This window comes from Hakea prostrata, chromosome 2 (assembly GCF_041222555.1).
Source record: "Hakea prostrata isolate BN-2017 chromosome 2, UWA_Hpros_2, whole genome shotgun sequence".
Lineage (NCBI taxonomy): Eukaryota > Viridiplantae > Streptophyta > Magnoliopsida > Proteales > Proteaceae > Hakea > Hakea prostrata.
The window spans coordinates 12,484,074-12,556,162 of record NC_142601.1 but is presented as its reverse complement, the minus strand read 5'-3'; the positions used below and the strand labels follow the sequence as shown (position 1 = coordinate 12,556,162).

Below are 72,089 nucleotides of genomic sequence, written 5' to 3'. Positions count from 1 at the left end.
ATGACAGAATCTCCTTTCTAGTCACAAATGGGAAATCCTCCATACTTTCAGTGTCCTCTTGACCAATAGAATCATCAACCACTATCACTTGAACCTGCCATTTCCATAAGCAACTTAAGAGAGAGCAAAATTAAATTCCCTTGGTATAATGCAGGGAAAAATGAGATCCTAGAAATATAGAAGTATAAATACGAAATCTGTTAAGAACCCAAAGAGTTAAATCATATTGATACCTGTTGGTAATACTCCATATATATATATATATCAATTCTATTTAATTGACGGAGGAAAGATTCCTTACTTGGATTCGCTTTCCCTTTTGTGAAGTATTCACAGCGGAAGTAAATCTGGATCCACGTTCTTGTTCCACCACCATAGCTCTACTGGGATGATTCCACAATCACAAGAAAAGGGAAGTATTTCCACAACCCAAATGCCATGTGGAAAAAGATAGAAGAAAGATCTAAGGTAAATGAAGGAAACCTCCACTAGGTTTCTCCTTCCTGTGTTTCTTGGAGAGAGGGAGAGAGAGATGGGAGCTGCCTCTTTTTCTTGGAAAACTTACGTAATCTAAAAAACTTTCACTTATGTAGTGGTTACCAAAATATATAACCCTAATTTGTAACTGCCCTAATAGTGAGTTTTCAAATTTGCCCTTGGGCATTTAATTTATTAATTATATTAATAAATTCCAACAGCTCCCACTTGCACAAGGGCAAGTGTTAATCTTTCAATGTGTCCCAGACACACATGTATATCCCAGATATACACATTCAATCTCTCTGCTATGTATCTCAGATACATAGACCTCTTGTGTCCCAGACACATATGTATATCTCAGATATACATATTCAATCTCTCTGCTATGTATCCTAGATACATAGACCTCTTGTGTCCCAGACACACATGTATATCCTAGATATACATATTCAATTTCTCTGCTATGTATCCCAGATACATAGACCTCTTGTGTCCCAGACACACATGTATATCCCAGATATACATATATATTGATCTCTTCACTATGTATCCTAGATACATAAACCACCTGTGTCCCAGACACTAATATCCACAAGTCATATTGGCAAAATGGGTCGTGCGGCTGGTAATATACTTGCACGCATGAGCCCCAAACTAGAAACCTTCCCAAAAGGCTAGAATGACACATCACTCAAAGAAACATATCAAATAAGTATTAGTATACCATAGTGTCCTAAGTTTATTCAAACTCACTAGACTAAAGGTATCTTGATCCCTTTGAGAGATCACCTTCTTGTCCTTAAAATATTCACTACTGTAACACATACAGTTGGCGCCAGCAAACACTTTTAGGGTGCAGTTGAATCAAACCTTTCCTTTAGCCCCAGACCATCACTACACTTAGAATTGACTCCTTTCCCGGTAATGCCCCTTTAGGTCGAATCTATCATGACCATAGGTAACACCCCAAAGTAGCCACATCAACCCTTCGTTTCATGATGTCGTCGAAAGTCACTAAGAACACTAATGGACCATAAGGTCTAGGACAGGGATCCATCCTCTCATTTCCAATGATCGCTAAGCACACATAGTATGATATACATGTTATGGTGGAGCATTCTATATACAATAGAATGTATGTCAATCTCAACACCATACAGGTCTTAGTCTAGTCGCAACCTCTTGCGCCTAACTCGAGTTGCTTTATTGTCGCCACCCTAGCGCCACATAAAGTACTCGCACTTGGCTACTATAGGCAACATGAATAGTGGAACATTCATGTCGATTCTCTTCACAATAGAGAAACTCATCTTGATTCCAAATCAAGGCGACATCATGATTATGAATTGACCTACACAAAGTCATTCACAATCCGTCTCATCTTTGCTCGCCTCCAAGGCGCTAGAGGCGAATGCTCGTGTGAGTGAGCCATTCTCTTGCCTATTGACATATCTTGTTTTATGCTAGAAGAAACACAATCACATAGAAAGTGAATAAAAATAAATGCTGGAATGAACTCAAATTACTCATTAATAAGAAAGTCTCAGTACCAAAGTACGTCACAATCTACACAAGCCCAAGGATTTTACATGAGAAATAAAAACATCCTTGGCTATAGGTTTGGTAAGAGGGTGAGCTACCATCTGACTAGTAGATATGTCCTTAAGTACAACTTTCTTCCTTGATTTAATGTCTCTAACAAAGTGATATCTCAACTGTATATATTTGGTCTTCCCATGATACTTGGGGTCCTTGACATAGCTAAGAGCTGCCGTACTATCACAGTAGACAAGGGCAACCTCTTTGGATGTCATCACAATCCCAGTATGTCAAAGGAATCTCCTCAACCAAACAGCCTCTTGAACCGCAGCTGAGCATGCCACATATTTTGCTTCCATGGTCGAGAGGGATATACAAGCCTGCTTCTTGCTACACCACGAAATGGCCCCGCCATTCAGCAAGAAAGCATATCCAGAGGTTGATTTGCGCTCATCGATGTCTCCAGCCTAGTTGGCATCGCTATAGCCAACTAAGCGCAAATCCGATCCTTGGTAACACAACATGTAGTTATTCGTTCCTCTGAGATATCTCAATATCCTCTTGACTGCTTTCCAATGCTATATGCCTGGGTTTGATTGGTATTGACTAACCAAACCCACTGCATAATAAATATCCGGCCTAGTACACATCATAGCGTACATAAGGCTACCTACTGCACTGGAATATGGAATTCTTTCCATCTTGGTTTTCTCCTCCGGAGTCTTAGGACCCATATCAAGGCTCAACTGCAAACCCTTCTCCACTAGAGTATCAATTGGTTTGCAGTTGTGCATTTGGTATCTCGTCAAGACATTGTCAATATAGGTCTCCTGAGATAAACCCAGTAATCTCTTTTGCCTATTTCTGACAATCTCGACACCAAGCACGTAGCTTACTTCACCCATGTCCTTCATATCAAATACGGAGGACAACCATTTCTTAATGGTTTCCAATAGCTCCTTGCTATTGCTAGCCATAAGTATGTCATCTAGTACAGTGTCAGAATGACATAATTACCATCAAATCTCTTAATGTAAACACAGTGGTCTTCCTTTGGAAAACCCATTTTCCATCATAGCTTGGTGGAAGCGCACATTCCACTATCTAGATGCTTGCTTTAAGCCATATATGGACTTCTTAAGCTTGCACAATTTGTGCTCAAGTCCATTAGCTTCAAAGCCTTGAGGTTGATCCATATAGATCTCTTCCTCAAGTTCTCCATTGAGAAAAGCAGTTTTTACATCCATCTGATAAAGCTCCAAGTCCAACTGAGCAACAATGGCTAGTATGAGGCGGGTTGAGGCAAACCTAACCACAAGGGAAAAAGTTTCCTCATAATCAACGCCCTCTCGTTGGGTGTAGCCCTTAGCCACTAAACGAGCCTTGAATCTCTCAATAGATCCATCCGCCTTTCTCTTCATTTTGAGAACCCACTTGTTCCCAATTGCCTTTCGGCCCTGCGGCAAGTCAATCAAGTCCCTGACATGATTAACTTTCATCGACTCCAACTCTTCCTCTATTGCTTTCAACCATTCCTTTGAGCTTGACCCCGCAAGAGCTTCCTGCATGCTCTTCGGTTCATGCTCATCGACTGAAGTCATCTCACAGTCGATTTCTTCAGGAGTTACCATGTAGGCTTCATCCTCTATGTCGAGACGTTGACAAGAACTTGGCCACGCCCACTACGGCGCAAGTGCATGTCAGATTGCTCACCCTCTGAGGTAGCTATCACATCTGCACTCCCACTCCCACTAGGATCTTCTGGATGAACCCAAGGTTCATTATCCAGAATCTGAATCCCTGGAGTGACAAGACCACTATCTTGTATTTCAAAGAATTCTGATGATTCTTTGTTAACTCCTGAAAGAGATGGAAAATCATTCTCCAAGAATGTTGCATCCCTAGACTCAAGTTCCGTTCTCCTCTCACTCTCATCTAGTCCAATGAAGACATGGCCCTTTGAGGGTTCAGAGTATCTCACAAAGATACACTTTCTTCCTCTGGGTCCAAGCTTTCCATATTGGTGAGAAGTAGAGTGAACATATGCTGCACATCCCCATGCGCGCAAGTAACTCAAATCTGGTTTCCTTCCAGTCCACAACTCATATGGTGTGGAAGGAACCGATATGGTTGGAACTTTGTTAAGGATATAGGCCGCAGTCAGCAAAGCATCTCCCCAATAAGAGATGGGTAGATTTGCCTGCGCCATCATGGATCTCATCATGTCTAGCAAGGTTCTATTCCTCCTCTCAGCAACCCCATTTTGCTATGGAGTCCCTGGAATAGTAAGTTGTCTAGATATCCCCTTTTCATCACACAACCCTTTGAACATATCGGAGAGATACTCTCTACCTCTATTCGTTCTAAGAGTTTTAATCATTTTATTTAACTGATTCTCAACTAAGCTCATGAATTTCTTAAAAAATTCTAGAGCTTCTGACTTATGAGAAATTAGATAAATGTGACCATACCATGTATAGTCATCTATGAATGTGATGAAATAAACCTGTTCTTTTCTAGTATGCACATTCATGGGTCCACATACATTTGAATGGATAAGTTCTAAAGGAAGAGATGCTCTCAAAGCCTTTTTAAATGGTTTTCTAGTTGCTTTTCCTACTAGACATGACTCACAGGTTGGCAAATCAGATAGTGAACCTTGGCCTAAGAGACCTTCTCTTGCCAACCTGTTCATCCTATCTAAGCCAATATGTCCTAGTCTAGCATGCCACAAATTAAAATCAATACACACAGTATTTTGGCAAACAAGAGCATTACTAGGATTAGATAAATTATCAATTGTATCCAATACAATAAAACCATTATTAAGAAAACCATAACCATAAACTGTATCACCTAGATATAAAACCAAAGAATTGTTTTCAAATACAACTCTAAAACCATGTCTCATAAACCACTCTTGTTTTTGTTCCCACCTCTGTTACTTTGCCTAGACCACTTGAGCTCTCTCCTTCTTGCGCTTGAAGCCTGCACCCTTACTAGTGCTTGCTTCAGCAGCAACTACTTTAGTGTGAGGGACATCGGCTAACATCTGATCCTCCTCTAGCTCAAGGTGCTTGGCAGCTTAATCAAATGTCTTGACCTCATCAACATGAGTCAAGAAGATCTTCATATGCTCCCAAGACTTAGGCAATGACCTGATGACTGCAAAGACTTGCTCCTCATCAGTCTTTTAGCGCCCACATGCGCTCAACTCACTAATCATGTTGGACATGATGGTTATATGCTGCCTCATGGTGTGACCCTGGCGCATCTTATAACCATCAAATGTGAATCTGAGTTGGCAGCCTCTTGTGGTGGAAGTCCCTCTATACTGGAACTTCACAGCCTCCCACAAAGACTTTGCAGTCTTATGCTTCTCTAACCGAGGCATCAGGTCATCCCTCATGGAGCTTAGGATACTAATCCTAGCTACCCAGTCTTTCCTCTTCCAGGCATTGTAAAACTCAAGGTTCTTGCTATACTGTGCAGTGGTACCTTCCTCAGGTGGGGACATGGTCTAGTTTACGGTTTCCAGCATGTTCTGTTCTTCTAGGAGATACTGCACCTTTCGGTGCTAGAGGTCATAATACCTCTCATTCAGTTTATCTCCTTTCACGAAGTCAGCAACAATGCTCTTGGTAGCAGCCATTTATTCTAGAGACATTATATACTAGGATGAGTTCAACTATTCTAGCATAAAACACAACTCATGCAACAACAAATCACACTAGCATAGTCAACCTATGGGATAAGCACTTAAACCAAAAGAGATGCTAACAAACATTCAATCAAATTCTCATGCAAACCCACATAGACTTAGTTTCATTCTGTGCAAGAAACATGATTGATAGACCCATAAATAAAACATAGTTTTATTAAAATAAAACATAAAATCATGTTAATGCTATGAGGTGGTTCACACAGAACACTTCTACCTCATTAGCTCCCACTAGGCCCCATTAGGCCCTCAATTCTCAAACATCACATAGATTGTGAGCCATTGATGTCCAGTAAATAGAAACACATTCAAAACTGGACAAATTCTCAGACGGATTCTGAGACGGCTCTCTGTCTGGGAATCCGTCTGGTTTTCTACAACCAGACGGATGACCGTCTCCTAGACGGAAAATCCGTCTGGGTGACTGTGTTCTGTCAGACCAATAGACGGACAACCGTCTGGTCCATAGTGACAAAAAAATAGCGTTTTTCGGATTTTTTTCATGAATGAATTTTTTTTCAAAAAACGGCAAAACACATTTTTCCACCCAAAAAATCATCCAAAAACACATGAAAAAAAATCCAGCAATAAATATTAAAAAATATATATATTTATCATGGACTATCAATTCATGCAAAAAATCATAAGGGAAATTTACAAGGATCCTCCCATTCGGATCCGAACCCAAAACATAAGGGTTTCCAAAAAACCCTATCAATTCTCTTATGGGTTTCGTATTAAACCCTTGATCCTCCCATTGGATCCATACAGTGAAATTAAACAATAGGGAGGAACAAAGAACCGTGGGAACCAATGGCTCTGATGCCAATGTTGGTAATACTCCATATATATTAATTCTATTTAATTGACGGGGGAAAGATTCCTTATCTGGATTCGCTTTCCCTTTTGTGAAGTATTCGCAGCAGAAGTAAATCTTGATCCACGTTCTTGTTCCACCACCATAGCTCTACCGGGATGATTCCACAATTACAAGAAAATGGAAGTATTTCCACAACTCAAATGCCATGTAGAAAAAGATGGAAGAAAGATCTAAGGTAAAGGAAGGAAACCTCCACTAGGTTTCTCCTTCCTGTGTTTCTTGGAGAGAGGGAGAGAGAGATGGGAGTTGCTTCCTTTTCTTGGAAAACTTACGTAATCTAAAAAACTTTCACTTATGTGGTGGTTACCAAAATATATAACCCTATTTTGTAACCGCCCTAATAGTGAGTTTCCAAATTTGCCCTTGGGCATTTAATTTATTAATTATATTAATAAATTCCAACAATACCCAACTAATATAAAGCATGCAGTCTTTAAAAAATGAACCCTGATGGGATCGAACCACCATAACCTAGATAATATCTAGGTGCTCTTCAAGTTGAGCTAAGGATTCACTTGAGAAACAAACATGTTAGATCCATCCAAAAAAACAAAATGTAATAAAAACCATGGATTGCATGTCATGTCCAACTCAAGTTTCTAAATCAACAGAAGCATTAAACACGACAAATATGTGGAATTAAAGATGCAAAAACAATGACAATGAAATAGAATATCAATACAAATGTAATGAAGCAAGAAGATGCTGTTTTAACTGTTATGGTCATTAATTATGGTACACGCCCATGAACAAGGGTGAATCGTTTGAGTCAAACTAAAGATTCAGATCTGGTCCACAGTGTCTCACCTGGTACTTCTCAGACTCGGCACTTCTCGAAAGGGGTACCAACTAAGAAGTTGCTAAGAAGACCATGTAGTGACACACAACTGTTCTCATGTGACTTCCCAACGAAAGTAGCGCAGATAAGGGATCCGGCGTATCCTTATCCAGACGTCTCACCGCATTTAATTCAGCATTGAATGCACTAAGAATCATTAAATGCTCATTGCTTGTGAGAAAGCTTCTCATTCGTCCAAAGTATGCCTTGAGTATTGCATCTGCCTCTTTTGTCCCCCCAACTGTGGGCTAGCGTCACATCAAAATCAACTTGATGCTGACTACTTGATTCACCCACAAGATCTCCAGCTGTTGTGAGGATCATACGGGTGAGCTTGCTGAGCAAGCCTCTCCAAGAAATCACCTCCACCCTTCATCTCGTGATATGGGCATCTAAGGGCTAGGGAGCGTCCACTGTCAGTTTAGGTATGGACCAGCTATATAAACCATCACTATGCCTGATCATCGGAAAGCCAAGAAAAAAAGAACTTGAATACTCCAGCCATTACTCTCCTGCATTTACTCCTAAACATTCTCTTCTTCATCTCCTTGAGCATTTATTCCTCAAGGGGAGTTTCCGATCCTCTTGCCTAAATTGACTTTATCATTGGAGGTGGCTTCCCGTCCTCAGAGGCGACCCACTCTCACCATTGTTTTGATCTCAGGAACTAGACCCGGATCAGGAGCGAACCAGGGAGTCCCAAGTATATTTTCACTACAACACTAACAAATTAATATTAATAAGAATCATAAACCCAATCCCCCCCCCCCCCCCCAAAAAAAAAAAAATATATATATATATATATATATATAGAAAAGAAAGAATCCCTAACATTACATATATCTATCTATGTGATAAGACCCAAGATCAGCAGAAAAGTTGCAAATTCCTACAAAAAAAAAATCAAAAGGGCTTTTAGATATAATTTTAAAATTTTAAGAAATTTTTATAAACAACATAAACAAATAAATTATCACAACATACCATGAAATCATTAAGATGGATGAAGCACATAAGTTGTTGATCCTTGTGAAGAAGCAAATGTCTACATCTGTGAAAATGAAAACATGATACTAATATTAAAAAGTTATGTTATATAAAAATAAAAAATAAAAAAATCCTCAAAATCTAAAGAAGTATACTGAATAGTGCCTGGAGCAATGACATGAACGGTTTCTGAGAGTCTTCCATATCTTGAAGAGTGCCATGCATATTCGAAGTAGCCACTGAAGATGGTTGTTTTAGTGTATCTATTTCAATTGAATGTTGACTTTCTACCCGCTCATCATACTTCACTTTTTTCTTACTTTTGTTCTTTTGACCTATATTTTCAGTCCACTCCTTGTGTCATTTCTTACTACCTTTCTGACTTTCTTTCTTCTTCAATACCAAATTTATATTTTCACCAAAATTACAAGAATACAATGATTTATTCTTGCTCATGATTATACTATTGTGCTATATGGGAGGATGATTGTTGAAACTTGATTTTCGAGGCTGTGGATCACACCTCCGAGTATTCCAGATAGGTACAGGCTGGGGGGATGTGATACCTTCCGTTGCCAATCTGTTCATCCTATCTAAGCCAATATGCCCTAGTCTAACATGCCACACAACAATACACATAGTATTTTGGTACACAAACACATTACTAGAATTAGATAAATTATCAATTGTATCCAATACAATAAAACCATTCTGGAGAAACCACAACCATAAATTGTGTCACCTAGATACAAAATTAAAGAATTGTTTTCAAATACAACTCTAAAACCATGCCTCATAAGAAAGACAACAGAAACAAGATTTCGCGAATAACTGGAGCGTACAACACATCATGGAGTAACAGCACCCGGCCACCCTGCAAAACTAATTTGCACGTGCCTGCGCCATGGACCTCCACACTTGAGCTATTCCCCATTGTTATTCTTCTTCCTCTTGGAATACGACAGTATTCCACGAAGCTCAAACTTTCCTTTGTTATGTGTTTTGTCGCACCTGAACCAGCAATCCACCAGGGATTTGATTCAACAAGCATTGAAGTGCTTGTTACATAACAAGATGAGATATAACAAAAATTACATACCTCCTGCTTAGTGCAATCATGAGCAAAGTGACTAGGCTTCCGGCAATTGAAGTAAATCGTAGACGATTTCTTTTTGATACCTTTGGTCCCCCTAGAAAGCTTGGGGCCATTCTTGTTTCCGTTCCCACCCTTATTGCCTTGCCTGGAACGTTGAGGTTGAGCCTTATCCTTCTTGCGCTTAAAGCCTGGACCCTTACTGGTGCTTGCTTCAGAAGCAAATACCTTAGTGGGAGTGGCATTACCCATTATCTGGTCCTCCTCCAGCTCAAGGTGCTTGGCAACTTGATCAAATGTCTTGACATCATCAGTATGTGTCAAGAAGATCTTCATGTGCTCCCAAGTCTTGGGCAATGACCTGATGACTGCGGAGACTTTCTCCTCATTAGTCTTTTGGCACCCACATGTGCTCAACTCACTTATTATAATGGACATGATGGTTATGTATTGCCTCATGGTATGACCCTGACGCATCTTATAGCCATCGAAAGTGAGTCTGAGTTGACAGCCTCTGGTGGTGGAAGTCCCTCCATACTGGAACTTCACTGCCTCCCACAAAGACTATTAAGTCTAGTGCTTCTCAAATCGAAGAATCAGATCATCCCTCATGGAGCTCAAGATGTTCATCCTAGCTACCATGTCCTTCCTCTTCCAAGCATTGTAGGTCTCAAGGTCCTTGCTATGCAGTGGTACCTTCTTCAGGTGGGGTCACAGTCTGGTTTATAGTTTCTAGCATGTCCTACTTATCAAGGAGATATTGTACCTTTCGGTGCCAAAGGTCATAGTTCCTCTCATTCAACTTATCTCCCTTGGTGAGGTTAGCAATGATGCTCTTAGTTGCAGCTACATGCCTACATCAATTAGAGACAATACATGCAAGGATGAGTTCAAAATTTCTAGCATAAAACACAAGCAACAACAAATTCACACTAGAATGATCAACCTGTGGGATAAGCATTTGAACTAAAAGAAATGCTAACTAACATCCTATAAATCCTTATGCAAATCCTCATAAAATTTATATGCTCGTTTCATTCTGCACAAGAAGCATGATTTCAATAATTAAAATTGCTTTACAACTCACAAAAGTAAAACACAAAGTCATGCACATGCTATGAGGTGGTTCATACATAATGCTTCTACCCCAATAGCTCCCACTTAGCCCCATTAGGCTCTTAATGCCCAAACATCACTCAGAGTGTCGAGCTAGAGGTGTCCAGAAAGTCAAAACACCTTCTAAACCAGATGGATTGTTATACGAATTCTGAGACAGATCACCATTTGTCAATCTGTCTGAGATGGATCGTCATCTTGGAGTCCGTCTGCCCTCTATGACTAGACAAATCGCACTGTCTGGGAGTCCGTCTCTCTCTTGTGACTAGACAGATTTTGAGACGGATCGCACCGTCTAGGAGTCCATCTGCTCTCTGTGACCAGATGGTGCACCGTTTGGATGGAAATTTTTTTACTCCCTCCAAAAACAAACCATAATGCCCACATAGGACTAGATTCTTGGATCTCATCATCCCATATGTAAAAATAAAATAAAAAGTTGCACGAAAATCCAAGAAAAAATACAAAAAATAGTATTTTCATGGATTAACGTCTACTATGATGATAGTCCCATTTGGATCCAAAAAAACTGGAGGAAAATTACACAGGATCCTTCCATTTGAAACCCCCCAAAAAAAAAAAAAGTTTAATATAATTTAGGGTTCCGATAAAACCTAAGATCCTCCCATTTGGATCCAATCCAAAAAATCAAACAATAGAATTCAGGAGGAACAAAGAAACGTGGGAACGTGGCTCTGATGCCAATGTTGGTTCTCTATATCTAACATGGGAGATAGCATGATGTACCAGGATAATTATTTTAGAGAGGAGAATGATAGAATTTTACCTGGATTCATTGTTTCCAAAAATAGAAAATATGCAGCGGAAGAATAAAGATGATCTACATACTCGTTCCTCCACACAATCCGTCACTGGCAAATCCTCCTCGATCTTGTAGAAAGGGAATAAAATCCACAACCTAAGTACCATTGTGGATGGACGGTTGAAATGCGAGAATCTAAGCAAGGAAGAAGAAGATCTCGGGAAAAAAAAAATCTTCCCTTTCATTCTTGCTTTTCTTGGAGAGAGAGAGCGCGAGAGTCCAATAAATCTTGTATTTTACTTGTGTGTTGAGTGGATTGGTGGTTACCAATATATCCTCATATATTGTAATCGCCTAATATTTGAATTTTCACAATTGCCCTTGGGCATATTCAAAAAATTCCCAACAAACTGACTCAAGGAAACACAAAGAAATGCAATTCCTTCCAATAAGCCATGCCTAATCTCATTTACCGTTTTTTCGGTAAAGCTATTCTCAATACTTCACCAACAGCAATATCATTAAAGTTGTAGATTTGGCTATTCTAATATTACCTTCCCACATTATAACTCCTCCATCACATGTCTTCTCATTTGAGTTTCGAGCTACAACTCCAGTTTCCAGGGTTTCAACGTTGAACCAAAGAGATTACCCCCAAAAAAGAAAAATAAGTTGACAAAAGAACCAATAAAAAAGTCAGAATTAGGAGTTTAGTTGGCACCCACCTCACTGGACCTTCCTTTCAAATTGAAATTTCACCATTGATCAACAATTCTCCTTCATCTGGAAGTGTCTCTTGTTTCTTATTCAAGATTGATAATTCTATTTGACCACTTTTGAATTTTAGGGCTTCTTCCAAGAATTTAATACAAAACGCACTTCTACAGGGATGAACTCTTTTAGGGCCTGTTTGGTTACATGAGTCTGGAGATTTCAAATATCTAGAGATTTCAAATCTATAGATTTCAAATCTATGGAGTTATAATTTATAAAATTAGATGTTTGGTTGTGGAATGAAATCTGTGGATTCATCCTAAAAAATTATTTGATCGACGTGATTTTTGTGAATGTGCAAATGTATAGCTTTTTTGAAATCTCTGGATTTCACCCCTTACCCATAAATCTACAGATTCACATTTTTAGTGCAAATAGGTGAATCTCTAAATTTCATGAATCTAGAGATTTTTACAAGCAAACGGGTATAATTCTCAGATTCATGAATCCAGAGATTTGAAATCTCTGGATTCATGTAACCAAACAGGCAAGGAAGAGCTCACCGGGCTGTATTTATTTATTTATTTTTCTGGGTAATCAGGTTTCATTTCTTTAGGATCTAATTTTTCAAAAATCAAAATAACAAGAATACAAGTATAAATTTGGTATTTCAAATGATTTTTTTAAATGATGTTGATATTTTTTTTGGCTTCTTAATTCTAAAAGGGCAAAATAGATATTGAACATCTGATTGTAATGCTCTCTTAACACTATTAATAGTTAGGGGACTAATAATTTCATAAAGAGTCGGTCATTTTAGTAATTAGGCTATAGTACAGAGGACAATAGTAATTATTCCTATTATTATTATTATTTATTTATTTCCTTATTTTTACTCCCTTCTCTTACCCCTATAAATACTTTCCCAACCTTAGGTTACAATTTTCCTTCTTCTTAGTATTATATAGGTTTTCTCCTCTGCATACTTTGTGGGTTTTAATTTTAAGTTTCAATGTTTAGCTTCTTCTTTTCTTGGCTATAAGGGTCATTTGTGTGAAAGCAAAAAAAGTTACATGTATATACTCATTGGAGTCAGAAAACCCCTCACTTTAAATAAGTAAAATCCACTAAACACTTCAATAATAATTGCCCCAAATACACCCAAGCACACTATTCCTTAAGAATTTCATATTCACCAAATCTTCATAGAGAAAAGGTTTATAGCGATAAACTATCATTCTCAAACGATGACCTAAAACTCTTGTGTATCCTTTGCGTAGCGTCAGCCAATCCACCTGGTGCACCTCTTCTAGTAGAGTCATTGATACTTGTTTCCCTTTTTGCAAAGAGGTCTGTGCAACAGTCCCTTACTTTGCTTTTTAAATGTTTTTTTGGACAGCCAGGCTTTTGATGACTTAAGCATCGTTCTATTAATTGGTTCTGCCGCGAAGTCTCAGGCAGCCGCACAGCCCTGTTTGGATCTGGTTTCCCCCTCTACCACCTCTTTTCTATGCCGTGGGTTTGGTACATCCTAATTCCTAATCCAATGGATCCTGAGACATCTCATCCCTCACCACATTTTGGGTTGGCCGCACCTCCTCACTACCAATTTTGGTTGCAGCGTTGGGTACCACTGGGTCCTCGACGAACCTGGGTCCTTGGAATTCCTCCTTAATAGTGTATCTATACGCTCCACAGTTTCCTTGGATGACACCACATTTGAATTCAAACTTTGAGTTTGAGAATCCTCCATTTGCTCTGCACTTGGAGTCTTTTTCTCAACCAACACCTCATCTGAATTTAAATTCACTTCTTTGATCTAATGGAGAATTTCTCTCAACTAAGTCCTATGAGTCCTTTCCCACGAGCGTGCCACTCCTACCATCAACATGACTACTGACAAGCTCTGTCACCTGCCTTGATTTCTCCCCACCAATTGGTGCTTTCCCTTTGCATTGCTGGGCAGTGTGTCCCTTTCTATTGCATAGTGAACATTTTTTGAGGCTACCTTTGAACACAACTTTCTGTAAGAAGCTGTACCACACACTCTTCTCCATCTTCTAACTTCACTAATATACGTGCATAATGCCCCCCTTCCCCCCAAAACAACTATGGGTTCTTATATCCAAAGACACCGGCCTTCCAACAGTCTTAGCAATTCATAAAAGAATCTTTTCATGCCAATACTCTAGTGGTAAATCAAGAAAACATACCCAAACCAGCTTAGGAGTTGAGTGAGGATCACTAATGTTAAAATCTGGGCACCACCTTTGAAATCTGATAAATTGAGAGCCTATCTTCCACCATCCTCGATGCCAAACCTCTGCCATATCTCCTTAACATTTAAATTGAAAAGATGATAAAGTCTCTCCTAGCGAATGTAGCACCACACCCTGGATTAACTTTCAGGATTTCCTTGCAATTTCTCTTAACTCATCCATTGAAGTCAAGCGAAAGTTTGCTCTTCTAATTAGCGAGAATCTGAATTGATTTTTCTGCCGTTCATATTCCTCTTGAGGTATCACAATCAACCTATAACACCCTGCCTCGGGCCTGGGAGGGAAACTATCTCCGTCATCTTCATACCACCAACAGCATTTGCATATAACTTTTCCCCCTCCAAGCTTCTATTACAAACTGCAGCTCCCCTATCCTCCACTCTCACTGTCTCCTCCAAAGGTTTTAGTCTAAGAAATATAGACTATCTGGGAAGATCCCAATTCCCCAGAGCTTCTCTCACCTCACTCATGTTTCCCAATTTTCCACATAGTGTTTACGCTTTCAATTTACATATAATGCAATTTGTTTCTTTTAGTTGTTTGCTTCATTTTGTTTATGCATGTGTAATTTTAAATTTAATCAATGCAATTTGAGTTGTGTTCCCATTCAAGGTTCTTCATGATTTGCTTTTCAGTGGCTCTAGCAATTTCCAAATCTGGTTGTTAGGGTTGGATGAATTTCAAATTGCTCATTTGTTCTCATTATTACAAGATTCCAAAGCAAGTAATTGGCCTTCATCAATAGTCTTCTCTCCCCCCTCCATTCTCGCTATTGTCTACCATCCCTGTCATTATTTTAGGTATTGACTTTTCGGCAACTTACTAATGTTTTTCTTTCCCCTAGGTCCTTGATAAGAGATGCCTATAGTCGTGCCTCGCTTTGGTTAAGATTCATTTTTTATTTATTTTTCTGTTTATTTGTTGTTATGTTATTTCTTTTCCACATTTTTATTTATTCCACTTCCCCTGATCAGTGGACTGTAAGCTGTGAGAAACGATCCACAATCAAATGCATCTTAGTTGCACTCCCCTTTCCTTAACCCAAAGTTGACAATTAGATCACTTCCTTCTTTATTTATTATGTTATTTCTTGTTTATTGTGGCCAATTTTTATTCTTGTCTTTACTTACTTATGCTTAGGTTTTTATTTATCTTCCCAATTTCTAAATTTGTTAGATGCATATGTTAGGACCATTAGTTTAATTAATTAGTTAGTTAAAAAAAGATTCTCTCACTCTTACATTACTTTAAGAGGATTAAAATCTAAGCAATATGTCTCTGTGAGATCGACCTATCAATCACACAATATAGTGCGCTTCTGTTACTTTTAATTTCACAAATAAGTTTTTGGTGTCGTTTCTGGAGAGGTATTATCCAATTTATTTTTCTTATTCTAAGGTAAATCAAGTTGTTCTTTTTAGAAAGAAAAAAAGAAAAAATCAAAGATATTACTTACTCTTATCTAGAATAGAAACAAAAACATACAGTAGTTCCAACTCTATCAACATACATTGTCACACCTCACCCAAAAGGTACCGGATCCGCCGTGACAACCCATGGATGTGATTTTTAGTCACAGGATCAGATTACACTATCATTAATAAATAAAGCACGCAATCCCACAATCAAGAGCAAGGAATAAACAATTTATCAATTATTAGTAATAATAATGTTTAGAATTCTAAAATGAATACTAAGAGTATTTGCAATAGAGTATGTGAGCAGAAGCAAAGAAATAACTTTAATTAAGAAGTATTATTTTAGTGGAAGCAATTCTCAAAACTGGGGTTTACATCTGACTCTGAAAATCAATATCTAGTTAACACAATAAGTTCATGACCTTTTATTTCTTTATCCCGTCGTCGAGCTAGGAGAGTCTTCTTCATATCAATAGGTGTTATAGTTGCACTCCATGTAAATGCATGAGTCCTCATGCGCATCAACATTAGTTTCCAAATACACCTCAGCCATATCTGCTAAGTGATACACTTTTTAGGTTGAATATCAGCAATCTTTGCAAAGACATCTAAAGAAAAACAAGGAAATTTACAAGGAATGAGTTCTACAGAACTCAGTAATGCAACAATCCACATATATACCATAATCGCATGAATACAATAATGTAAAAGATGCAATGATTTGCTAAGTATGCAGCTAATGATCTAACCATGCTAGTCTCTTTCTAGGAAAACATTCATTAAGATATACACCAACCCTCTTCTAGGTGGGTCTCGTCAGTCTAATCCCTCACGGATTGGCTACCTTTGTTGGGATCTTGGGAAAAGGGGTATGGTCCACATCATCACCTTGGCTGAGGTTATAGGTCCACACTCTCTCACCATCACCATTGATTTAAGTACTAGAACATGTCGGGGATTCTAAACCCAATGCAAAGTCATATAATAACACACAATCTGGGGTCCAGATACGTTTCCTCATACCTAGTGCCATTTAGGTCTAGTATCCTTCTCGACCAAAGACTATTATTCTTCATGGAGTGGTTACCTCTGTTGGATTAACATTCCGTAACCTTATGGTCATCCCATATGCTAAGGCAGATGCCTCTCATGTCTCCTCTTGACACCCAAGCCGTCTTTTGGATGCCCATGAACCCAATTCTCAACATATGCAACCCTACCATTGCATGATAAACAGTGGATTTGTGTCTTCTCATGGACTAGTTACCTCTTTTGGATGCCCACAGGATCCAACAACTGCCATCATGGGTCACTCTGCTTCAATTTCTCTGTCGAAACGGTAGTAGCATGTAATGGGTAATTAACCATGCATTTAAACTTTCCAAACATGTAAACAACAATTTATGAATGTACAAGAAGCATCAAAGACAATGGTTCAGACCACAGTCTCTGATGTTCAAAGCTAGGGATACCAATCTAGGCATTCCAATCACCTTGAATAAAGAAAGAGGTCCAGGGTTTAATAGCTGCATAAATTACCTTACACATTTTCGTATTGTGTTGACCCCACCCAGATCTAATTTTAAATCAAATATTAAGAGAATTAAGTATGGGAATACAAGAAAACGTGGGAATTTAGGAGGAGAGAATATTAAGGGAATATCGAGGGGAGAGAAGGTGGATGGTGGGAAGGGAATATTGAGGAATATTGAGAGGAGAGAGAAATGGATGGTGAAAAAAAAATGTGGAGTTTAGGAGGATTTAGAAGGAGATAATATTGAGAGGAGAGCGAAATGGATGGTGAAAAACGTGGAGTTTAGGAGGATTTAGGAGGAGAGAATATTGAGAGAAGAGAAGAAACATGATGAGAACATGGAATTAATGGTGAGTATATTAAACAAGAGAATTGAGAACTTATATTGGTTAAGTAAGAATAGAGAAGAAAGACAAGGGTGCAAGGAAAAGAAAAGATAATATAGAGCGTTGAAGGCCCTCTATCTAAGGGTGATTATTCTTTTTGTGATTTCTCCACGGTAAATACAATCTTCATACTTTCAACATGTCATTGTTTTATTTTTCTATGATCATATATATAGTTTTACATGACTTCTTAGTGATTGATTCTTTTTTTGAATTTATAATTTGATCTTGATTATGAATATGTTTTAGATAATGATTTATATAATTTATTAGTAATTGATTTTATCTTTTTATTTAATAACTTATCTTGATTATGAATACGTTTTAGATGATGTTCGATTTACATAATTTACTAGTAAATGATTTATTCTTTTTATTTATAATTTGATTTTGAATATGAATACATTTTTTATTTTGCCTATCTTGATTTATTAATATCTTGTCTTTGAGTATATAAAAATGTATTTCTTTTAGATTATGTTTTATGAAATTATTATGATCTACCAATAATTAATCTCTTCCTTGAATTTACTAATCTGTTCCATAAGCATGAATGCGTCTTTAGATTTATGTTTTATTGGGTTATTTATTGTTGTATTATGCATTGATTTGATAATGGACTATATCCAAAATTCATCTTTTCCATATGATCTTGCATTGTTTTCGTATGATTCATCAAGACATGTCATGATCATATTAGCATTATGTGTGATGTTGAGTTAGTAGACGTTTTGGATAAAAATGTATGTTAAAGATGTGTAATGCGCGTAGGCCATGTAACGGCATGGAACATACATTGATTCCAAAACATTCGGTTAAGATAGATGGATGTTGGGCTGTGTTACGCGCGCAGGCAATGTAACGGCATGAGACATCCTATTGACCTTAGACCATGTAGGCATATGGGATGGTAGTTGTGTGTTTTGAATGAGAATGTATGTTAGGGCTGTGTAATGCGTGTAGACCATATAACGGCATGGAACATACATTGAGTTTGGAAACATTTGGGTTAGGGTAGTTGGATGTTGGGTTGTGTAACGTGCACAGACCATGTAACGGCATGGGACATCCTATCGACCTTAGACCATATATGCATATGGGATGGTAGTTGTGTTTTTGAATGAGAATGTTTGAATGAGTTGTGTTAGTTAATTTTATTTGTATTAGATTATTATTATTTAAATAACAAGTATAAAAAGAAAGGAAACTGTTGATATGTGTTAAGTTGTACTTGCTAAGTTTCTTCCCAAAACTTGCCCCTTACTTCTACAGATGATGGACTTGATCAAAGGGATAATGGATATTCGGAGGATGAAGATCAAGATCATGTCTACTACATTTCTTAGGATAGATAAATTTTGAAATTTTCTATTAGTTGTAATTCTTGGCATTTAAATGTTTACTTGGATTTCATTAAAACTATGAGACAATTTATGGAAGCATTTTAGATTTATATTTGAATATTTTTCGCTGTGATCTATTGTATTCTTGGTGGATTTTATTTGTTCACATTGTCTATGGATATCCTCCTTAGTGTATTTTGGTTCACTACCTAAGTAACGTCGATCCTTGATCAAGGATGATTTTCTCCTTACATGGAGATTGGGGCGTTACAAATATATAATTGTTTCCATACATGTCTTAATGGATAAAACTAGATAAACGACCTAGTTCCTCACAATCACACACTCTAGCAGATCCCAATATGTCCTATGATCATGATCATAATCATATAATTACAATCAAGCTTAGGAAGCATCAGAAACAATACAAACTCTGGGAATCAGCCGGTCGCTTGGGCCAGTTGCACCAAGCAATCGCCTATAGCGACCTCCTGGGTGCACAGACAGGTCCAAAAATCTAACTTTTGATCTCCCATTTTAAACAGACTTCGGGAAGATCTTAGGCTTAGAATATGACCTTAAATAACTAGAATAATGTTCTAAACCTCAAAAACATGAAAAACTAAACAAAACTTGGATCTAGAATTTAATAACTCTATTTGAAAGTCTCTGCCATTAAAATAGATATGCGATCTATTTTTTCAATGTGATTTGATCTAGGATCAAAGGTAAATAAATACTTTGCATCTCAAATCTTCTTCCTAGTTTTTGTAAGAACAACCACTCTCCAAATAAAAGAAAAATACAGGAATGAGAGAGTAGTTAGTTTACTTAGTTTTAGGATCCGAAAGTCACCGAAGTTCTGCAAGATTATTTGTGAGAGTGGGTCTTCTCCTTTCCAACACGTGCTCTCTGACCTTGCAACAGTCCACAACCGCCTATTGCATTAAAGTAATGCAAAAATAGGGTTTAAGAGGCTTTAAATAGGGTCTCGAGGTCAAAAGAGGCAATCTACCCATACTATTCCAATTGATCGCCAAGGGTGACCGGGTGGTTGCTAAGCCAATGAATTGCTTCAAGCAACTACCCCCTAGTAATTTTCAGTACGTGGGCGCTTTGCTCTTTCAATTGGTCCCAAACATTGGTACAAGCCTAAACATCAATTAAAAGGCTCTTGCCTTAATCATTGGCATCTCCCAACTCTGTCTTTCTTGAGCTGGATATCCACTTACCCAAACTATCAAGAGTATGGCTATATCTTTTTCTCGTTCCAAATAAGGCAAGTTCCTCACCACGTTTAGCTAGGTCCATGGGTTCTGGGGCCAAATCATGGGCTTCAACTTGGATGACCCACAAGTTCTTCCTACCAGATGCTTGGGTTCTCAGACCTGCGATTCGGGTTTTGGGTTAGGATCATTGGGGTTATCACATATACAACACCAAACAATATGACAAAATTACGGCTCTGGAATCATTGTTTCAATCCTTGAAGGGAAAATTCATTATTTACTACCACCCCATTTCTTTTATTTATTTGTTTCCCCTTTAGTTACTTTATTTATTTAAAATAAAAAGAACTCTCATTCTTTTCTTTCGCCATGGAAAATTATTGTAATAGCCTTAAATTGCATTAGGTGGTTACTGTATGTGTGTCTAGACTCATGATTTTACCAATCGACTTGTGCAAGTATCTACCTTGAAAATTGGTGATGCATCTCCACCTAAGTCATTAAAGGATGGGTTCTACCTTGCTAGGACAATACAACCCTTATACACAAGCTTACCTGTGGCCTAGGGAAATAACTAGGAACTTAAGTCTCAATTCATTACAATTTTACACCACTTTTATGGTTTGTTGTCAGAAGACGCATATTTGTTCCTAAGAATTTGAAGAGCTATGTGTACTTCTCAAGGTAGAGCAACTCAATGATGATGCTGTTAAACTTAGATGCATTCCCTTCTCACTCAAAGATGGAGCAAAGAAGTGGCTTTATGGACTACCAACCAATTTTATCACCATTTGGAGTTAGTTCACAACAGCATTCCGTAGGAAATTTTTTTTCTAATGCATAAAACAAATAAACTTAGGAGTGATATTATGCAAATTAGGTAGAAGACACAAGAATCATTTTCTAAACTTAAGGAAAGGTTCCAAAGCCTTCTCCAAGAGTGTCCCCATCATAGAATTGAAAAAAAGGCATAATTGTCAAATCATTTATGAGGGGATTGATTATCATACCAAGCAAATGGTAGAGTCTATGGTCATTTTACTCTTTGAATGAAGGTTCTAATATGATAGGGATATTTGATCCATGGAAAATTATTTGGACAATCCTTCTGGTGCATTCACAAAATGGACTCTTCAACTCTGAGTAGACTCGTCAAAATAAATAAATAAATAAATAAAAGTTCACCATATATGAAGCCAAGTTGGGAATAGATCCTAACAAGACTCTGATTGTGAATCTTGGACAATGACCCTTCAGAGGCTTATTTGATAAAACTCTTTTCATTGTTTCTTAACCAAGTTAAAGTACTACATAAATGAAAAGGGTAATTTTCTTCTTGGTATTGATATAAGGAGAGTCTTTTCTTTTTCTTTTTCTCTAATAATATAAAGATATACAATGAACAATTCCACAATCACAATTTTTTTCTTCTGAAACTAATCAGTTTCTCCACCCCAGTCACTATGAAATTGTTTGATTCATTGATCAAACAAATGTTCTAACCAACTTGCTCATTCTGGGTTACATAAAAAATATTGGCCTCATGCATTTGAGACTTCAATTTTTTGAACAATCGGCTAACAACAATAGTCATTGGAAACTTATCTCCGTTATTTAAATTGTTTGGAAAATAGCTTGAGTATGATTTATTACGTGTTTTTGGATGTGCATGCTATCCATGTTTGAGACCTTACAATAAGCATATGTTGGATTTCAATCTAGCATTCATGTGTTCTGCATGACTTTTTCCCATTCTAACCCAAGCATAACAGCCTCTACCTCACCCTCAAAATTTGTTTGAACTCCCAAGAACAAACGGTATGATTTTATCACCTTTGCATCCTAAGATTGAAAGAGTCCAATAGCCGTTGCTTTCCCAGGTTTTCTAGGGAGCTACCATCTATGTTCAGTTTGACCCAATCATGGAAAGAGGGAGACCAAAATATTTATGCAGGTAGAGGGTAATGCAGAATTTTTAACATAAGACCCAAGGTCTTAGCTAGAGCAAAAATTATGCTGGTAACTTCCCTACTCAACTTTATAAGTATCTGTGCCAAGGTTATACATTACCTGTCTAGCTATTCATTTGGAGGGGTGGATCACTTCATCATATCTGAATTTGTTGTGGGCCAGCCAGAAATAGTATGATAACAAAAGGCACCCATTCATCCATATTACACCTAAAGTGTGCAATTTAGCTTGTGACTTCCAGACTTTCAATGTCTACAAGAAGTTAGAGCCCACCTTCTGTGAAATCCCCCACAATCCTAACTCGAAAATCCATATTGTATGTCTGAAAACCCGTACTGTGGGTAGAAGGCAACTGTGGGCCATCTAGATAGAGACCATGGAATTAGAGTCTGAACCAGTGGAAGTGGATGGAGATGATGCTGAGTTAGGAGTTCTATCAGAGTTTGGAAGGGGATCTAACTCGGACGTTGATGGATGTGGTAGATGGATCAAGTATTCCTTAATGACACTTGTGGAAGGTCTTGAAAATCAGGTAAGACCCATCTGGAGTGTAGAATAGGAACTAGCTAGAGCCATGGGCTTTTTGGGCTTTGATTTTGCTCCTGGAACAAAAGTTCCAAGGGCTTTTCGATTGGCCTCGTGACCACAACTTGGTTCCGCAATAAAAGTGCAATTTTGAAAATTTGATTTTTGAAGCCTTATTTGATGTGTTTTCGTTCTAAAACATGTCACTTTGATCTGAAGCCGTCAGAGAACATCAAAGCTCATTAGAGAACACTTCGCGTATGTGAAAGATAGTGTGGAGAGCATCCGACAAAGTTTTTGAATGGCAATTTACTTTCTTATAGGTTAGTACTCTTATCTTCTTTCAAATTGTCTTCTATGATTGATTTCTCCTACTGTCTACACCTAGTTGAAGGCTTCTAGTTACTGTACCAACTTAATTCTTCTACTCCATTTACTTTAGAGTGAGTTGCCATTCACTTTGGCTTACTTGTATAAGATTCATTAGGTTTTCATTCTTTTTGCTTTGTTTGATGTCTAAACCATGATAAATCAAGTTCTAGTGTTATTTTAGAATTTTCTAATTATTTTTGGTGTAGTTTACAACCTAATTGGGAAGCCTTCTCACGATCCTAGTCAATTCTGTCGGTACTCGTAGGCTGGTTGTTTCCCTTGGTCGCCTCAAGCGAACAGCCCTACTCTAGTCGCCTGCTATGGTTACCTTAGGCAACCACTCCGACCAACCACTCCCTACAGTGTTGGTCTCAGACCTCTAGGGTTATTTCTAACTTTGAACCAACGTGTTAATAGGACTTTTGGGAAGTGTGAACATACTCTTTGACTTACTTTTCAAAGTTGCAAATCATAAGCAAGGTGAGAACTTTCACTTGCACATAACCATTGTAACTTTCTTAGTTGATATGAAACTTGTATATTATTATTCATACTGCTATTAGGATTTAAGAATGATGTTAATGATTCTGAAATTATAGAAAATATGTCGTTTGTTCTTGATATTGATGTATGGATCAACATGTGACATTATGGACTTAAATTGATTATAAATTGGGAATGTGGTTGAACCTTTTACTACTTTGTGGAAAGTGAATGTATGTTGTGATTGTGGATTAGAGAATACCTATTTGAGCGTTTCTGGCTTAGGACATCTGTCACATACCCCAAGCCAGTACCCTAACCGTTCTACCCGGAGGTGTGATCCACAAGTCCTATGGTCATGTCTAGGAAAACCATATACGCACATTACACAATAACACAATCATGAGCAAGAAATAATCAATGTTCAACTCTATTAAGAATTCAATCAAAGAAATAATCTTGAAATATAATCAAAGTATAATCAGAACATAATCAAAGTGCATAACTAAACGATACCAATTAGAGAAAATAACTATAGAGTATAGCGAAAATAACTCTATAGGTCCAAATGCGGAAGAGTAGATCAAAAGTCTAAAGAAATTCTAGAGTTATTACAAATGAAATAAAAGTCTAAAAGAATAAAGCTAAGGAGTCAAATCCAGTCCACGTCAAATCATACAACTCTTTCAGCTCAAATAAAGTATGATCATATTCGTAGACCCTCGTAACCAAAAACAGACTCTCCCACTCCTAGATAGGGCTAATCCTAGTACACTTAATACTCACAATAGGAATCTTCACCGTTATCTTCGTAACAACCAACACCTTGCATAGATTACTAGTCACTCGCCGTGGCTTTGTCGTCTTGGTTCTAGTAGTCATTGGTACCTGCAACAGAATTTAAAAACATATCCCCCAACGGTTGAGCTTAATAGAACTCAGCAAGTAGTTCAATCACAATAAATAACTACAAGTAGTTCAGAACAAACATGATGCAATGATATGAGACAATGAATGTAAGTATGCTTCTAACTCTATATATGTTGGTCTCTAGTGGTAGACACGCATTAAGATACAACACCATACTCCTCTAGGTAGGTCTCGAATCACTCTCCCTCACGACTCTGATGCACGTCTTTTGGGTTCTCCAGTGGTAGTTCTGTCTTGCATCCTTCTCGGACATTCCATGGCTGGGGTTTAGGTCAACACTATCGCTCACTACCATTGGTCTGAGTATTGGCGCATGTCAAGGTTTTCATGCACTAGACGATGCATTGCCTGTATGATAGCCTCCCTTCCGTGCCTATGCAGTCCGTTCCAAAGATCTCCCTCCCTAGAGTTACTGTCTCCCTCTCGGATAGGTAGACTCTCAACCATATTGGTCATCCACATATAATAAATGGGAAGCTCTCAGGCCCTCTCACGGGTTAGTTACCGATCTTGAGCACCCATGAGCCCAAATTTATTATGTGCAACCCTACCAATGAATGACCCCCACAATATGATTTACGTCCTCTCACGGCTCTGATGCATGTCTTTTGAGAAATCACCATTGCTGCTACGGGTCACTTGGTCTCAATTCCCCCTCCAATAGGCAAATATGACGAGGTTTTCCCTATCCAAACTCATTTAGACCAATCCTAGGGATGTCATCTAGTAGTTATGGAAAGTGCCAAGAGGCACCATAGAAAAGCGTCCCATACCACCTCCACTAGTGTCTAATGACAGAGATGCTAAAAGGGCATTCCCCATTCCACAACCACACTTAGGCAGTCATAACACATCAAAATTCCATAAATATCACAATAGAATCCAACTCACAATCACATCATTCATATTCAATAACAGTATGTAAATCACATCATGAATAACCTACTGTAATTATAGAAGTATGGCAATATAGAAAAAAGTATAACTATAGTAGCTAACACATGCATATACGTCATAACGTATCAAAGCATGTATTTGTGCATATTGTGAGTGAACATACTCACCTTATATCTAACTTTACCAACTCCAAGTAAGAGATCAAGAAGCAAGTCAAAAATCACCAAAATAACCCTAAACAAACATGTAGAGAGTATAAGGAACAAACCCTAATGATTAGAGACAAAACGGAGTTCAATCGGAGAAAAGTTGTTGTCACAGACACCTTTAGTCAATTGGCTTAGTCGATTGGATCGACCAAAGGGATCGACCAAAGTTACTGTGTATGGACAATAACTTCCATCTTTGGTTGGAAAATCTTCGAATCACATCATAACACTCCGAAATTAATAGGAAAATTCTAAATAACATATAGAGAGTATCTATGATGATCTAAACACCAAACAAGGTCATTGGAATAGAAATATAATAAATCACCTAATAGGCTTAATCTGCGGATTCTCACGGAAAGATTAGAATGGATGGAGATTCATTCTAAAGATAAGAAAACAGTAGATCATGCATAGAAAACAACCTAGGAATAGATCTAACATAGAGTAAGAATAAATCATGGTCTCATGCTAGATCAAAACATTGAAATCACATTGTATTGTCTATGGAAAGAATAGAGTGAATGGGAATTCACTCTAAGACTATGAGGATCATAGACTAGGCCATTACAGTAGTGTAAGAACTTCCTCACAATCAAAACACAGAGTAGAAACAGTAAAAATAATAGATCGATGTAGTATAGAATTGAATACTAAACTTGTAGAGGAATAAATCAATGGACGAACTTCTCTTGGATGCTTGAAATCAACCTTGGCTTGAAGAGGAGGCTCTAGGGTTCTTCTCACGTTCTTTAGAAGCTAAGAGGCAAAGTGGCGAGGTTTAGTTCGGGTTACATATACATAGGGCTTTAAAACCGAAAACTCCCCAAAATAGACAATTTTGTCCCTGGCATGCTTTGGTTGGCTGCCTTGGTCGATTGGATCGACCAAAGAAATTGATCAAGGCAGGGCCTTAAGTCAAAAGAACAGCCAAATTCACCACTTGGATCCTCAACCAACTTAGAGAAGGGTCTTACCTGACTTCATAGGATATTCTAAAAGTGTCACATCCACCCAGCCAGTACCCTATCTGGCATACCCGAGTGTGTGATCCATAGTCCCAAAGATCAGTATCTAGGAAATCAACCTCCCACATTTATAATAATATAATCAAGAACAATACTAAATCAATGTTAAATTATATTAATTGAGCGATCAAGATAAGATTTGAGAGAAAATACAATATAATCAGATTGCAGAAAATGATACCAATAGAATAAATCAAATGTAGAGTGTAGCGGAAAATTACTCTACAGTAGCAGCGGAAAAGTAGATCAAAAGTAAAAAAAAAAGATTACAATCGGTTCCCAAAAATGAAAGGGAAAAGAAAAGAAGTGAACAAAATCTAAACTAATGTTTCTTCGAATCTATAAATAACGTATCCATAAGTAAAAGAGATGATGTCCCATTGCTGGCATACAAGCGCTAGAGTCGGACTAATCCTGATAAGCTCCAGTCTCGTACTAGTAGTCTTCACCGTGGTAGTCACCGTAGCCAGTACCTTGGGTACCGTATGAGTCATCCGCTCGGTCTTCATAATATTGGCCATCATACTCATCTGTACCAGCAAGTAAGTCTAACAAAGTTGTTGCAAAAAAGAATGAGTTCAAAAGAACTCAACAAGGCAGTTTATTCCACAATAACATAATAACACATGATAGCAAATCATACAGAATGCAATATGATATGAAATAGACAATGCATATATGATTCTAATTCTAAGTATGATGGTCTCTATTGGTAGACATGCTTTAAGTCATAGCACCATACTCCTTTGGGTAGGTCTCAAGTCACTCTCCCTCAACCATCTCGGTATCTTGGGTTCTCCAGTTGGTAATGGGTCCTACATCCCTCTCGGACATTCCATGGCTGGGGTTTAGGTCACCGCTTTCTCACGCCACCATTTGGTTTGAGTATTGGCGCATGTCAAGGTTCAGCCTAGCCCAATGCAAGTCTTCTACTTAGTTATATCAACTTAGATTCAGATACTTCCATTCCTTGCCTCTCGCGATCCTTTTCGGTATCCTTCTCACTAGAGTCAGTGTATCCTATGGTTACAACCAACTCAGACTACAGACTCATCAATCCTATTGGTCATCCACAAATAGTAAACGGGAAGCTCTCATGTCCTCTCACGGGTTGGATACCGGTCATGAGCGCCCATGAGCTCAAGCCTACTACTGCAACCCTACCAATGAATGGCCCCTCACAATGTGATAAATGTCCTCTTAAGGGTTGGTTATTGGTCTTGAGTGCCCACAAACCCCTATTGTTGCCACGGGTTGCTCGGTCTCAATACCCTTCAGATTGGGTTTGATATAATAGGGACATCCTAGCCCAACACTGCTAGACAAGCCCTAGGTATGTCAACCAATAACCAGGGAAAGAGTCAAAGGGCACCATAGGAAAGCGTCCCATACCACCTCCATTGGTGTCTAAAGACAGAAACGTCAAAAGGACATTCCCCATTCCCCAATTATACTTAAGCAATCACATTCCCAAATCAATCATCACAAGCACAACTGATAACACAATACATAAGTAAATAACTATTCATACATGATTGAAATAATAATTGAATCACATGAACAAGTACTACTGTAGTTTGAAGAAACTACAGCAGCAATATAATTATAAGAAAACTAATACAACAGTAGTATGATCATGTAATCCAAATCAGTTAGAAGTAGACATGTATATTAGGTTATTAGGGAGCAACCATCCTTACCTTAAACAATCTTCGAAGAATTCCGGAGAATAAAGAGGAGAGGTCTAAGGCTAGCAAACAAACCCTAAACAAGCATAGATCAATCATTAGGAACAAGCCCTAGAAGATAAGAAGTCAAACGGATCAAATCAAACGAAGAAAATAGTTACTGTTAGCTTGGGTAGGTTGCTGGGTCTATTGGACAATCAACCCAATGAACAGTACGGAGCAGAAAACCCTAAATTGGTCCTAAGTTCTTCGTTTGAAGTCCGCTTACTCCGAAATTTGAAGGGGGAGTTCCCCAAAAAACATACTAAGACTATCTAGGAAGGTTTAAGCATCAAACAAGATTAAAAGAATAGAGTTCTAATTGAACCATAAAATTAGGGTTTTATTGCAGATAGTCCTTGTATCCCACAGAGAGGCTAGAGAGAATGAGGATTCACTCTAGGGAAAATAAAGAATAGTATTTCAAAATCAAGAAAAGAAATTGGTAAGGGTCTAACAATAAGAGAAAACAAGGTTTTCAATTGGATACCCTTTTTTGAAGGTTACCCTAAAATTTCCTTCAAAATAAACCCAGGGTAGATTCACAAAGAGCAAAGGGAAAAGAGATTCACCCACAAACTATGGGGATAGAAGGAAAGGTTATAACAATGGTGTGAGACCTTTCCACAAACATAAAGATAGGTAGAAGATTAAGGAGAGGGTAACTCATGATCTCATTCCAGATCAAATACATGGAACATCACCACATGGCTTCAAAAAACATAGACTCACTCTAAGACTAACAGGATCAGAGACTAGGCCATTACAGTAGTGTAATACCTTTCTCATAATCAAAAAAACAGAAGAAATAAAAGAGAGAGTAGATTAGAGAAGAGATAGATCGATTACTAACCTTTGTAGAAGAAGATTTGATGTAGAAACTCAAACAGATGCTTGGGGATCTTCCTTGGCTTCGAAGAAGAGGTTCTAAAGTTCTTCCCACATTCTCTAGAGGCTTTAGAATTAAAAGTGAGTGAAAAACAAAGAGTTCCCCTTTAAACAGAACAATAAAAATCCTAAAAATCAAAATTTACACAATTGTCCTTGACCTTGTCACTGTGGGTCGATTGGCCCAGTAGACCCATCAATAGACCCAAACTGATAGCAAGCCCAAGTCAGGGAATTCAAGGTCCAAACCTCATCATTTTTGAATGGGCTTCTCACAACTCATCAAACAACTCACCTAGCATGGAGGGATGCCTTCAACCCATGTCCAACTAGGCTTTAGGTCCATCAACCAAGCTCTTCTTCATCAATGTGCAGTTTCTTTTCCAACTCTGACAAGGTTTCCAAGTATGGAACACCATCATCAATTTCCATGGGTTCAGGGTCAAACACCATGTCTTCCATTGAGATGGCCCATAGTTGCCTTCTTCCTTCACTTCGGGTCTTTAGACCTACAAACAATCGGGCTTCCGAGTTAGGTTAGGGCTGGGTTTCACAGAGAGTGTCAACACTGTACTCAAAGTCCATCTTCCAAGTCCATCCTCATTTAGGCTACATCTTCTCTCAAAATCAAACAAGGTTTCCATAAAGGGATTTCACTATCGATCTCCATTGGTTTTAGGTCAGAGCCAATGGGTTCAATAGAGAGGGTCCACAGCTGTTTTCTACCTTGACTTCGGGTCTTCGGACCTACAACATAGATTTTTGGATTAGGGTTGGTGCGCAATTTCACAACATCAGCGCAGGTGGTATGGGACACTATCTTCTAATGCCTCCAACACTTGTCATGATTACTAGTTGCCATGACTAGGAAAATTAGAGGAGTTTGGTTAGGTACCCCGTCATATCATCACCCTATCGGTGGGGTATCGAAGCCGAGTGGCCCGTGGCAACTGTATTTGGTTGGTGGGAGCCCAATACTACGAGAAGCTTGAGGGGACACAACATTTTCTTAGGGGCCATTCATTGGTATGGTTGCATATAATAGGCTTGGGCTTGTGGGTGCCTAAGAAGGCGAGAAGCATGAAGGGACACAAGAGCTTCCTACCAATTATATGTGGATTACCAATAGGGTTAAGTGAAGGCGTAGTTTGAAAGGAAACGTTGACTGTAGATAGGGAAGGATACTAAACCAAGAAGGCAAGAAGCACGAGGGGAGGTATCTAGACCTAGAATGATGTAACTAGGTAGATGACTTGCATTAGGCAAGGCTTATCCCTAACACGTGCTAGTTTTCATGCCAATGATGTGGTGAGAGAGTGGTGACATAAACCCCAACCATGGTGATAGTCCGAGAATGATGCCTTTACCCCTTACCTTGGATCTCAAGACTGATAACCAACCCGTGAGAGATCAGAGTGACGAGACCTATCCAAAGGAGGCAGGTGTTCTATCTTAATGTGTGTCTACCATATAGAGACTAGCATTCGTTAGGGTATAGTTGCATTGTTGCATTCCACTTTATGTCATGCTGCATTATGTGATGTATTGATTTAGACTATGATATTGGTTATTTGTTTGTGAACTATTCATTGAGTTCTTACCCTTCAGGAAATTTTTTGTTTAGATGATTATGCAGGTGAAGAAGAGATACCCGAGCTTCGGTTCGAAGATATTTCCCGTTTATTATACAACTGAGGAAGTAGTGGGAACTGACAGTGGCTCATGGTACAATCCTAGTACCAGTATTAAGCACTATTATGGCTCCGATCAACAATGATATGAGACGCCTCATTCGCCAATGGGACTTCGAGTTGGATATTGATCCTAAGTTGTGGGTGTACAAACAATTGAAGAAGAAGGCGAAACATTAGAAGACTTAGGAGTTTTGATTATACTTTTCCCTTTCCAGTTAATTACTTTAGTTTTGTCATCACTTCCGCACTCTGATATGGTTTTGAGATCCTTTTAAGATCCTTGTTACTTGATATATTTCTTGTTTAATACTTATGACATTGATTTATTCTTGCTCATGATTGGACTATTGTGTGGAATGATTGGTGATTGTCTGAGACCTGATCTGTTGGGTTGTGGATCACTCCCTCGAGTATTCGGGTGGATGGATAACAGCGAGATGGATGTGACACCTTCCAAATAAAAACAAACCTCATGGCCAAGTCCTCCCCATAGTAACGAGAGAAAGGGTACAACAAGAAGCAATGGAAAAGACTCTCGAAGTTGTGGAAACACAAGTCATAATAGGATGCCAAAGATACCCCCTTATGCTAAACTGCCTGATCCACGACCAACATTTCATGCATGACATGCCACCAAAAGAACTATTGGCGACGTTAAAGAGGAGTTTGATTTCTAGATGAGAAAGGCCCATCTGGATATAGGAATATGCTGCCTATAAAGGTCCCACTCAGATTTAATGGAGAAATCACCAGATACATTACTGACCCAACTGCAAACATCTATCTGAGCTGATTCTGAAAGGGGGACCAAATTAACCAACTCAATAATACTTTTAAAACCTCCAGAGGACCTGTTTGGCAGCAACCATTTTTGTTGAAAAATTCAGTCCGCCACTTTTGGTTTAAGATTGCTGCAAAAATCTGGATCAAGACCAAGGAAGCCTGCAATAGAAAAATGCCCTAACCATTGGTCATTCCAAAAGCTGATTTTCTTCCCATTCTCAATAGTCCAATGCTCCTTTTCTCTAACAAATTTCCAAACTTTCTTGAAGCCCTACATTATAGAGGAGTTTTGCATCGAGGTCTTCAACATACCCACCAGATCAACCAATCTACCTCTTAAGAATCTAGTAATTTGATTCTTTATGCTTTATTGTCCATGCCAAATGACACAAAAAAGCGAAGTTGACATCATGTAACCTTTTAATCCCAAGCCCTCATCTTTTTGGTATGCATGCTATCCCCTACTTCACTATGACTGTCTTAACTGCTTCAATGTTACCAATCCATATGAGATTTCTCATTCACTCTTCAACCTATTTGATAATCAAACTTGGCCACTAGTAGATCACAAAGGAATGAAAGGGTAGGCTATAAATCATTGATCTAACCAGCCCAACCCTTCCTGCATGGGAAAGTTGTCACATCCACCTTGCCGGTATCTATCAACCCGAATACCGGAGGGAGTGATCTATATCCAATGATCAGGTTTGACACACCATTCCACACAATAGTACAATCATGAGCGAGAATGAATCAAAGTCAACCATTCATTAAAGAAAGATATTATAAAATAACGGATCTCAGAAGGATGCCATCGCACTTCTCAAAAAATATAAGGGTGAAAGTGTAACTCAATGCTATGAGGGACACTATCGACTATAAAGGTATTGTCAACTCTCCACTAGAACCCAGCTCCATAGGAGCAGTCCTGGCACGGGCACAAAGGTCCATGCGAGTCCACCTTCTTGCAAGTCGCTCCCTCAAATATTATGCAGACGACGGACTTCCATTTGGATGGAGTCCTAATAACCTACAATAAGTTCTAACAGAACATACATACAAAAGGAATAAGTTCAACAGAACTCAGTGAGGTCAACTCAACAACATATCAATCATTTATTCACCAATTTCTCACATCACACATATAAACATGCATGATTTGAAGTTTATGTTGTACCATTTTTCGCTTTTAATACAAATGACCTTTTAGTGGAAAAAAAATATAAACAAATATTCTTTGTATTTGCTGACTCATGAATTTGTTTATTTCCAAGCTTTGTATTACAAATGTTAATTTCCTATATGAGAAAAATATTGATGAATGTTGGATTTCATACTTGAAGATGATGTGTGTCTTTTCAATTCAATAGATTACATGACAAATGATTTGCAACCATATAGGTTATATTAATTGATAAACAAGCAGCTATTAAAGGTTAAAAAGGATGGATAAAAGCACATATCATGGTGTTTGGTAGGAAATCCGAGCATAAAGAAGCCTATTATGGTCTTCCAAAAATGTCGTCGTCAGAATGATACATTTGAGCTCCTATAATGATGTTTACAAAAGACCGAGAAATGAGAACAGCGGGGTTTCGCCACAAATTGTACATTTTTTGACATTTATGCGGCATTTAGGAAAATGCCGGGATAGGCATATAGTGGTATTTAAAGGACCGCCATTAACCCTATTCTTGTAGTGTGACAATGATGACACCAATAATCATAACCTTATTCGAACTAAATGGGGTTAGAGAATTGAAAGTGGAGCATAAATTAAATAAATAAATGAGTAGGAGAGCGACAATGACAACAAGGGATACAATAGAAGTAATAGAAGCATCTTAGGAATATCCACCCTACAAATAATTGGCAATACGGTTGTCAAATTAAGAAGCATCTTGTTTGAACAGCTCCCCTACAAAGGGATGGCAACTATTGTTTGTCATCAAAACAACTTCTTCTTTTTTTTCTTTTTCTTTTTTTCTTTTTCTTTTTATTATTTTTTTTATTTTTTATAATACTGAATAAAAACTTATATTAGTTAGAGAAGCAATTACATATTTTGTTAAAGTCTACAACAGCATTAGTATGCTGGTAGTCTATGGAGGACATTAATGCTAAATGATTAAACCAAAGTTGGAGTGTTGGATGGTCAAGATCCTTTAGATTCAAGTCTTTAATATTACATGTTATTTCTACCAAAATGGGGACAAAGTTTATTGGTCATTTGTGGTGGTTTCCTGTTGAAATTAGAGATAGCACGTTCTTGTCATTGCACCAAACTTCATCTAGTGTGATGTTCCTTTGTTGTGCTTGATCTAAACCATCTTTCATCCCAACAAGTAAAGCCTCCATTTGCTTTCCATTCTGTATTCCTCCAGTCTTCACATAGTTTAGCCTTCCTTTCCAAAAAAGGCCAACACTTCAGCCGACGCTATGTAGTACTGAATTGTGTACCCCTGCACATATCAAAAAAGATAATTTAGTGGGTTGAGTAATCAATTTACAAAAACAAGTATCTGGTTTGTTACTTGTAGTAGGAGGTTCATTTTCTGTTGATTCAAAGGATTGTGAATCTGAAAGCTTTAAATCATTTATCCAGTTTAAGGTATTATGTAATACTTTACTGGAATCATCCAAACAACTTCTGCTGTCCTGTTATTTATACTTGCATGTTTGTGTCCTAAAATAAGTATATCTTTTCTTACTATTCCTCCCATAATGCCTACATCTATCTCTTCTAAAAATACTGTCAAAATCAATTTAATCACCTCTTTCTTATTGGTGCATACATAACAAGCTAGAAATTGAAAACTTGTGCTGAAAGTCTGTGCTTTAAGGTTTTGAGCCTCGGCACTACCACCCCTCACGCTACCATATATGGAAACACAGATGTAGCGCACTGGAATGCAAAAGATATACAAAGGCGAAAACAACAAAGAAAGGGAATCACCGAATATTAAACGATTACAAGAACATAAAGGGTGAAAGGGAATCAAAGACGCATTCAATGAGAACTGGTGTCGAAAGATCCTCTATCCTGACAGTTAAGAGAAGCACAATCTTCTACCTGTCACAGTGGAAGATCCAGACTCGTCTTCCATGTGATGCTTATCAAAAAGCTTTATATCTTCTTACCTAACTGGACCACCTTTTGTCCACTGTTCATCCTCGGCGACAAGAAACCCTTTGGTGTTTCTTATGGGTAGTGGATCATTCTCTAACATCGGACAGTTGCTCACCTTCACATTCTCTATACGGGGGCAATGCAAGATGTGACTGCTGCACAGATCAGCTAATGCTGGTAGGTCTGTTAGATGTAAGGTTGTCAATCTTGGGAAGGGTGAGATCACGAGTCTACCACTGAAATTTCCATCACTGCTCCTTTCCAACTCCAACTCCTGACCAAGTACTTGCTCTTCCCCTCGTTCAATTAATGTTTTTAACCTTTCACAATTGCTAACTTCAATATCAGTCAAGTTATTGAACAAGCGTGGCATTTCCTTAGTGAAGATCACGTTCAAGCTATTGCATTGGTCTATCACTATAGCGCCTAATTGACCGAAGCAACTGTGTGGCGCAAGACAATCACTTATCATCCCATTCAGTTTCGGCAAATTCATTAGGTAAAGCTCGTGACGGTAATAGGAGTCATGGTTTACCTCCACACGATCCATCACAACCTCCAAGTCTTCACAGTTCGTTAAAATAGTGAACTGTGTACTGATCCGCGCACATGTCACACCTGGGCAATCGTTGATTACTAACTGAAATATAGACTGGGATTCATCGACATTGAGAGCTTGTAGAGCTTCTTGTTTGATGACTCTGCAGTGATCCAGCTGCAAAGCAACAATCTTCTCGGCCAAAGGCTCGAACCAATCAGAAATAATGATATCTCTGAAACAAATGGAAAGAGATGTTAAATTTGTCAACTGAAGCACCTCCCGAGCATCAATGATACTGATGGAGCCGTCACTAACATACTCATTTCCTCTCTCCTCCTCTTCCTCATCTTCAGAACTCAAGCTCCATTTTATGTTACATGCATAAACTCTCAACTCCTCCAACTTGTGCATACGAGAAATCACACCCGCTGGAATAGAAACTGAAGAGAACTTCACGTCCAAGTATGTTAAATTAGTTGCAACTTCCTCGCATTCAGGTTCTCCGAGGATCTGCTGATTCAATTGGGGACACCAACCCAAATCTAAAACTTGGAGCTGATGGAGCTTTCCCAATGCAGGTATCCTTTTCAACTGCTTACACTCGTATGACCTAAGCACACGAAGATTCACCAAACATGACAAGGAATCTGGGAGATACTTCAATTTATGTGTGCAGGAAATATCGAGTACTCTAAGATGATTCATGTGTTGGAAGAAATTCGTGGAGGGAATCTCTGTGAGTATTCTACTGTGCCTCAGTAACAAAGTGGTTAGTTTTTGGCATGTCTCTTCCAACGTTGGCAACTTCTTTATTTTGGTAGCTATCAGAGAAATCTTTGTTGCATCTACCCATTCATCGGCCTGAGGTGCCTCTTTAACTGATTCACCAGACCTCATCAAGAACCTGGGACTACTACCGCAGTTCTCTGAACAAATCCACATTGCTAGGTCTCGTAGCGTATCATGCATCCTCACACTATCTTTAAACATCTCTCCATTTTCCAACATGCTAGCAATTCTCAAGCTATCAATCAAATCCTCAACTTTATCTCTTGCAGCTTTCAAACTTCCTAATCCATCTAGAAATCCCTCTCCAACACAATAATTTAACATCTCGTCATAAGTCCCAATGTCATAGTCTTCGGGGAAACACGCACAATAGAGAAATACACTCCTAAGCATATCGTTCTCCAAACTGTCAAAACTAAATTTCAGAGGAGCAAATACTTCATCTACCATACCTCCAAGATCTTTTGCTGATTGTTTCATTTCCCTTAGGGCATTCTCCCATGCCCCCACTCCTCGCTTATTTGCCATTGCCCGAGCAACCGTGACAATTGCAAGCGGAAGACCCTTACACCTTCGAACAATTCTAGCTGCAAGATGCTTTATATCATTTGCAGCAACATGTTCGCCAGCTACTTTAACAAAGAGATCCCATGATTCGTCTTTAGGTAATGGCTCCACTTTTATAGTTTTATTGGCACCCATATCAGTGCAGGTGTCTTGATTTCGACTGATTACAAGAATCTTGCATCCTGTGTTGCTTCGTTGGTAAGGGATTCCAACATTCTCAAGCTTTAATTTTTGCCACAAATCATCCAAAATCAGAAGAAATTTTTTCTTCCGTAATGCTTCAGCCAATTCGTCAGCCCCGCTACTACTGGGTAATCTGAGGCGTCGACCAATAAATTCTTGAATACTTCGTAAGTTGGGAGTTGCAGAAACTGTGACCATTATCACAAGATCGAAAGGTATTCTTATACCTCTAGATAACTCTTTTACAAAGTGATTGTTTACTTCTTTGGCCAGAGTGGTTTTACCCACTCCTCCCATACCACATACTCCAATAATGCCATGACGTGGATCAGGATCACTTATGGCATCAAGCATCAGCCGCAGCATGTGTTGGGTTGATGTGAAGATCTCAATAATTGGTTCAGTCGGGATCTCCATCACAGCCGAAGTCGGGATCTCATAGAGCAGGTTGGAGACATCTTTGACTATCTTTCTGATCATCTTCTCTTCATCGCTGCAATAAGAACCCAATCGAAAATATTAGATAAAATTAGCCAAAGTTACATACCTGATAATATGGTAATACAAACTAAATCAAAGATTTCAAGGATTGGGATTTGTGAACCATATAGCATGAAGCCTGGAGTCAAAGGAAGGAAGGAAAGAAGCAAAAGAAGAAAGTGAGAGAGAGGAAGAAAGAAAGAAAAAACACCAAAAGCATTTCTGCTGCTAAAGATAATCAAGGATTTACTCCCACAAGTCAAAGAGTTCTAACCCTATTGGACTCTCCTCACTGGACGCTAAGAATCCAAATCCTAACACACTCAAGCCTTAACATGTAATAAAAAGCTGTGTTCAAGGAGACCCCACATTCAAGCCATGACATGTGATAACAAGCTGTGTTCAAGGATTCTCTCCCATGCGATAACCACTCAAGACTGGAATGGCTTGGACTTAAATACTTGTAAACCTTATCAGACCATGTAACTTAGTAACTCAGGTCTACAAGAATATTGAAATACATATGCGTCCTTCTATAAGAAAGGGTGTAACAAACAACTTTGATTCATAGTGATATTCCCTGACGACAGCGAACGTAGGTTGCAGTTTAACTAAACCAATCTAAACCTCTCTCTCTCTCTCTCTCTCTCTCTCTCTCTCTCTCTCTCTCTCTCTCTCTCTCTCTCTCTCTCTCTCTCTCTCATGTTTTCAATATGGCATCAGAAGCCCAGGGGAAGTTTCCTTCCTCCCCTCTCTCACCAGTCATCCCACAATCAAACTCACTGATGTTAACTATCTGCTATAGTGATTCATAGTGGTATGGCCTATGGCTAATGTGGCCGCTGCTGCTCCTAATTCTAACCCTAACTTGCGTCCCCATGGTCTCATTATGAAAGCTAGCGCAGACACAATAATCATGGACAACCCTTTTGTACGTGGTTGATCCAATTTTCTCAACAAAACTATACTGGTGAAACAATTGAAAGATCTAAAAAAAGGAAGAAGAAGAAACATGATTTTATTGTGCTTGGGAGCAGCACTGCTCCCAGGAGCGCATGGTCCAGACTCAATTTGAGGTCCAAAGAAAATCTGGATAGTTAGAATGAATACTTTACTCAACGGTCTAGATTTGTTCTAAACTCGAAAATACATCTGAACCTTTGACTGCTAGGAGTAGCACTGCTCCCAAGCAAAATCAGATTTTAATGTGGTTCGGATGTATGAGTTCAACCTATGTCCACAGAACTGGATGATTTTCAGTATATAGAATGATGAAGTACAGTCATTCTGGTAGATTTTGAGTCCAGTTGTTACTAGGACTTGAGGAAAACGAGATTGCCAAGAGTCATCTTTTCATGAGTTACTAGGACTCATTCATTTTGAGTTATAGCTCATGCATGCAGGGTTGCATTATTGAAGAGTCTGATTTTGAGTTGGCTTTGTTTAGTGTGATAGCAAAGAGTTCTTGTTGTTCTAGACAGCCGTAGGCACTCTTAGTGACATCAAGGGATCCATGGTCCATACTAGGTTGGACTTGTATGAGACTGCATGAGATGTATTTAGGACTTTGGAGGTTGCGGCTACAAATTCACTTGTATATTCTCTAATGTGCCCCCAGGTTATGAAGGAGACTCCATTGCCCTAGAAGTTATGAAAAGAGACTGATGAAACGCTAAGTAGAGAATGATTTAGTTAACATATCTATCGACTAATCCTTCCTAGAAATGTATCAAACGTCAAGATTGCGTTTGGCAACTTTGTCCCTGACAAAGTGAAAATTTAATTCAAAATGCTTGCTGCATGCATGGAGCAAGGGATTTGCTGTTTAGTAGGTGATATATTATCACACCACTGTTGTATTTCACAAGTTATGATCCCTTTATTGGGATAACATTATACTTTACAAACTGAACCATAACTAAATGTAAGTGACTATTAGTTATGGGTTAATGTGAAATATTGTTACTTCTCACAAATGATCATAAATCCAATTTCACTTAAAGTGCTCAATTGAATTGGCAGTTGATGTATTTGATGGGAAAACGTATGTGAGCCATTGTTATATAAAGGGTCCCTGAACCTAACAAATACATTAAGTCAGATACCATTATTCTGAGTTTGCTAGGGTTCAGAAGAATCCTTTAAATCGTTTTATTATATTTACAAAGTCTTTAGTAGGATCAATGGCAGGAGGTATATAAAAGACATTCGTTTCCGCATTTGTTTTATCGTATGAATTTAGATTTTCATGCTTATTGTTTGTTTAACATCTAACATTTTGTATCAGAGCATTTTTCTAATATCTACCTTGATCCAAGGATGTCACGGTTTTTGACATATTTCATGATGGTTTTTCAAATCACAAAAGGAGGGGTTATTGAGTAAATTCCAATGAATTTATATGTAATTTTATATCATGTTTTTCTCCTTTAATTATTCTTACCCAATAGGGATTGATTGATATTAAGTTATTGGAGTTGTCTCTCTGTTTAATAATGAATTTCTTTAAAATCCCTTCTTATGATGTAATTTTTGTATCATTAAAAGTTTCCAAATTTGGAAATTATTGAAGGGAAATTAAAAAAAAAAAAAAAAAAAAAAAAGGTAAGAAAAGGTATTACGTTTGAATACATTCATTATTTAATTTGTTATTTATTGAAATATTGGTTAAGTGCAATTATATATATTTGACAAAAAATAATTAATAATAATAAATTATATTCACTCTCTTTTATTCCTAAATTAAGGAGAGAAATGAAAAATGAATGAAGATACTTATGTTCATTTATTTGTTTTATTTGTTAATAAAACTCTCTAGAATATGTTTAATATTATTAATGAGTTGTCACTTAATGAATATTTCTTGAGCATGATTACATGATTTATTTGTTGTACTTGTTTTAGGACAAATCAGAGTATTTATCACATACCGTGATAATAATTTCTTGAGAGAAATAATGAAAATATTGTTGTCATTGCGGTAATATTTAATTTAATTTATTTTTAATTTGAATCTAATATTTCTAATATTTGCATATTGAAATTAATATTTATCAATTCATACATGATAGAATTATGATATTTATTATTTATGCGTAATTATCTAACCGTATGCAATTTCAGTAAATGATTCTATTGATGCATGCAATTTTTATATATGTAGTCATGCATAAAATCAAATGTCATGTGATCAATATAATTTGACTAATTAAAGATTAGCCACAACATCTTTAATTATTTAAATTATATATTAAGAGTTTCTAAATCGCATAAGGTATATGACATTCATTGTAATTAATATATTAATATAATAGAATTTATCCCACAGGAAGTTCTGTTATATTATTTGATTAATTAGGATGATACAACAAATTATATTTCTTAATCTACCCACAGGAATTGAAAAAAATGAACATGATTTATTGGTTTCATCATTAAATTAATATGGATCTATTTTAGAAAATCTGGCCTACAGGTGGTTTTCTGTATATTGTTTGATTCATATTCTTCCTTAATTTACATTGGTAAATTATGATTAATATTTATTTACCTCGAGTCATTGACGTAAGTGTGTATATTTTATTTATGCAATTCCATTACCTATGAATATGTCTGATATTAAGTGTGATGTTCCTGAACTAAAGGGTGACAACTATAGGGTTTGGAAGGAGTTGATTCTCCTTCAATTGGGGTGGATGGACATTGACTATCCCATCTGGAAAGAAGAACCACCTACAGTTACTAATACTAGCACTAAGGAAGAAAATGATCTTTATGATCGCTGGGAGCGGTCCAACCGCCTTAGCGTTATGTACATAAAAACCAAACTTTCTCCTAGTATTCGTGGTTCTGTTGAGAGGCATACTAAGGCTAAAGAATTGTTGAAAGCTATTGATGAACAATTTGAGTCTTCTGAAAAAACACATGCCATGACCCTAATTATGCAACTGACATCCCTACGGCTCACTAGTGTAAGAGGTGTGCGTGAACACATCATGAGGATGAGGGACATTGTCGCTCAGCTAAAAAATTTAGAGGTTGATATATCTGAGTCCTTCCTTGTATACTTTATTCTAAACACTCTTCCACCACAGTATGGACCTTTTAAAACCTCTTATAACACACATAAGGAGAAATGGTCAATTAATGAACTCATGACCATGTGTGTTCAAGAGGAAGGCCGACTGACTATGGAGTTAGGGGAAAGTGTTCATTTGGCCATAAAAGAAAAGTTCAAAGGGCAAGGCAAGCAAAAGGGAAAGGGTAAAATGCCACCCCAATCTGACATTAAGAAGGAATCCAAATGCTTCTTCTGTAAAAAGAAGGGACATATGAAGAAGGATTGCGCTAAGTTTAAGGCTTGGCTTGAAAAGAAAGGTATTTATATCTCTTGTGTTTGTTATGAATCTAATATGATAGATGTAAGTCATAACATATGGTGGATTGACTCTAGGTCTACAATCCATATTTCGAATTCCTTGCAGGGTTTTCTCAACCACAAGAAGCCAGTAGGAAGTGAACGATGCATCTATTCAGGAAATAAGATGCAATAGCATGTGGAAGCTATTGGAACTTGCAAATTAGTTCTTAGTAGTGGTTTTGTCTTAGTTTTAGAAAAGACCTTTTATGTTCCAAGTTTTTCGAGAAACTTGATTTCTATTTCAGCACTTTTACCTTTGGAATATTCCTTTAACTTTTCAGATTCATTTTTTAGTTTATCATATAAATCTGAAATTGTTGGGAATGGTACCTTGTCTGATGGTCTTTTTCGCATTAATTTGCAAGATAATACCAAATGCGATGCGATGCATGTTCATGTTAATGCTGGTATAAAGCGATGTGTTATAAACGAGGAATCTTCTATGTTGTGGCACCGTAGATTAGGACATATTTCCCTAGAGAGAATTAAAAGGCTAGTAAAAGATGGAGTATTAAGTACTTTAGATTTTACTGATTATGATACTTGTGTGGATTGCATAAAGGGAAAGCAAACCAAAAAGTCAAAGAAGGGTGCTAAGAGGAGTACAAAACTATTAGAAATCATACATACAGACATTTGCTGTCCAGATATGGATAGTCAGAATTACTTCATCTCCTTTATAGATGATTACTCATGATACATGTATCTCTACATGCTTCATAATAAGTATGAGGCGTTAGATGCCTTTAAAGTATTTAAATCTGAAGTGGAGAAACAATGTGAAAAGCACATCAAAATCGTGAGATCAGATAGAGGTGGAGAATATTATGGTAGATACACTAAAAATGGACAAGCACTTGGTCCATTTGCAAAGTTTCTTGAAGAGCATGGCATAGTTGCCCAATATACCATGCCTGGTTCTCCAGACCAGAATGGTGTAGCAGAGAGAAGAAACCGAACATTAATGGACATGGTGCGAAGTATGCTTAGTAGCTCCAAGCTTCCTAAGTCTTTGTGGATTGAGGCACTTAAGACGGCCGTGTATATATTGAACCGAGTTCCAACTAAGGCTATCCCGCAGACACCGTTTGAGTTGTTCAAGGGTTGGAAACCGAGTTTGCGACATATACGTGTTTGGGGATGCCCGTCTGAGGTAAGAATCTACAACCCACATGAGAAGAAGCTGGACCCAAGGACCATTAGTGGGTATTTCGTAGGATATGCAGAAAGGTCTAAGGGATATAGATTTTATTGTCCATCTCAAACAACTAGGATTGTGGAATCAAGAAATGCAAAATTTCTTGAGAATGACTTGATTAGTGGGAGCGATCAATCCAGAGACTTAGTTTCTGAGATAGATCATTCAGATATTCACCCTTCAACCTCAAGTTTAAGATTGGTTGTTGTTCACACCACCCCTTCGGAACAATCGAATGTTGAGCAACCGGTCATTGAAGATCCGAAACTTGCTGATGTTGATCTAGTAGATCCAATTGTTCAACAATTACCAGAACTTGTTGAACAATCAGTTGAACAACATCCTCCTCAGGAGGGTGTTAATGCAACATTAAGAAGATCTACGAGAATAAAGAAATTAGCAATTCCTAGTGATTACGTAGTGTATTTACAAGAATCTGACTATAATATCGGAGCTGAGAATGATCCTGAAACGTTTTTACAAGCCATGAATTGCAAAGAATCTAATCTATGGTACAACGCCATGAAGGAAGAGATGAATTCTTTGGCATCTAATGGAGTCTGGGATTTTGTAGAGTTGCCCAACGGGATGAAGGGCTATTAGTTGTAAATGGGTCTTCAAGACTAAAAGTGACTCATTGGGCAACATTGAGAGATATAAAACCAGACTCGTAGCCAAAGGATTTACTCAAAAGGAGGGAATTGATTATACAGACACATTTTCCCCTGTATCTAAGAAAGATTCTCTTCGTATAATTTTGGCACTGGTTGCCCACTTTGATATGGAGTTGCACCAAATGGATGTGAAAACTGCGTTCCTCAATGGAGATCTAGAGGAGGAGATTTACATGAAACAACCTGAAGGATTCACTTCTAGTAATGGTGAGCATTTGGTCTGCAAGCTTAAGAAATCCATATACGGATTGAAACAAGCCTCTAGACAATGGTATTTAAAATTTCATGATGTTATCTCTTCATTTGGTTTTATAGAGAACATCATTGATCAATGTATATACCAGAAGGTTAGTGGGAGTAAAATTTGTTTCCTTGTGCTATATGTGGATGATATTTTACTTGCAACCAATGATAAAGGGTTTCTACATGAGGTGAAACAATTCCTCTCTAAAAGTTTTGACATGAAGGATATGGGTGAGGCTTCTTATGTCATTGGCATTAAGATCCATAGAGATAGACCTCAAGGGATTTTAGGTCTATCTCAAGAAACCTATATCAATAAAATCTTAGAAAGATTTCGGATGAGGAATTGTTCACCAAGTGTAGCACCCATTGTAAAGGGTGACAAGTTCACTTTGAACCAATGCCCGAAGAATAATTTAGAAAGGGAACAAATAAACAATATTCCATGTGCCTCTGCAATTGGAAGCTTGATGTATGCTTAGGTTTGCACTAGACCTGACATTGCTTTCGTTGTGGGAATGTTGGGAAGATATCAGAGTAACCCTGGTATAGACCATTGGAAAGCTGCAAAGAAGGTGATGAGGTACCTTCAAGGTACTAAGAATTACATGCTTATGTATAGACGAACTGACAATCTGGAGGTAGTCGGTTACTGTGATTCAGATTTTGCCGATTGTGTTGATTCTTGTAAATCGACATCAGGATATATTTTTATGCTCGCTGGTGGAGCCGTATCATGGAGGAGTGCTAAGCAGACTTTGACAGCTACTTCCACTATGGAGGCCGAGTTCGTTTCTTGTTTTGAGGCTACCTCGCATGGTGTATGGTTGAAGAGTTTCATTTATGGGCTTAGAATTGTAGATTCTATCTCTAGGCCACTAAAGATATTTTGTGACAATTCAACTGCTGTTTTCTTGGCTAAGAATAGTAAGAGTAGTAGTCGAAGCAAGCACATCGACATTAAGTATTTAGCTGTAAGGGAACGTGTTAAGGAAAACAAAGTGGTCGTTGAACACATCAGCACTGAATTGATGATAGCTGATCCATTAACTAAAGGCATGCCACCAAAGAATTTTAAGGATCATGTAGTTAAAATGGGACTTGGTTCCATTATGTGATTTCATTGTATGAATGATCTTTGATGAAGCTCTTATTCATTATGTTGTTATTCTCAATTTCGGTGTACACATTCATTATTTGAGAGTAAACATATATTGTTGGACCTTGAATAAACATAGGGTTTATTCATTAAGTAATATGAGCAGATTGGAAGGAAAATGCATTGTAATACATGGAAGATAATACTCATTCTAAGAGGACTTATCGCTATGATTCATGTGTTTTTGGTCCATTGAGTATAAATGTGGATATAGTATGATAACCCACATTGTGAAATATTAGGATCAAGTGGGAGAATGTTGTATTTCACAAGTTATGATCCCTTTATTGGGATAACATTATACTTTACAAACTGAACTATAACTAAATGTCATAAATAAGTGACTATTAGTTATGGGTTAATGTGAAATATTGTTACTTCTCACAAATGATCATAAATCCAATTTCACTTAAAGTGCTCAATTGAATTGGCAGTTGATGTTTTTGATGGGAAAACGTATGTGAGCCATTGTTATATAAAGGGTCCCTAAACCTAGCAAATACATTAAGTCAGACACCATCATTTTAAGTTTGCTAGGGTTCAGAAGAATCCTTTAAATCGTTTTATTATATTTACAAAGTCTTTAGTAGGATCAATGGCGGGAGGTATATAAAAGACATTTGCTTCCACATTTGTTTTATCGTATGAATTTAGATTTTCATGCTTATTGTTTGTTTAACATCTAACATATAATAGGTGCACTTGGTAACAAGACCTGCAGCTTCTAAAGAAGACATTATAACCAAGTAAGTTATGCTGCAGCATTCGCGAGAGCTCAAGATTCAAATTCAATGCTAGAGCAGGCCACGGTGGCTTGCTTTTTAAAACTCGAGGAGAATAAGTTTCTATCCAAAAAGATGGCATGCCCTTCAGTGACTTGCAATCATCAGGCGATTAGCCAAATCCGCATTAGAGAAGGCAAACAAAGTCATCTTTGAGTTCTAATGTTTCAGTGGTCCCATGTAAAATAGTATCACTTAAGTACCGTAAGATGTGTTTGACAGAGTTCTAATGTTTCCATGGTAGAATTGGGCATAAATTGGCACACTAAGTGAGCGCATAAATTGTCCTACATTAAGTCACCATCAGTCTTACTTAAGTAAGCCGAAGTGGGGAGAGGTGTGGAATCCATCTTGCATCCTGCTATGTTTGCCCTCCGTAATAAATCAACAATGTACTAATGCTGACTTACATGTAGCCCCTCATTAAACCTAGTAATAGATATGCAAAGGAAGTTGTCACGTCCCCATTTACTAGGGCTAGGTGGGGCCCAAAAAATTACGTTGATCATTTCCCTATAACGGTTCAATCTAATTCCACCCTATACAAAGTCTACAAGCGGTACTGGGTATGAACACCATCGACATGGTCTACAATCAATGATCCTTTAATAATCTTGGGTATAGAAACATTCCAACACAATGTTAAAATAATAATATAAAAAGATGCGGGGCATCACTTCCTCCCCTCCTTAAGGAAATTTCGTCCTCAAAATTTGCTTAATTGGTCAAATGAGAAGTTGGGGATATTTGGTCTTCATATTGGATTCAAGCTCCCATGAGGTTCTTGACCTGAGTGATTACTCCACAACACTTTCACCAGTGGTATTGTCTTGTTTGTTAGTTTCTTCTCTCTTTGTTATAGTAACTCAGTCGGCTTTTTTTATAAAAAAAGATCGTTTCTAAACTCCAATGGTTCGTATTGTAGCACATTATTAGAGTTTGCTACATACTTTTTCAGCATCGAGACATGGAACACATCATGTATGTTGGACAAATCTGGAGGTAAGACAAGTCTATATGCTCTTGCTCTAACTCTCTCCAAAATCTGAAATGGTCCCACATACCTCGGATGTAACTTTCCCTTTTGGCCAAATCTCACCACACCCTTCATTCGTGCCACTCTCAGGAAAACTTTATCACTCACCTCAAATTCTTAGGGCTTCCTTCTAACATCTTTGTAACTTTACTTTTTTGTCTACTTTGAATTGCCTTCATTCATTTTGTATTACCTTTATTTTCTCACAAGTCTGTTATACTAGGTCAGGCCCCGATACATGTTCCTAACCAATTTCATTCCAACATATTAGAGATTTACACTTCCTTGCATAAAATGCCTCATAAGGTGCCATTCCAATAGTAGACTGGTAGTTGTTGTTATAAGCAAACTCAAATAGATACAAATGATCACTCCAGCTTCCCTTAATGTTAATCACACAAACCCTAAGCATATCCTCCAATATCTGAATAGTTCTTTTAGATTGTCCATCAGTTTGAGGATGGAAAGTTGTGTTGAAGTTTAGTTGAATGCCCAATGACATTTTTAGACTCTTCCAAAATCTAGAAGTAAACCTACAATTATGAACCAACACAATAGAAATGGGTACCCCGTGCAATCTCACTATCTTCTTCACATATAATTTAGTCAATTATCTAGGGGAAAATCAATCTGGATGGGTCGGAAATGGGATGATTTGGTTTGTCTATCTTCAATTACCCAAATAGCATTATTTCAACTAACTATGTCAATTTACCTAGGTAGAGAATGTACCTACTACCACAATCAAAGAATTCTCAACCTTTTTGGTGGTCATGGTGTTCACTCTTCCAGGGGTCTTTGCTTTTTGTCCTACATCTACTTCTTTTCCTTTATGACCATTTTGGTTTCCCTGGTTACTCTTCTGTCCTTGCATGGATTGATTGCTCAAGGTAGGGCAATCTCTTGCAATGTGTCCTCCTTCTCGACATTTGTAACACGTGAAAGTGCATGAGAGACATTTTCCCCAGTGTTTCTTCCAACACTTTGGGCAGCTAGCTCTTCCACTCTTGCTGCAGTGGTTGCTTACCCTGAAACTTCCTTCCTAGGCCTTTCACAATTTTGTTTTGGAAACCACTAGATTTAAAAATTTCCAAACTGCATCCTTCCTTTTTGCAACTTTCTATGAGTTATCCTTGATACCCTTAAAGATCTGTGAATGATGTACATCCTTGGTATATGTTTTCAGTTGAAGCATACCTATCAATTTCTGGATAACAATAGCTAATCTTTATTCGAATTGTAGTGCTTTCTCTATGCTCACCATATGTGGAGCGTACTTTGAGGCTCTTCAAATTTCCTCTCATATTCCACTACTAACATGAGGCCCCACTTAAGGTTCATGAACTTAGAGATCTTCTGCCTCTTCATACAAGGAGGGAAGTTCTAATCATTGAACTCTTCCTTGAACATTTCCCAAGTAACTTCTTTTTCAATGGCCTCTAGTATCGGTTTTGTCGTTTGTCACCATAGTCTGCTTCATCTGTGAGCATATACATTGGACACATCAGTTTCTAGGAGTCGGTGCACTTCAGGGCATCAAAAGCCTTTTCCATATCCCTGATCCATCTAGTAGTCATTGTTGGATCAGTGCTATCACCCTTGAACTCCTTTCCATTGAATTTCTTCAAATTCTTGAGGACTTGCATATCATCACTACTAGTCCCAACTTGTTTCACTTGCTTAGCTTGCCTTTGCATTGCCCTAGCCAAATTGCCTAATGCTTCAAGGAATTGCTGGATCTGAGGTGCATTATAGGCTCATTTGGCATAAGGTTTGCTGCTAGTGTTGAACTCCCATCTTCTGATTCAGATAACAGTCTCAATCTTCTCCTATTAGCCATTTCCTAGTCAATAAACCAAAAACTTGTTAATCCACTACCTAGACCTTAGTGGCTTAAAGTAATCATAAAACTTTTATAATACTCATTCAAATCTATCTCACTTGTTATCTGTTCACTCCTATATGGTTTAGTCATGTTCAGTCCAATCCTAACAACCTCAAGTTAGTTTGATTGGTTTCTACGTTGTTCAGTCCCTCTCTTCTTTTCTCTATTACCAAGTCCCATGCCGTTAGAAAATATAGTTTATAGAACCCAAAACATAGCTCTGATACCAATTTCTATCATGCCCCCATTTACTAGGGTTAGGTGGAGCCCCAAAATAATGTTGATCATTTTCCCGTTCTCGATTCAGTTTGGTTCCACCGTGTGCGAAATTTACAAGTGGTATGGGGTTTCAACCAAATTATGGATTTGATCGAATTCTATAAATTGTCCTTTGGTTAAACCACCAAACACACCATCCTAAATCATGGTTTGACCATCAATAATCCTTTAACAATCTTGGGTATAGAAGCGTTACAATACAATGTTAAAATAATAACATAAAAATACGCAGGGCATCACAAAAGTAATGTCAAAGAAGTAGATCTTTTACTGTAAAAATTTATCAAAGTTTCTTCAAAAATTGAGTCAGAACTTGTTCATCACTACCTGTATGTATGACATCACCCAGATAAACTAGAATATGAATAGTGCCATTATGACCTTTAAAAATGAAAAAAGAGGCACTAATCTTTGAACCATGGAAACCACTCTCGAGTAAAAATGTACCAAGTCTACAAACCCATGGCACATGTACGACACCATCTGGAGACTATTGTAACTTATAAAGATGAGTTGGGTGCAACAGATCAACAAACCTTAAAGATAGAGTCATGTAAATAGTTTCAATTAGTTTCCCATGAAGAAAGGCATTTTGTCTAATGAGTGAACCAGCCAAGATTTGGATGTAGCAATGGGAAATGCCAATTGAATTCTTGTTGGTTTTTCACTATAATCAAGGTGCACCTGTTGATGAAACCCTTTTGGAACCAACCTCATTTCATAGCAGTCTGTTGCACCATCGCCTTTCTATTTGTTACGAGACACCCATTTACACTTGATGAGGTTCTAATTTTCTAGATGAGGGAGTAGTATCCCCATCTCTTTGCCAATGAGGGGATTTATTGGCCAAAGTAAAGACAATAGATTTAGTGGTGTCCAAGTCAAAAGTATATACTAAAAGAGTTAGAATTTAATGAGTTCTATCCTTAGTTTTGGTCACCACAAGATGAACATCCGGTGCTCAGTTGGGTGTTGGTTGGGTGGTGGGACATTTGGGATAAAAAAATAAATTAATAAAAATATTAATAAGAGGTGGAGATGGTTGGGACAATTTATCAGGGCTATAGGGTTGAGGAAAACCATTAGTAATAGGAGGGTAAGGATGGTGAAATCCCCCAAGATACTAACCCATAAACTAGATTGTAGGTCCAAGAACCCGGAATGCAAGTAGAAGGCAATTGTGGACCATCCAGGTAGAGACCATTGGATTAGAATTTGAACCAACAGAAGTGAATGGTGATGATGCTAAGTTGGGAGTTCTGTCAAAGTTTGGAAGGAGATCTAACTTAGATGTCAACGAATTTGGTAGATGGATCAAGTATTCATTAATGACACATGTAAAAGGTCCCAAAAAGCAGGTAAGACCCTTTTGGAGTGTAGAATAGGAGATAGGGTAGAGCCATAGGCTTTTTGGCCTTGATTCTACATCTGAAACTTAGTTCTAGGAGTTGTTCAATTGGCCTAGGCAATCAGCTTGGTTTAGGGTGGAAAAGGGCAATTTTGAAAAACTAAGTTTTGGGGGGCCTATTTAATGTGTTTTCGTTCTAAAACGTCACATTATGATCTATAGCCGTCAGAGGACGTCAGAGCTTGTTAAAGAGTGCTCCACAAAGGTGAAAGGCAATGTAGAGATCTACCGAAAAGCTTTATGTGTGGTGATTAATCTTCTCAAAGGTTAGTACTCATCTCCATTCTTCTAACTTTCTTTCGCCGTTTATTTTCTCTACTGATTAGACCTAGTAGAAGGTTTCTAGTTACTGTATCAACCTAGTTCATCTTTTCTTTTAATCTTAGAGTGGATCCCCATTCATTCTAGTTCACTTGTGTTCTTTTGGATTGATTTTGGAAGAGAGCTAACCTAGGATTTGTTAGGTTTTCGATTCTTTTGCGTTGATTGATGCCTAAATCATGATAGATCATGTTCTAATATTATTTCAAAATTTTCTATGTATTTTCAAAGTAGTTTATAACCCAATTTGGAAGTCTATTGTGGATCTGAGTCAATTATGTCCTTACTCAGAGATCGGTTACTTGACCTAGTCACCCCGGTCGACCAGCCCAAGCAACCAGTGCCCCCTGGTCGACTGCCCTGGTCACCCCAGGCAACCCATCACACCAACCACTCCCTATAGTTTTGGGTTTTGTTTCTCTTTTAGATATGGGACCTCTAGGGTTGTTTCTAACCATGAACCAACATGTTATTAGGACTTTTTGGGAAGCGTGAACGTACCCTCTAAGTGTCTTTCCAAAGTTGAGAATCAATAGCAAGATGAGGATGCTCACTTGCACATAACCATTGTCGCTTTCTTATTTGACTTGAATCCTACATATTGATATACATGATGCTGTTATAAGACTTAAGATGATGACTATGTTTTGAAATTATAAAATACAATATGATTGTTTATGAAATTGGTGTATGGATTAAACTTGAGGCATTAAGGACTTGAATTGGAAGGTGGATTGTGAATGTTGACTTGAACCTTTTACTTCTTTGTGGGAGGTTGTTGTTGTTGTGCTTGTGACTTGGGGAATTCCTATTTGGGGTGCTGCGAGCTTGGGATATCAATGGAGGTGGTATGAGACACTATCCTCTGATGCCCCCAGCACTCACGATTATTGTTTACCATGGCGAGGAGGTCTAAAAGAGTATGGTCAAGTACCTCGTCATATCACGCCCTATTGGCGTGGGTATTGATGCTGAGTGACCCGTGGCAGTAGTGTGGGGTAGTGGGTGCTCAAGACTTGTAACCTATCTGTGAGAGGACACAACAACATTGTGGGGGCCATTCATTAGTAGGGTTGCATATAATAGCCTTGGACTCATGGGTGCTCAAGACCGGTAACCAACTCGTGAGAGGACATAAGAGCTTTCCACCCATTATATGTGGATGACCATTACGTTTAAGAGGTGTAGTCTAAGTTGGTTGGAGTCATAGAAAATGTTTACTCTAGTAGGAGAGGATACTAAAACAAGGGTGTGAGATGCATAAGGGAAGTTATCTGAACCTAGGTTGGTGTGATTGAGTAGTTGTCTTGCATTGGGCTAGGTACATCCCTGACACACGGCAGTACTTATGCCAACGGTGTGGTGAGAGAGTGGTGACCTAAACCCCAGCCATGGTGATAGTCTGAGGGGGATGCCTTTACTTACCCGGTATCTCAAGACCAGTAACTAACCCGTGAGAGATCAGAGTAATGAGACCTACCTAGAGTAGGATGGTGTTCTATCTTAATGTGTATCTACCATATAGAGACTAGCATTAGTTAGAGTATAGTAAAATTGTTGTAATTCCCTTCATTTTATGATACACTTTTCCGTGATATTTCCGCTAAGACAAATAAGGTTACAATTGCATCTATGATTGACATATGTTATGATGAACTACCTATCACTCTGAACATGTATGTAGTCTTATAACTTGCTATAACAGTAGCTAAATATGTTTACTTGATGATGACATGTTATGGATGATGTAAGATGTATTTAATTTATTATTTAATGTGGAATGGTGTGTTGGTGCGACTATAATTGAGGATTATCCTTGATGGGTATTTCTAGCTTGGGATATTAGGGACTGTGGTATGGGACACTAGTCTTTGATGCCCCTAGCACTATCATGGTTGCTGGATTACATACCAAGTAGGTCTAAACTGCATGGTTAAGTACCCTTGCATCTTACTACCATTTCAGCAGGGGTATTGAATTTGAATGACATATGATAACGGTGACGTGACTATGTTTCATCCTACAACAATAGCCTATCCGTGAGGAGATTATGTGGTCCACTATTGATCATACAATGGTAGGGTTTCATATGTTCGGGTTGGGCTCATGGATGCCCAATAAGTGGCTTAGGAGTGGTGAGGGGACATAAGAGCATCCACCCCAACATTATGTGGATGACCACAGGGTTATGGAATGGAGTCCAACAAAGATAATCAGTCCTTGAGGATTCTCATTCCTAGGTGGAGAATGATACTGAATCGAGTTGGTTGGTGTCATAGGAGAAGTATCTGGACCATATGTAATATGATAATGTAGGACCTTGCATCGGGTTAGAATCCATGACATGCGCCAATACTCATGCTAATGGTTTTGGTGAGAGAGTGTGGACCTACACCCCAGCCAAGGTTGATTGACGAAGATTGTACCCCTTTACTTTGGATCCCAATAGAGGTAGCCAGTCCGTGAGGGATCAGAGTGACGAGACCTACTCAAAGGAGGGCTGGTGTTATACCATAAAGAAGGTCTACCCTATTAAAGACTTTCATAGTTAGCTGCTAGATGCATCCATACTGTTGCATATCATCTTTTCTTTTTTTATTATTGTTTTGTACATGATGTTGATGTGTATCAGGGATTGTTGCTTTACTGAGTTTGTCATAACTCATCTTTGTGGATTGTCTCTACTTTCTTCACATGACTATACAGATGCAAGAAAAGTTTCATATGTATGGGAGAACCCCAATGAAGAGACTATGGAGATGTCAATGGGAATTGGTGTTGCACAACACAAAGCCTCCTACGGGTGCATGGAGTGCTCTTATGGCACCTATTGATGGCAAGAGAATCCAAGTGGTTCGTCATTTGGATAGGTTGATGAGAGAGAGGGTTTTATGACTCCTTTTATCAAGAGATTAGAGGAGAGTTGTGCAATCCTGAGAAAGACAAGAACGATAATTGAACTTTAAAATTTTCTTTGCTTTCGCTAAAATAATCTTTTGGACACATTTTCTTTGGTTCTTTCTTTGGAATACATTCATTACCTTTTTATTGGATATTTAACACTTTGTTTCATTTACTTTAATTATCAAACTGTTCTTTGCAATTGATTTGGTATTGTGTGCATTTATTATTACTAATTAGTGGGCGCTCAAGACCGGTAACCAACCCGTGAGAGGACACAACAACATTGTGGGGCCCATTCATTGGTAGGGTTGCATATAATAGCCTTGGCCTCATGGGCTCTTAAGACCGGTAACCAACCCGTGAGAAGACATGAGAGCTTCCTACCCATTATATGTGGATGACCAATAGAGTTAAGAGGAGGCATAGTCCGTGTTGGTTGGAGTCATAGGATACGTTAACTCTAGCAGGTGAGGATAGTAAAACAAGAGTGTGAGATGTATAAGGGGAGGTATCTGAACCTAGGTTGATGTGATTGAGTAGGGTCTTGCATTGGGCTAGGTACATACCTGACACACGTCAGTACTTATGCCAACGGTGTGGTGAGAGAGTGGAGTCCTAAACTCAACCATGGTGACAGTCTGAGAGGGATGCCTTTACCCCTTACCCGGGATCACAAGACCGGTAACCAACCTGTGAGAGATCAAAGTGACAAGACTTACCCAGAGTAGGCTGGTGTTCTATCTTAATGTCTGTCTACCATATAGAGACTAGCATCAGTTAGAGTATAGTAGCATTGTTGCAATTCTTCATATTATGATACACTATATGATGTTTTGACTTCAACTTTGATTATGGTTATATGTTTGTGAACTACTCATTGAGTTCTTTTGAGCTCACCCATCGGGGAATTTGTTGTTTTTAGATGTCTATACAGGTGAAGAAGAAATCCTCGGCACGAGTTCGGAGACTTTTCCTTCTGATTACACAGCTAAGGAAATAATGGGAACTGGTTGTGATAGGTGGTACAATCCCAGTACCAGTGTGGGGTACTATTATGGCTCCTATCAAGAATGATAGAAGATGCCTCATTTGCCGATGGGACTACAAGCTAGACATCGATCCTAAATTGCAAGTGTTCAAATGTTAGGATAAGAAGGTAAAACATTAGAAGACTTAGATTTTTACTTAGTTCATGCTTTTCAATTTGATTACTTTAGTCATGTCATCACTTCCGCACTCTAATTTAGTTTGAGATCCTTCTGAGATCTTTGATATTTGATTTATTTCTTAATTATATATATAAATTGATTTATTCTTACTCATGATTAGTCTATATGTGGATTGGTCAATGATTGTCTAAGACCTGATCTGTTGGGTTGTGGTTCGCTCCCTCGGGTATTCAGGTGCATGGATACCAACTGGGTGGATGTGATAGGGAACGGGTAGATGACGTAGTGGAATGAGTTGGGACAAGGGAAACCAAGGTTGGGAGGGATTGTGTAAGGTAGGTGATGGACCCAAAGAATGTAAGATGGGTGGGGAGGTGGACTTAGGGTTAGATGTCTTAAAATGAAATTCGGCCTCATCAAATACTACATCACAAGAGACAATGGATTTTCCTATAGTTAGGTCATAATACTTTTACCCACTATGTTGGGAACCGTATCCAAAGACAACATGGAATCTAGAGTAAAGCTCAAACTTATGTACATATTATTGGCACAATAAAAGAAAGTATGCACATACAAACACTCACAATGTCTCATAATCAAGTTGAGTACCAAATGAGTGTAAAAGAGGAAACATATTATCCAATATGCGCATAAGAAATATATTCATGAAGAAAACAGCAGCATCAAAAGCATGCATCCAATATGTTTGAGGACAAGAGGCATGTGCTAAATAAGACAACCCCGTTTTGACAATGTGTTTGTGATGATGTTATGAAGCATCATTCTACTTATGGGTATAAGAACATAAGAGGAGGTGCTGAATTCCTACTTCTGCAAGAAAGTTAGAAACAGTTTGATATACTCCTCCCCACCCATCATGTAGGTGTTTAAGTTTAAGATTGAACAAATTCTCAAGTAACGCTTAAATCTCATAAATGGTAAACTGTCCTTGCTTATGAGGGAATCATCCAGGTCTCAAGCTTTCATTGAAGTAACATGCCGTTCACATGCACAAATAGATGGTGTGAAGCTCACACCTGGTGAGCTTTACACTTTATATTATCCATTGGTGGGTTGAAAAAATGTTTATGCCGTAAATTAAGAGGATAAAACAAAACATAGTTGCTGAAATCATCAACAAAAATAACATAGTAGTTAGGTGAGGGTCCCCACACATCCAAAAAAATTAAATCCATCAAACAGAAATTGAACTAGAAGGGAAATAGGGAATCTTATGTCATTTCCTTGTTGACAAGCTCTATAAACAGAAGAGTCCTTTTTATCTAAGGAAGTTGTTGCTCTCCTCGACCCTTGTAGGCATGCACAAGGGAGTATTGTTTGCCTCATTGAGGAAATAAAAACTCTTTCAGGCGTTAATGGAAGGGTGAGGTTTGTCACATTGGTAGAGAAGCAAACATTGCCGCTGACTAGATGTCTAGGGTGCAACTTTTTTCCTTGGACCCATGGGCATTCTTCCCCGATCCTCCAGCTGGGTTAGAAGGAATTCTCATGGTGGATAGAGAGTCTTGTTTAAGTTAATTTTCTCTTTTTTTCCTTTGGGTTGTTTAGCCCCATATTTGTACTGAAGAAAAAAAAAAGCGCTTTATGTTCAATCCATTCATAATGTGGCCCAATAGGAGACAAGTCCGCGTTGTACGATCTTTCACATAACAAACTTTGGATGAAACTTAACAATTGCATTATCATCATGTGTAAACTAAGAACATGAGTGTAAATTCTTCGTTACAAAGGGCACATGCAGAACATTACAAAGAAACAGTAGAGAGGAGCTCATGTTAAGAGAAATAATACCAGTACCCATAATTAGCGAACAAGCACCATTACCAACTTGTACTTGATCTGAAGAGTGTAAGATTGAGAAGTTTGAAGAATCTCTAGATCCTTAGTGATGTGGTCTATTGCACCTGAAACAGGGTACTATGTTGTTAATGAAGGATGATGCAGGGTATTTAGACACATTAATGGAAGGTGAGGAAACATTACCATTGAGGAATGCATGATTGAAATGTTGATGACAATCAAGCTTTATGTCCACTAGGATTACAAATCTGGCATTAAAAATAACCAGCTGAACCTAGGACAGTAGAGTGAGATGGATTAGCGTTGCATGGAGAAGAGAGTTGGCCATGATTAGAACGGTCTCCATTAAGGTTCAAGTACCTTGGAAACCGGCCAGTAGATTGAGATGAGGGATAGGTGCTAGCCATATGAGCTTAAGCCACGGAAAGATCGTGGAGTTGGTGTTTGTCTCTAAAACAGATCTCCTATTTTGATAGCATTCCATTGAGCTCAACATATGTAACAGGTTCAATTTGAGTGGATATGTGTTACGGATATTTTTGACATTCCGCCGCAACCGTAGCCAAACGTAGGGTTGCTTTAGCTGCCACTTCATCTCCACCCATCAAGGGTATTTTTCAAAGCTCACATATAGTCTTGGTTGAAAACCCTATTCCTTGGTAGCAGATAACAATCAGGGTTTTACCTTATCCAAAACATAGAAGCCTATATTATTTCAACTATAGTTGGAGTTTCAGAAGTTAACATTATCTCAAACACCTTAAGGTCTTTAGATGTCTGCATTATCTCAACAAATGAAACACACTTAGAGTTGTACCTAGCTATACTTATGTAAACAAAACTCTAGAGTGAAAGGGTCCTAGACTTTGGTGAAGAAGGACTCTAGTCTATATATGCAAGTTGTAACACAACCAAAGAACCAAGGAAGCACAATTATCATTCCCATTGATGTAGGTTGCAAAGTACAATTGAACCACCTATCTCTCTCTAATCCATGCTTCTAATGTGGCATCAAATTACAAGGTTCCCACCCATTCGTTTCCCTCCCTCAATGGGTTCCTCTCAACCAAGCTGAATGAAATGAATTACTTGCTGTGAAGATCTCAGATTGTGCCTCTTTTGAAGACTGATGATCTGTATGATATTATGGATGGATACTCTCTTTGCCCACCAATTGCCATTCCTGATGAAAATAATGCTACAATTTTGAAGACAAATCCTGACTACCAAAAGTGGAACTACAGGATCAACTTTGATGTGTTCGAAAATTGCTTCACTCACAAAGTCTATTCATGCTCAAAATGTTGAATACACTACCTCTCACGTTGTATGGTTGTAGCTTGAGTAAATCTACTCTACTTCCTCCTCTGCTCGCATTATGCAACTTTGACTTCAGATTCAGAATGTTAAAAGAGGTAACAGCAAGATCTATGATTATCTTCTCTGAATCAAGACTATTTTTGACCAACTTGCAGCCGTGGGAAAGCTTGTGAATGATGAAGAATTTAGCCTCCATGTCTTGAATGGTTTGGGAGTTGAATATTCTCCCTTTGTATCTACCATTACCACTTAAAGTTTTCCCCCATTTCATACAATGAATTACAAGGTATGTTATTGACTCAAGAAATCCATTTGGAGGATGAACTATCTACTGTTGAATCATCTCCATCAATGGCAAATCTGGCCAGTAGCCAGCCTCATGCAAATCGGCCTTTAAGACAGCCCTATACGGGGCTTTTTTTCTCAAAGGGGTAGATTTGGTCAAGGACGCTTCCCTTCTAACTGTCCAACCTCCATCCACTCAGTCACCTTCTCAGTTTGGCGGCCTTGAGTCAAGAATCATCTGTCAGATATGTGATTGTCCTAGCTATAAAGCCAAGGACTCTTATCAATGCTTCAATCATGTGATTCAAGATACCACACATGCACTTCATTCTGAGAATATTTTTGAAACCTTTTAGTGCTTCTATTCAAGATGAAAATTGGTACCCTAACTCTAAAGCTACTCACCATATTACCAACGCTTTTGAGAACCTTCATGTTGCTCAACCCCATACTAGATAAGATTGCGTTCAAGTTGGTAATGGTGCTAACCTGTCTACTAGTAACACTGGTAACATCTCTATTGGTAACAAATTCTTCCCCACTTTATCTGAATTGGTTCTTCATGTGCCATCTATATGAAAAATTTATTACCAGTCTGTCAAAACAAAGGTTAATAATGCTATGTCTGAATTTCATCATGATATCTTTTAAGTGAAGAATCGTACGATGCATAAATGTCTCCTTCAGGGTGGTGCTGAGGATGGACTGTATCAACTTCGCTTGGGGACACCTCTTCTCCCAAAGCATTGGTTGGAGAAAAGACTTCCTTTTTGAGTTGGCATTCGCGTTTGGGGTATTCTGCCTCCAAAGTTGTTAAAAGATTGATTTTAAGTTTTGCTTTACTAGTTAGTTCAGAAGATTTTGTTTTTGTGTGTGATGTTTGTTAGAGAGGGATACAAACTTCCTTTTCACTCATCTAATTCTATTTCTAATAGACACTTGGACTTAATTTTTTCAGATGTATGGATCTTCACCCATTGAGTCCATTGATGGCTATCACTACTATGTTATTTTTGTGAATGGTATCAACAAATTTATGTGGAATTATCCTATTACTCTTAAATTTGAAGTTGTTGAATTTTTAAAAGGTTCAAGTTTCTTGTCAGAACCTATTTTCTAGACATATTAAAAGTTTTCATAGTGACTGGGGGGAGGAGTACAGAACTGCTTCTATCTTCCTTCAAGAAAGTTTGATTGAAGATAGACTTTCTTGCCCACACACACTAGAGCAAAATGGGGTTGTTGAACATCATCATCGACATGTTGTAGAGACTGGCTTAACTCTTTTGGTTTACTCTTACTACCCTATAAAATTTTGGGTGCATGCCTTTGAAACTACTGTGTTTTTGATAAATAGATTGCCCGCCAAAGTTCGAAAATTCTTTCTCCCTATTTCAAGTTGTTCAATGTGAGACCTGATTATGATTCTTTGAGGATTTTTGGTTGTGCTTGCTATCCTTGCTCAAAACCGTATAACAAAAGCAAGCTAGAATTTAGGTCTACATTACATGTTTTCTTGGGATACAGCTCTTGTCATTGTGGATAAGTGCTTTGACCCTACAACTAGGAAGATTATTTTCTCTTGCCATGTTGTGTTTGATGAAAGGCATTCCCCTTTCCTTTCCAGTGAGGTAACCCCAAAACCAACCCAACAGCTTCCCTTAATTTTAGGCCCACTCCTTCTCTATAGAACCCCACCTAAACTGAATTACCTTTGTAGGTTTCTTCTACTGACTCCTACTCCCCCATGCCACCTACTGGGTCCAACACTTCCAAACTTAGGGCTTCCTCTCCAAGCTTTCTTGAAGGAAGATAGAAGCAGTATCCCTCTCCATGATTCCTCACTGTGTAATCGAGAAGGCCACTTGGGTCTTCAGTGTAGGTTTGTTTCAAACGATTCTAGGGTTTCCTCCACCCCCTTGGCCAAATCACCCTCCCCCATTCAGTTGGTTGTTGATCTCCCCTATGAACTTAAGAAACCCTACCCACTACCACAACTCAACCCTCACTTAGCACCCATCCGATGATCACTCAATCCAAAGCCAATCTTAGGGCTCTAATCACTTCTCTCCCAAATATTGATTAATTCTACCCAAGTTGAGCCTGATTCCTTTACCACTGCAAATAAATTCCCTCATTGCCGGAAGGCTATGGATGAAGAGTTCACTGCTCTCTTGAAAACTAGTACTTGGTCACTTGTTCTCCTCCATCTCATAACATTATTGGGTGTAAATGTGTTTTTGGATCAAGTGAAAGGTTGATGGCTCTATTGAAAGATACAAAGCCGGATTAGTTGCGAAGGGTTTTAAACAGTAAGAGAGCTTGGACTACAATGAAACCTTCAGTCTTGTTGTAAAACCAACTAGCATTTGACTGGTTATGGCTCTTGCAATGTCTCACTCTTGGCCTATCAGACAATTGGACATTCAAAATGCTGTCTTCATGGTTTTCTAAATGAGACTATCTATATGAAGCAACATCCTAGGTTCATTGATTCTCTTCATCCTAACTATGTCTACAAACTTCATCACTCTCTTTATGATTTGAAATAGGCTCCTCGTGCTTAATTTGATAGGCTTAGCTCTTTTCTTCTTGAATATGGATTTATTGGTTCAAAAACTAACACATCCTAATTTATCTTTCATGGATCTACTAAGACTATGTATATTTTGGTTTATGTTGATTATATTATCATAACTGGTAGTCCCAACTCTCTACTAGCTCAATTTTTGTGCCAACTTGGTTTTGTTTTTGCTCTCAAGGATTTAGGCCCTCTACACTATTTTCTTATCATGTTTGTATTTGGAACACATGATAGTCTTCATCTTTCTAAACATCAGTATATCCAAGATATCCACAAGATCCGTCCACAGAGGATGAGTCAAGACCCAAGATCAAGCCAAAAGGCATAGTCTATGGACAACAGGCTTAAATGGGCAGATATATCAGAATGTAGGCCTGTCTCCACTCCTATTTCAACTACTACTACTACTAACAAACTAAGTTCACAAGAGAATTAGTGACTGACCCTACACTTTACCGTAGCTTTGTTAGGGTTTTTCAATATGCTACTATGACTTGACCCCATATTTAGTTTGTTGTTAACTAGGTCTGTCAATTTATGCATTCTCCTACTCTTGATCATTAGTTTGATCAAGAGAATTTTAAGGTATCTGAAAGGGACTTCTTCTCATGGTATTTTTTTCATCTTCAATCTCCAATAAGTTAATCGACTTTTTGGATGTTGACTGTGCTGGTTGCCCTAATGATCAAAAATCTACAAATGGATATGCCATATTTATGGGTTATGATCTTATCTCTTGGAATTCTTGCAAACAAAACATTGCAGGTCGATCTAGTACTAAGGCTGAATATTGAGCCCTGGCAAATGCAGCCACTGATCTTACCTGGCAATCTCTGCTCAAGGAGTCATATATTTATCTACCTACTGCACGTATTCTTTGGTGTGATAATGTTGGTGCCACTAATCTCATTGCCAATCCTATCTTCCACGCACGTACAAAACATAATGAGATTGATTTTCAATTTTTTTGTGATAAAGTTGCTAAAAGAGATCTTTAAGTTCGGCATTTATCCACTAGGGACCAGCTAGCTAATATTTTCACCAAACCTCTCTCACATCTAGTGCTCATCATTTTACTGTCCAACCTCAAGGTCTCATCTCTGCCTTTGAGTTTGAGAGGGCATGTTAAGGATATTTCTAAAAGTCCCCCAACAACCTTGGTTGAAACTAGAGTTGCCCAAGCCGCCACCTCATCTCCACCCATCAAGGGAATTTTTGGAAGCTCACATACAATCCTTGTTGAACCTTATATGTCCACTACAAAAAACACTCAGTGTTATATCTTATCCAAAACATAGAAGCCTAAATTATCTCAACCACAACTAGAGGTTTAGAAGTTACCATTATCTCTAACACCTCTAAGTCTCCAGAAGTCTGCATAATCTCAACAGCTGAAACACACTGAAGTTGTACCTTATCTCAAACACACAAGAGATACAGTCAACTTAAAACCCTAGTACCTAGCTATACTTATGTAAATAGAACTCTAGAGTGTAAGAGTTCTAGACCTATGGTGAACAAGGACTCTAGCCTATATATGTAAGATGCAACACAATCAAAGAACTAAGGCAGTACAATTATCATTCCCATTGACATAGGTTGCAAAGTAGGGAGGAGATGGAAGCTCTAGGAAATTCGGAGGTGCCTAGGGAATCGGTCTTCCTGCGTTTGAAGCCTCCTGAGGTGCCTGCCAATGGGGACAAATCTTTTGCGGGAGTAGTGGGGAGTTCGTTGTTACTTGAGATTGATTCCCTCCCTTCTCCTATACAGGCGGGTAAGTTTCACAGGATTGTAATCCCGCAATAGGAATACGAGCTGTAACGAAATCAGTTCCGTTTTTTGTTGATTGGGCTAGCTAATTTTCACATAACAACCATGGATGAATTGCAAGAGCTAGCTAGGGGTGCTTGGAAATTGTCTCTAGGGGTGATCTTACATTCATTGGGCAAAGGGTTTATCATCTTTCAGTTTCATAGTAAGGCAGATATGACTGAGGTGTGGCGCAAAGGTTTTTGGAATGTTGGAAAGCAATACATTCGTTTTCAGCGATGAAGGCCGGATTTTAATGTCCACTCTCCTCAACCAGCGGGTAAGTTGGTCTGGGTTCGTTTCCTTGATTTACCTCTTGAGTATTGGCATGACAAAGTACTTATTTCTATAGCAAAATCTATCGGGAGATCTGTTTCTCTTGATAGACGAACTCGTCATGGCTCTATTGGTCATTATGCTTGAATTTTGGTTGAATTGCAGGCCAATGTTGTTCGAGTAAATGAGGTTCAGATTGAGCGCCTTGAGCCAAGAACTCTTCGAGTTTTTAGTTTTCTTTAGAAGGTAATTTTTGAGGATGGTATTCAGAGGTGCTCACTGTGTAATCGAGAAGGCCACTTGGGTCTTCATTGTAGGTTTGTTTCAAACGATTATGTGGATGGTTTGTAGGTTCAGCTCTCTATCATTCCTGCAGAAAATCTCCCAGCAGATAATCCTATTGTGGATGGGATTCCTACTGATGGTGTGAGAGTGCAAACTCCAAGCTCACTCCAACATCAAATTCATGTGGCTCTAGAGGAGGTGGGTTTGGAGGACTCTATTTCACTGAATGAGGTTGCAACAAATTCAATTTCAAATTTCAATTCCAAAAGGTTGGTTCCCTCTGATGTGGTGATCGCGTCTAGGGAGAACTCTTCTCTTGATCTTTCTTTCTCTCTAGAAAGTGATTATTTTCAACTTCAAAAAATTTTAGATAAGGGCAAGAGTTCGATGTTGGTTGGTAATCTTTCAAAGAACGTGGTTACCTCTGCTGGTCCCACGACTAACCAACTTCCACCTAATTCGGCCACTAAGGATATTGGCTCTTTTGAACGGTTTGAAAAGCTTCATGAGAGTCCCTGTGGGGCCTGCTGAATCCGGTTAGAGTGGAAGACTCTTCTACGGAACAAAATTCGGTTACAGTGGAAGACTCTTCTACACAACAAAATTCGATTAGATTGGAAGAAGTTGCAATGGACGTGAACTCTAGTTTGGAGCTTCAAGTGGGGTCATGCAGGGCCCAACAGAATTTGAATAATTTTGAAGCAGCTTCTTTAGCTGTGGACTCTAGTTTTGAAATTCAAAACTCCTTAGATCCAGCAAAGTGCTTTAATTCAATTGGTAAACTTCCTTTGGGGAGTTCACTAGTGGGACCTACAGATAAGCTCAAAAGTGGTTCGGCCAGTCCATTTGAATTTCAAAAAGTGCTTGTTGCAAGTAAGAGTTCTAAGCAAATTAGAAACCCTTCTTTGGGGTGTTCATTGGTAGGACCTGAAGTTTATTATTTGAAGTTTGGCCAATGAAGAAACTAGGGAGGATGATTTGGACTGTTGTGGGGCCCATCAGAATTCGGCCAGCCTGGAGAGTTCGGCCAGTGATGGAACTTTGCAATTGAAAGTAGTTCTTCCACCTTCGTCTTCGTCTATATCAGTGCAGGCTGAAGGTTCTCCTCGTCGGAAGCCTAGTCGTCCAAAGAAGGCTCATGCAGTGAGGAAAGTAGTAACAAGTAAAAAGGGTTCTATGGCAGAGGAATTCAAAAAGGTAGATGCAGCTTTAGAGAAAGTATCTACAGTGAATAAGAATACTTCTGAAGTTAACATTCCTTTGTCAGCTTCTATCCTTAAAGATCTTGATTTGGTTGGATGCATCTAGACGTCCTAGATATCGTTTCTAATGGGTTAGTTGTTGTCAATTACGAGTATGAACTAGTGAGGAAGGGTGTATTGGGGCAACTGTTGTTGCGGGTGAGCAAGGTAGGTACTAATTGTTGTATTTCTTTTCTTTTTCTTCTTTTCGTTATAAGATGACCCTTTTAGCGAGCAACCGAGAAAAAAAAAGGTTGCAAAGTACAACTGAACCATCTAAACCCTCTCTCTCTCTCTCTCTCTCTCTCTCTCTCTCTCTCTCTCTCTCTCCCCCCCCCCCCCCCCCCTCCCAACGCTTCTAACAATATGGAAGTGACAAAGGCAGCATAATCTGGTCCCAACCATTTAAAGCATGTTAACACAAGTCTTTATCATATGTGGCCTACCAACAGTAACAAGGTTCATGAATGCTAGCACTGCCTCTCTCAGTGTTTTGAAGGTAAAGACACATGCATAACATGAGCAGTGGAAGATCTTGAATAAAGTCTCTCTAGATGCAGCCACACATCCAACAGGTCTTGCATCCAATGATCTGACGTGGATAGGCTCAGTTAAGGAAGAAATCAGCCAACACATAAGGAGCTGATCCAGTCTGATCCAGAGATCTCATTCTCAAATTAAAATCACCTGAGGAGAAGAAACAGGAGCTAGGAGGATGGTAGGTGGGCAGCAAGATGTACCACCAGCATGCTTCAGGTGCTCCGCGTTATTCCCAAAATACATGACCCAAATTTTGTCAAATCTGTAGCAGAAGTGGCCTTCTTACTCTTTAACTGTCGCCAGAGGTTTACCAATGCTTTCCCGGGCGAACATCATCATCCTCCATCTGCTCACTACTTCTATTTCAAGTGGACCATTGGACTTTATTTATGCACTATTGGAGTCCATCAACCATCATTTTTTAATGACTATAGCAAGTTTATTTGGCTTTATCTTCTAAGTCTAAAATCTGAAGCACTTCACTTCACCCTAACTGAACTCCTCAAATTACACTGTTGCCTAGAAATAACACTGGAAGGACAGCCATGAATGAAGAATGTAATTGGCTTTAAATGGGTTTTCTAAATTAAACGGAAGGTGGATAGCACTATTGAGAGATACAAAGCGTGTCTTACGGCTAAGGGGTTTAACCCACACATGTAGGACTTGGATTAAAATGAGATTTTCAGTCCTCTAGTGAATATCGGTAGGGAGCATTCCTCCTTAGGGGGAAGCACCTGCACGAGCTGACAACAATTGAACTAGTTTTGTCCGTTTCTCTCTCTAGATCATGCCCCTTCGCCAACTAGATATTCAAAATGCTTACTTACATGGTATTCTTCAAGAAACAATCTATATGAAACAACACCAAGTCCCAAGATCTTTTGCATCTCATCATGTTTGTAGGCTTCATTGATCTCCCAATGGGCCTAAACAAGTTCTTAGGTCTTGGTTTTGGCGTCTTACTTCCTTTATCAAGTATGTGAGACTTTGTAAAAAAGTGTGAAAAATCAAAGTAAGACTTATAATTAATATTTTTTTACAAATTTTTTTCCCTTTATTTTACTACACATAAGATTCACATATTTTTTTTATTTTTTACCCAACATTTACAAAGAAACTCATGTGAAAAAAATAAGAGCATTGTCCTTTGACCTTTGTAGTAACTTTTTCAAACCAGTCGTAATAAAATAAAATCTTTATCATAACGAGAAAAGTGGTCCTAGAAGTAACTCTTTCAAACAAGTCGTAATAAAATAAAATCTTTATAACAAGAAAAATGGTCTTTCTTTCTTGCTTTCTTTCTTTTTTTTCTTTTTTTTCTTTTTTTTCTTTTTTTTTCTTTTTTATTTTATTTTATTTTTTTTTTTTTTTTTAAACAGGAAGAAGAAAAGTGGTCCTTGTAGTAACTTTTTCAAACAAGTCGTATTAGAATAAACAAGAAAAGTGGGTATCAATAGAAGTTTCTACCGAAAAGAAAAAATTCTATCAAAGAAGAAAAAGTCAAGAAAGAATGGAAAAAGCTAAGAAAAAGCCAGAGCAGGTGTTCTTGTTGTAACTTTTTCAAACAAATCGTACGGAAAAAACCTTTTATCAAGACGAGAAAGTGTCTTTTTCGAACAAATCTTACGGAAAAACCCTTTTATCAAGACAAGATATGTGCGGTATATATATATATATATATATATATATATTTATTTGCCGTATCAATAATCAGATTGCAACGTTTACCAAAAAAAATAATAATCAGATTGCAACTTTATGAACTTTGTCGAAAATAGTCATCCTGTTAATTGATATTCTACCAAAAAAAAATGATGTTAATTGAATACTACTTACAAATTATCATGACCGCAAGGACACTTTAAAGACCACATAAAAGAATTCATACTCAGCGTATAGCCATAGATACAGTTGGGCATAGACCTTAAAATGGATCGGTTTCGGCTCAAATACATCAGTATCTGAATCCGATTAGCAAAACCGTTATCCGAATCCGGCAGAAATTTAGAGAAGGCATCCGAATTCAAATATGAAACTTTATCGGATATCCATAATAATCTGATCAGATAAACTATCCGACTATCCGACTACCGATTTTCAAATCCAAATACCAATTTCCGAATATGATTATCATCCATTTTTAGAGAAAAAAAATGTTGAATATAGGGTTAATATTACTAATATAGGTGCTGCAAACCCAAGACCTCCTGTGGGAATTAGGCTTTTACCCGCACTACTAATCCACCATTGGCCTATAAAAAAATTCTGACAGTCATTTAAACACTTTTTTAACTTCTTTGAATCCCCATGAACCAATCACATTTATCCTCTCCGATTAGTTGGAAACATAGTCTTTTAGATTAATGTGTATAACATACTATCTCGATCTTCACCCAATTTTCTCAAATATATGCCTTCAATGTTCAAACTCCATATTTGCAAACGTTTAGGACAGTTACCAGCTAATAGGTCGGTAACATGTCTGGTGATGAGCAACTGTTCATAGTGGACAGTCATTGAAGGCAAATTGCATATGACCATTAAGAGCCAGCAAATGGTCAAAAGTTAGCAAATAACCAACACAACAAATTGTAAGCAATTTTATTATCTCGATCTTCACCCAATTTTTTTGTTTTTTTTCCAAAGCCAATAGGCTAGGTAGACTGAAGCAATCTTTTGTTTGATGAATGTGGTAGGCCATCACTATTGGCCGGGAAAGACAATGCATCAGAGCTCTAAGGAGTAACTGAACCAAAAGCAACTATATGGCAAGCTAGAGGAATATTGTAGGAGGCGAACGTGCTTCGTAGGCATCAGGTGAACTAGAGCCAAGGATCAACCGGCCAGTCTCATCGATCTGGCTCCACTTTATTAGGAAAAGAAGCACAAAGAGGAGGGAAACAAGCAGCTATGGGCCGACCGCGGTCGATCTGGTGGAGTGCCAACTTCCCCTTGATCCCCAGATCTGCCACAGATGAACACGCTTTGCGACACAGAGGGATATATACAAGAGGGGAAGTAGAGAGTGAGGAGACAGATGGGGAAAAACCAAGGTGAGAGAGAGAGAGTTGAAAGAAGAGGATGATGAAGAGATGACATAGATGAGAAAAGAAGAATCCGAGAGAGAGGCGAATGACTGCCAGAGTCTCTCCAGCCTTAATGTTGTGAGGCTTTAGTTAAAGCTGAAACTTTATAGTTGGAAAAGGATTGGCAATATTTTTCATGGAGCTAGCACAACATTGGTGCCCTAGATGGCATTTGAGAGGGTAAATATCTATAAACTGAGAGTGTCAAACTAAAAAACGAAATCAAATCCGAAACCCATCTTATGAAACGGGTTTATAGCATGTTTTTTTTTAAGTGAAATAAAATGTCTATTTTCGCCGATATTATTAAGAGGCTAAAACGGTTCCTACTATCACAACCCACATATCAACAATCAGCTAAGTTTAATACTTTCTAAATTTTCGTTAAGAAAAAACAGAAAAGAAAGAAAGAGAAAATAAATAAAAAATACTGCGATGAGATGAGATGTTGTTACCTAAAATCTTTGAAGCTCCATCCGGGGAGTTGACCAGCTTTTCTCAGGGCTGACCTCCAACCATTCACAGTTTCTGGGTCAAAGTGCTTTTCATGCTCTTGGAAAGGTTTTCCAAAGCTCCCTGTCTGTTGCTGCACGTCCAATGGATCCACACCCTCAAGGAAAACTGGGAAAACCTTTTGGCCATGGCATTCGGTAATCAAGGCGAGTTCTTGTAGACACCATCTTGAGTTGGCATAATTGATGGAGAATATGATAATTGAAAATCTTGATTCCTTGATTGCCTTCTCTAGCGCTTCAGAGATCAGCTCTCCTTTCTTAAGTTTCTCATCGTCCTTGAATGTTTCGATCCCAGCCCCGTTTAGGGCGTCATAAAGGTGACTGGTGAAGTTTTTCCGTGTGTCTTCTCCTCTGAAACTCAAGAACACATTCCACCGAAAGGTTGATGATGAGATAGCCATTTTTCCTGAAATAAAGTTGCAGAACTCAGATGTGAAGAAAGGGTTTAAGTTGAAAGATTTGGAGAGTAGCTAGGGTACCTCTTGCTTGATTCTTTTCAAGTTCTCCTCAACTGTCATCAACGATGGGTCTATAATTTCAAACTTTGGTTCTTTTTTATTTCTTCCATTAACGTTATGCCTATTGCATTATTTTGTAGCCATCGCGCAACTCCCTTCTATTATTTTTATGACTACCCGTTTACCCAAGAAAAAAAAAATCGTTTTTATTAGTACCGGTCATGTCTTCGCGTGTGGACAACCGACAACCAAACCAAACACATGAAAAATTAAAAATTAAAAATTAAAAAAATGGGTATTAGGAATGAATCCCCATGATGCCTTCATGGATTCCAGTTAGAAATAGAATCGGGTTTCAAATCCATGAATTTCAAATATATGGAGTTCAAGGTTCATAAATTTAATTGTTTGATTACCTGGAAATTCATCTTAAAAAACTATTAGTTATCTAAACGTAGGAATTGTGTGGCTCAAAATATGTTATTATATTACTTGCACATTCACATTGGGCACTTGTAAGGTTATTTTGATTATATATATATGTGAATTTTTTTTGTTTATGATAATTTTTGTGGTTATTTGGTCCATTGATTTGTTTAGAATGTTTTTATAGATGATCATCCAGTTTGAATCATTTTGTAGTCATTGACTTAACGGCACCCATCATACATACTGTATTATTGTGCAAATATACATTGTTGGACTATGATGGGTTTGAGTGGTACAAGTTAAAATTGCTCAGACAATGGGAGATATGAAGACTAGTCTCTCTATGGTTAGTACACTTTGAATATGTGGAGTTCATCTATATAAAGATTATGTGTACGTTGAGTGTTGATCGTAGTGACTAGTGCTCCATTGCCAATGACTTGACAATTACGAAAGTGTACGCATACCTACAGATTGCCTTTTAAAAGGATTTATTGATAAAGTGATTTTGCAAATTTGTTTTTATATATTAATAAAAACGTATCTATTTTCTTCTCTATTTTTGCAAAACCAATTTTGTTTTGTTTTATTTTAATGGTACTTTTGTTATTTTGTTCCCTAATTCTTTTGTGGGGGGGGGGGGGGGGGGTTTAGTAATTATCAAGGTGGCTTTAAAGGCATTCTGGATATGAGCATTAATAAGCTAGTATCTCACTTAGGGTGGACATTATGGCTGGTCATCTTCACACTAGAGATATAAATATCTCAAGGTCACATAAGCAAATGGATCTTTATCTTTAGAAGCTCAAAATATCAAATGCTGGGTATACCTGTCCAGTAGGGTGAGCACCCTGATTGCTTGTGAAATCCTTGGCATCATTCATGTTTCATATTGTGGCGATCATCTTCAAGTTTCATCCTTCATGTTGTTTTGCATTTGTGGTGCAAGATCTTCCTTCTCTTTTATATCATTTTTACAATGTTAGGATATATCTTTAAACAGGTATGTTAATTCTATTATGATTTTGTCAAACTGTAATTTCTTCTTTTATAGATTTAATAATATTGATTCTATGTGTTAGCTAGTTTTTCTAATAGCAGAAGCATGATGGCTCTGCATAGATTTCTTTATTTTTATACGAATTGTTCTTATTTAACTTTTAAAGATTCTTTGAAAGATTCCTTTTTTTTATCCAAAATTAAGTTTTTTGTCTTTTAGGCTGCGTTTGTTTGCTGGAATAAAGGTGGGGTGGGAAAAAATGGGTGGAAAAATTCTTTAAAAAATGAAAAATTTCTTACTTTTTGTTTAAATCCTAAAAGTGTAAAATGTTTGGTTGCTTGGGGTGGGAAAGTGAGAGACAAGTTTTCTTGATTTAATGAAACTTGTCTGGTGATATGGCAACCCAACTTTCCCACCCCCAAACCTTTTTAAAACCCCAATAAAAGTGTGGGATTTTGTGGAAAAGTATGAAAAAGTATAATGTGGGACCCACAATTAATATTTTTCCATACTTTTCTTTCCTTTCCTTTACTTCTCCCTCACCCCACTACACATGTAGCCCACATGATTTTTTCCCACCCTTTTTTTTCCCAACCCACCTTTGCAAACAAACGCAACCTTAGATTTTGTTTGTTGGTTAAAAGAGAGATCCCAAGAGTCATATGGTTTGAAAGAGTACATTAAAGAATTGTGATGATTCTATGTTTTGTCATTTAGTGTAATAAATGCTCTCTTGGAATTTGAGAATAATTGTTTAATAAAAATTTTATTTTTTTCTTGATAAATAAAAGGTTACTTCTCTATTACGTATCACCAAACTTGATTTTTAATTGCCAAACCACCTCTTGCCTTGAGTCAAGTCAAGCTATCAAGGTTAATTGGCTTAAGCCAAATTATATTGGCTCTAAGCCATATTTATATGAATGAATCAAGCCAAAGCCATATTTATGTGAATGATTCAAACCATGATATTCTTAATTTTTTCCCTATACTAACTCTTTTGTATAAACTGAATTTATCTTGTTTTCACTTCAATTGTTAAATCATAAACTATATTTGATTTCCAAATTGTTGTAAGTACCCAATTTGACTACTTTCAGTGGGAGCATGGGTTTGAACATTTAGTTATATGTGTTTTGTATGTTTTATCGATTGTCCAATACTTAGACATGATGACACCCATCGGTTAATCTCATGGATAAGATAAGATTATTGATAAGTATATCATTCTTTTATGTCGACGCCTATCAGATTAGACATGAATGATAAAAAAAAATTCCTTACGCCCATCAGCTATAGGAATGTTTAAAAATTTGAATGATGTGGTTCTTGGATTATCGAATTTTTCCTTACGCCCATAGGATACGGAAAAAATTTAAGACATCTAAGGACTTGTGATTACCACATATGTCAAATGTTAGTTTTATGGTTTTGTGCAA

The 72,089-nt window shown here is 38.0% G+C and overlaps 1 protein-coding gene across 1 annotated transcript; it reads right to left on the bottom strand.

Moving 5' to 3' along the window:
• Positions 1 to 33,942: 33,942 nt before the first annotated feature.
• LOC149023798 (disease resistance protein RPS2-like) lies at positions 33,943 to 69,324 on the bottom strand. The gene is made up of 2 exons (XM_089144286.1): positions 68,704 to 69,324; positions 33,943 to 37,530 (listed from the first exon to the last, which is right to left on the bottom strand). Exons 1-2 carry the CDS (start codon positions 69,162 to 69,164, stop codon positions 34,965 to 34,967), a joined length of 3,027 nt encoding a protein of 1,008 aa, XP_089000412.1. The 5' UTR covers positions 69,165 to 69,324; the 3' UTR covers positions 33,943 to 34,964.
• Between the last annotated feature and the right edge of the window lie 2,765 nt (positions 69,325 to 72,089).

Coding starts and splice junctions, on each gene's coding strand:
- LOC149023798 (XM_089144286.1), bottom strand. CDS start 69,164: ATGGCTATCTCATCATCAACCTTTCGGTGGAATGTGTTCTTGAGTTTC. Junction 37,531..68,703: donor TGGAGCTTCAAAGATTTTAG/GTAACAACATCT, acceptor TTCTTATTGCAG/CGATGAAGAGAAGATGATCA.